This window comes from Rattus rattus, chromosome 7, assembly GCF_011064425.1.
Source record: "Rattus rattus isolate New Zealand chromosome 7, Rrattus_CSIRO_v1, whole genome shotgun sequence".
In the NCBI taxonomy this organism is placed as follows: Eukaryota; Metazoa; Chordata; class Mammalia; order Rodentia; family Muridae; genus Rattus; species Rattus rattus.
In genome coordinates this window covers 340,037-412,125 of record NC_046160.1, presented here as the reverse complement: position 1 = coordinate 412,125, position 72,089 = coordinate 340,037, and the positions used below count along the sequence as shown (strand labels likewise).

General features: G+C 39.0%; 1 protein-coding gene and 1 pseudogene across 2 annotated transcripts; both read left to right on the top strand.

Moving 5' to 3' along the window:
- Positions 1–3,610: 3,610 nt before the first annotated feature.
- Positions 3,611–6,055, top strand: LOC116905580 (annotated as a pseudogene).
- A 35,171-nt stretch (positions 6,056–41,226) lies between these two features.
- Positions 41,227–58,815, top strand: Mtm1 (myotubularin 1). 2 transcript variants are annotated; one of them, XM_032908696.1, is made up of 15 exons: positions 41,227–41,318; positions 45,081–45,151; positions 45,651–45,723; positions 46,041–46,135; positions 46,517–46,627; positions 49,040–49,141; positions 50,458–50,541; positions 51,056–51,205; positions 52,308–52,496; positions 53,389–53,574; positions 55,119–55,325; positions 55,616–55,708; positions 56,779–56,892; positions 57,290–57,466; positions 58,014–58,815. In XM_032908696.1, the coding sequence occupies exons 2-15, from the start codon at positions 45,089–45,091 to the stop codon at positions 58,176–58,178; spliced, it is 1,809 nt and encodes a 602-aa protein (XP_032764587.1). In that variant the 5' UTR covers positions 41,227–41,318; positions 45,081–45,088; the 3' UTR covers positions 58,179–58,815. The 2 variants fall into 2 exon arrangements, with proteins under 2 accessions (XP_032764587.1, XP_032764588.1); XM_032908697.1 differs by having other exon boundaries at positions 41,228–41,318; positions 58,011–58,815.
- Positions 58,816–72,089: the final 13,274 nt, after the last annotated feature.

Sequence of the window (72,089 nt, the reverse complement as noted above, 5' to 3'; positions counted from 1 at the left end):
GGAATTCCTTTACACCCAAATTATAGGGAAATAACTACACTGACATGGAAAGGTAAACAATACCAATTTACCAGGGTCCCACAAGGATATAAAACAGTCCAATCATAGTACATAATGCGTTAAGATGGACATTAATCTCGTTTCAGAGACCACAGGAAGTCACCATCTTTTCATATAAGATGATGTATAACTAATAAATATCAAATGAGAAACAGATACTACAGAAAACAGTAGATGATTTAATAGCACACTTAAGAAATGAAGGATGGACCATCAATAAGGATAAGATAAAGGAACCAGCAGAGGAAGTAAATTTCCTTGGGGTACACTGTTCCACTAAAGGACCATCCTACCACCTCAAGTAATTAATAAAATAATAAAAACTTACCAAGAGCACAAAATAAAACAAAAACACAACATCTCATAGGCCTATTTGGATATTAGGGAAAACACATACCTTATTTACAGTTGTTGCTCAAGTCACTATATAACATAGTGAAAAAGGCATCTGACTTCACCTAGGGACCACCCCAGGAAGAGGCAGTAAAGACTATATTAGAATATATAGAGCAGTATCATAATTTAATCTATATTAATATACATGATAAGTAATAATAGATAGACTATTTATGGAAGAATATTGGAAATTGGAATATTTTGTTAAGCAGCCTCAAATTAAATCTATTGGATTTTATTGCAAATGCTTCCGTTGGTGAGACAACAAGTATTCAATGTTTGAAAAAACAATATGGACTTTGTATGAAGCATTCCAGATCTACCACAGTATCCTAAGATGGAACCTGGTGGTATTCCGATCAACCAAACATGGGAGCAGTTCCAGAAAGGACTGAAGGAGATGAAGAGGTTCGCAACACAATAAGAGCAACAATACCAACCATCCAGAGCTCTCAGAGAATAAACCACCATCCAAAGAGTACACATGGCAGACCCATGACTCAGGTGCATATGTAGCAGAGGATGGCCTTGTTCAGCACCAATAAGAGGTGAAGTCTTTGATCCTATCAAGGCTGGACAACAGAGTCTAGGAGAATGTAGGGCAGGGAACTGGGAAGGGGTGGCTGGTTGGCTGGGGAACACCCTCATAAAAGAATGGGGAGGGAATATGGGATAGGGGTTTTATGAACGGGAGACCAGGAAAGGGGATAACATTTGAAATATAAATAAATAAAAACAAAAATAATAAAATATATTTTATTGAAAATTTATTTAATTCCCAGACAACCTAAAGGGCAATTTACAATCCTCTGTCATTTCAGTTGCATGAGTAATCCAGCTACCTCTGCTGTCCTCTTGCAGTAATGCATGCAAACAAACATCAAGAGTTGGGACAAAGTGGGTGGGATGGCTGGGGAGACCCTCATGGAGGCAGGGTTAGAGGGATAAGATAGGGGACTTACTGAGGTGAAATGGGGGAGGGGGATAATATTTAAAATATAGTTAAAGAAAATATGCAATAATGATAAAAAAGAAATAATTCAAAAAACCTAAACAAAATCTCCCCCTATGTCCCCTAAAAAAGAAGCTGTCAAATATATTGACGAGGTCTCAGCATTAAATTGGCATTATCAAGAACAAAAACAAATGACCACCACTAATAATAATAAAAAACTATTTGTCTCTCCAAGGATGTTGGAATTCATTATCTTTGTTCTCTAGTTGTAGCTGATGATATATTTCAAGAAAATCAAAGGCACACCACTCTTTCATTTATATAAATGTAAATGATTACATTTATATAAAAAGAGGATCGGAATGACTTGAGGGACTCAAGGAAAAAAGACAAGTTTGGGGGATGACATTTGCAATCTAAACAAATAAATGGATTTATATATATAACTTCACATTCTATGTTTAAGATGGAATCAGGAAAATTATTTTCGCCATGAGTATACCCTGGCGTTGTAGACTACCATGATGTGAAGAAATATGGGCTTAAGAGACATCTCAAATGGCTAAGATCAAAAACTCAGGTGACAGCAAATGCTGGCGAGGATGCGGAGAAAGAGGAACACTCCTCCATTGTTTGTGGGATTGCAGACTGGTACAACCATTCTGGAAATCAGTCTGGAGGTTCCTCAGAAAATTGGACATTGAACTACCTGAGGATCCAGCTATACCTCTCTTGGGCATATACCCACAAGATGCCCCAACATATAAAAAAGACACGTGCTCCACTATGTTCATCGCAGCCTTATTTATAATAGCCAGAAGCTGGAAAGAACCCAGATGCCCTTCAACAGAGGAATGGATACAGAAAATGTGGTACATCTACACAATGGAATATTACTCAGCTATCAAAAACAATGGCTTTATGAAATTCGAGGCAAATGGTTGGAACTGGAAAATATCATCCTGAGTGAGGTAACCCAATCACAGAAAACACACATGGTATGCACTCATTGATAAGTGGCTATTAGCCCAAATGCTTGAATTACCCCTAGATGCCTAGAACAAATGAAACTCAAGACGGATGATCAAAATCTAATGCTTCACTCCTTCTTTAAAAGGGGGAACAAGAATACCCTTGGCAGGGAATAGGAGGCAAAGTTTAGAGCAGAGGCTGAAGGAACACCCATTCAGAACCTGCCCCACATGTGGCCCATACATACACAGCCATCCAATTAGACAAGATGGATGAAGCAAAGAAGTGCAGGCCGACAGGAGCCGGATGTAGATCGCCCCTGAGAGACACAGCCAGAATACAGCAAATACAGAGGCGAATGCCAGCAGCAAACCACTGAACTGAGAATAGGGACCCCATTGAAGGAATCAGAGAAAGAACTGGGAGAGCTTGAAGGGGCTCGAGACCCCATATGTACAACAATGCCAACCAACCAGAGCTTCCAGGGACTAAGCCACTACCTAAAGACTATACATGGACTGACCCTGGATTCTGACCTCATAGGTAGCAATGAATATCCTAGAAGAGCACCAGTGGAAGGGGAAGCCCTGGGTCCTGCTAAGACTGAACCCCCAGTGAACTAGATTGTTGGGGGGAGGGCGGCAATGGGGGAGGATGGGGAGGGGAACACCCATAAAGAAGGGGAGGAAGGAATTAGGGGATGTTTGCCCGGAAACCGGAAAGGAATAGCACCAAATGTATATAAGAAATACCTGCATAAAAAAAAAGAGAGAGATATCTCAAGATAGTCAACAAAGAACTTGCATTGTGACTATCTGTTGTTTAAGTCCTTTCTGGGTTAAAAAGAAAGAATTTCCTGGAGTTCTTCTCTCTCATTTTGCATATTGTGGAGAACAATTTTCAGTCTCTCTAAACACTTGATTTTTTCCTCCTCATCAGGGGTCATGGAGGGATGGGATGTTGCCTTTTGAGCAAACTCTGTTGGTAGATAAATGCAAGTAAACTGGCATATATGAGAACATAGTTACAGGAAAAACTATGCTTAGTCTAAAACAGAAGTCTGAGGACAAACAGTTCTAGAGACACAGTGAATCCCTGACAGATCAAGAAAGATATCTTTAAGCTGAATTCAGCTATGTCCCTGTTCCCCACCATCATAGACAGATGATGACATATGCCACCATAGACATATACCACACTTTCTAATGCCAGTACCCTGGCGCTGAAATGCAAAAGCTGGCCCAAACAAGAAGAAATGGAGGACATTCTCAGCTAATATCTGATGAAAGGCAGGTAAGTCCTTGAGTCCAGGCTGCTTAATATCTTGAATCCCTAATTATGTGTGTTCGAGTACAACATAACTGAGACCTTGATATATGGCCAGGAAAGTATCCCTCCTGGCATCAATTACCCATGTAACCTACAGGACATTGCTGAGAATGAAGTACTTCAGCAGCCTATCCTGAGAAGGATTTTGTTATTCTTACAGAGAATCATCCTGGTATTCTTTGGCATTCCCCATGACATGAAAGAGCTCCAAGGAAAGCCACTTGACATGTATCAATTCTTGGCTCTCTGTCAACATATTGATCAGAAATTGTTGAGTCTGGGTCAGCCATTTAGGAAAATTGAGGCTCCAAATCATAAGACCTATTCCTGGAAGGACCAGCTCAAGCCAACCTCCCTCAGGAAGCTCCCCTATCCCTGCCTAGTACTCATTGGGCCTTCCCTAGAACTCTTTACTTTGTGTTGTTCTCCAATGTGATAGAAGGCTGGCCTCATTCTGCCTTGGTCTGGTCTCTGCATATATACAATTCTCCCTCTGAAATAGAATGAGTAGCCTAGAGAACATGCCTGCTTCTGAGCCCATTAGGCTCTGAAGTGATAGTGCAGAGGCAGTTGATGTCACTACAACACTGGTGATATCACAGAATATTCTAGGGTTCTCCTGAATACAAGAGAATGTCCAGGAAAGAAGCTACTGATGATGTCACTGGGAAATGCCATAGCCTACTTGCTAAGTACCTCTACCCAAACTGACCAGTTTCTGGAATGATTTTTCCAGAGACTCACTTTCGAGCCAGGGAATACCCATTTGCACACTCGTCTTCCAGAGCTACAGAGTTCTCACTATTTCATTACAATTCAGTTGCTGAGGATAGGGAGAGTTGGTTGAGACCTTGATATGGGTATAAAATATTTGTTAACACCCAAAGATCTAAAGACCTTGAATGAGGGAGATTCTTCTCCTTGAAATATATAAACCAGGGTCCATTCATGTGACATACAGTCCAATTACCACAGTTTTTGCTGTTTCCCAGAGGCCAATATCTTTTTCCTACACCTTTAAAAGTATGTAAGTTGGAGTATATTGTTCCATTGAGTATGCCTTGAGAGGGGACATGGTTTCAATATATTCACCCATGTATTTTCCTGAAATCTCTGTCTTACATTCTCATTTTGTGCAATGAAAACTCCATTGCCCTGGCAACATAGGTCCTCACGTATAGGGAAAACATCAAATTGTAAACTTTTTGTCCATTCTTAAAAGTTAAAGTCCTCAAAAGAACCGAGCCTCAAGCAAGAGCCATGGGAGGGGGGGCAGAGTGTGGAGTTGCTGCTGGTCAAGGCAGGACAGGAAGAAGCAGAGAAGCTGCAATGAATTCTGGTACACAAGGAGCTAGAGCTGGAGTTTGAACTGGGCAACCTGATGGCTTTGGAGAGCAACCCCCTGATGGTGCTGTACCAGGCCAGGCCCTCTAGAAGGGCTGAGCTGTGGTCCCTGGCACAGGAAAACAGGCAGCTTCTCATGAACCAGCCATGGCAACTGTAGACCCAGACTGAGCCCATGGAGGAGGCAGTGGTAGTGTGCTTTGCAAGAGCCCGCCACAAGTCTGCCCTGAAAGAAACCTCTGCACCAGCCACTGCCACTCACCTGCTTTCAGCAGTTCGAGTGCCTTAAGGTTATCCATCCCAAGAAGAGGAACAACATCCTTTGGGAAGAGGCGAGTAGCCAGTGACGATGCTGTTCTGGCTACAAGCTTGCCCAGGATGACACTTAGGAGTGGCTGATTGAGGTGCCTAGGAGCGCTGATCCCATGGAATACCAGTTCACCAAGAGGACTCAGGCCAAGAAAGAATGTGTGGACAAGAACTAGCTGAACCATCTGCAGAACCCAACTCGGACGGCTTCAACCAAGGAACACCAGAGGCCGCACCATGCAAGTGGTGGAGGTCTCCACAGCTTTGGTGGGATGCTTCCAGGAGCATCTCCCCAAAGAGAAAGCCCCCCAGGTCTCTGGCAAGAAGAAGTTTCAGACCCTCTTTTGGGACTTCGCAACCAAGAAAAAGAACCAATTTGAGCTACTTCGAGTCATGAACAACAAGAATCCTCCTCTGGAGGTGACCAAGGCCACCAATAAGCAGATGAGGGAAGAAGACCAAGAGGAGTTTGCCAAGAGGAGGATAATGAGGCAGATAGGCAAGAGAAAAATAGTCCAGCAAGGACTATCAAGCAGAAGAAAGGGTGGCCTGCCAGGTCAAGGAGGGAAAACAAAAGGAGGCTTATGGGGCAAGAAGCATTCCAGGCTGCAGGCTTTTGGTGGCAAGAAGAAAGGAGTTCTAAACCAAGGAGTGAAGAGGAGAAAGAAGTGTTTTCCCCTCTGGACCTGATCTGGAAAGCTAGAAATGTAAGTACTGTAGGCTGGTTCAGGAGATGGCCGCTGTCCTCAATGAGCTTGACATTGAAAGGACAGGTTTGCCTCCTCTCAAGTCAGTGCTGTACTATGAATTAATGGAGATGCTGACAGGAAGTTGATGTATTTTGAGAATATGAGAATTATAGAACTAATATGGTCAGAACCAAAAATAAGTTAAGGCCTGCCTTTTTATCTTGACTTTGGAAGCTGGGTAAAGGTTGATCAAATTTCTAGGGTATAGTAGATTGGTTTCAACATTTCACTTTATTTTTATAATAAAGCTTGTATATTTATCAAAGCAGGGAGAATGGGGGGGGAATTACAAGTATGTAAAGGTATACGGGTACCTGGCGTTGCTTTTAACTTTTGCTGTCATTAAAAGTTGTATGTGAAGCTAGTGACCTGGGTACCAATGTGGAGTATGCTTGCAAAAAACAAAGTTACAATGGTTATAAAAAGGCTCCTTGAACTAGGAAAACTCAATTTTTTGGCACTAACTATAAATAAATATAGTGATTCTTGATCTTAGTTCAGGTGGTGCATTTGACACAATAATTTGGAACCACACTAAATAATGGTAATTAACCTAGTTACTCAGAAAAATGATTGTCCTTTTATTTGTAGCAGGTGGTTTTTGTTTAATTGGCTTGGGTTTTAGATTTAGCAAATGCTGTCCTGGAATTCTCTATGGAGCTAAGCAAGTCTGCCTGGAATTCACTCAGGCCAAGTGCTGAGGTTACAAATGAGCAGCCACATCCAACAGATACCATGTTACTTTCTGTCCTGGAAGTTTTTCCCTGTTTCATTGTCTTTTTTCCCTGTTTCATTGTCTTTTTTTATCTTAATAAACTTACCTTTGCATAAGAAAAAAAATAAGTCAAAGTCCCACATCCTCACAATCTCCAATACAACCAGAAAATTAAAGTACACATCAGTGGGCAAAGTTCAACAGGCACTGTCCTTTACATGGTCTCATCAACTATGAGTTCTCCAATATCTACCTCCCTGAATTCTCAGATCCAGACCCGAGTTAGTTGTGGGCTGTACCATGATCCTGTATTCATAATATAGCTAAGACTAACAAGGATAGATAAGGAATGAAAAAGCCTCAGATCTAGTGAAACCTCAAGTTTCATTTGTTCTTAAGTGCCTGAGGGAGTCTCTTAGACACTGTCACCTGTGGCTTCTGCCTTCTTCAAAAGGGTTTGCAGAAGCCATTGTAAAATACTGCCTAACCACACAGGTGTAAGAGTGGAAATTGATTTCATTAACATTGGCTACCCCCTTCAGCAGACTGTATCAGGATGACAAGGCTCAAAGTGGGAACTGGGGGAAGTTTGGGGAAGTCAGAAGTCCAATGGATCTCCAAGATAGTTCAATCATTAGCCTTTATGGAGAACTAGAGGGCCTGGATAATGAAAGAGAATTGGTTAGAGATTTTGGCCAACTACTTACCTGTGAACCTGAAAAACAATGCACGAGGTATTTCAAACTTTAAAATTATATGGATGAATCCCTCCATGTATGTGGTACAATAGGCCCAAGTTAAATAGGAGGCCTATGCACCCTTTCTTTGACACTAATGAAAGTTTTGTGCTGTAAACTGTAATGTCCTTTTCTTTGTTTGCATGTGACCAGAACTCTGAAGTCCCCATGAGCAATAAATTTCCCATCTAAACATATATCATTACCTTTAATTGACAAGTTTTGAGTATGAATGTTCAGCTCCTATCTGAAACAATCCTGAGGGAGTGGTAAAATGCTTGGAACACTACCTGGAGGGATTTGTAGTTATTTTTTCAGCATTTCAGTCTGGTGGAGAAAACATCTTCCCACCCGGAAAAGGCTTCATTAAAAACAATCATGTACCCTTAAGCTCCCCTATCTGGCAGATATCAGAGAAGTCAGTTTCCCACTCTTGACCATAGTCTCAGCACCTCATATTGCCCACTTCTGAAAGAAGTTACCCTGTTTTAGACTTACATTACTACAGACCTGACACATTGCTTAGATATACAAGGCCAGCCTATCAAGACTAGTTACAACATATTTAAGTGTGAGCAACTCAGTATTTTGGACCCCAGACAGGGTGCCTGGTGAAGGTTAGTTACCAGAGCTCTGCCAATATTTTCTGGCAGAGCAATCCTTCATATGGTGTCCTCCATCAATCTTTGGGCTCAAGCTCTCCTTTTGTCCTTTGTACATTCTCAAATTTCCCATGGTCATACCATGGAGTCTCAGGTAACGGTGGGTCACAGTATTCAGCAGAATGTCAGTACATCCCACTGTTCTTTGGGCTAGTTTGGGGCAGCCAAGTCAGTGCCCTTAACCTCTGGCCTCTATGTAGACATTAATATGATATCCTTAGCCTTGAAACCAAGGATCTCATGGAGTAATGCAAATAATCACCAGGAGAGCTAAGAATTACTCTTTGATTTTCATGTCCTTTTGGAAGCTGTGAGGACACTTCTTTCCCTTTAGATCATACCATGGATATGTGCAGTAACAAAAGGATATTGACTTTTCTCGTATGCAATGACAAGTATTCATTTTCACCATGTACTCTGGCTCTAAGTCTTGGGTCCCTATTATTTCATTTGCAGTAACTGCTAAAGCCTCTTTGTACCTGTTTCCATGTTTAATGAAGGTGTTTTCATCCATATAGTGCATTACATCAAAAACTTTCATAGGATGTAGGGTGTCCAATACCTCTAGACAGATTATTTAGAAAATGTTGGTTTCCCCATACAATCATTGATGAGCATGTTTGGGTCAACATTAGGTAAGAGCATAACAGGATCGATGGCCCTGTTTTTTTCAATCCAAATTCCAGAATGGTTCAGGAATAGAACTTGCTACTGTTTCACACATGCAATAAAAATACAGGGTTCTGGTGTTCCTTTGAGGAAAGCCTCAACTGCATGCTGTTATATGAGTTTAAGTTTCTGACCCAGAGTTAACTATACCAATAGCAGTGGCAAACACAGCACTTAGACAAGTGGGCAGGCTGATGCTGCAGGGTTCATTAACTTGGACAGGTACATTACACAGCGATTACATGTAACTACAGTGAGTGGTTACACACCTATTGCAGTAACATTTCTTTCATGATCTTATGAATGAAAATGTTTGGAGACATATAGAAGTTCTGGAATTGGATCCAAATCTTCTGTCTTTAAAGCTTCAAAAATGTTTTGTGCACTCTCCTTCCAGATTAGAGACCTAGTGCCCTCGTATTTGCAGGGCTATTTTGGTTAGGACAGTTATAAAGACTACTATTTCCATAGATGTTATGGAACTGGGAAGATAGTTTAACAGAATGTGATTTAACTTTGTACATGGTATCTGTGTATAATGTCATATTTTTTTCTAGATTCCCCACTTCTGTTGAGTACAAGCTTTTCTACTGAGACATGATTTCTTTGAATTTCCTCATTTTCTGTTGTTATTTCCCCCCCTTTTCCTTACTGATTGTGTTAGTTTGGATACAATCACTGTGCCTTGTAGTTAGTCTAAAGGTTGCTCTATCTTATTGAGTTTTTCAAAGAGCCAGTTCTTGGTTTTGTTGACTCTTTATCTTTCTCTGTATTTCTATTTCAGTGAATTCGGCATTGTGTTTGATTATTTCCTCCCTTTTACTCTTGTTCAGTGTGTTTGCTACTTTTTTTCCAGGAGCATTAGGGGATAGAGTCTTTCATGTATATGCTCGTGTATAGAGGCTTTGCTATATGTGTAGGCCCTAGTGTTCAGGGTATACAATACCCAACCACATGGGATCAGATAAACCTGTCTCTCAGTCTGGTATCTATGGGATGTCAGAATTCCTTTGCCAGGCTCCTATGCTTCCACTAAGTTGGTGTCTAATATAGGTATGCTCTTATGAACAAAGTTGGACTTTCTCAGCTCACACTCTGTAGCACATTGCCTGGAACTCTTGCATCAGTTTCGTCCAGACCCCTTTATAATATAGTTCAGGATCAAGGATAGGAGGAGATCATGTACATAGTATAAGAGTTGGGTCATGAGAAACTTCTGAGAAGAGGACAGGAAGTCAGCACTTTCTGTCTCATCAAACAGGGCTGGAGAAATTTTAAATCCTTGAGAAAATGTTCTAAGTAAATTACTCACTTTAACCACTCTCTGATTCTGTCATTCAAAAGGTCATTGAATCAAATTTGCCTAAAAGTAACTTGAAGAAGTACTGTCTGAATGTATCATGCAGTGCAGAGCCACATGGTTTTTGCTTAGTCAGAACCATGTGATGTTTTGGTGAGGCCAGCCTCTAGGGAGAATATGTTATGTTTGGAGAAAGTATAAATAGGACTCATGGACAGTGATGGGGTGCTTGCATAACTAGATTTGAAAAGCTTCTTTGGAAGTCTTCGTTTTCACTGAACTTCCTTTTTTGAAAGAGGCAAGACTTGTGCTGGTGTCTCAGCTGATTCTGTTGCAAGGCACATACCTCAACAAAATAGAAGCAATATACAGCAAACCAACAGCAAACATCAAATTAAGTGGAGAGAAACATGCAACAATTTCACTGACTTCAGGGACAAGACAAGGCAGTCTCCACTATTTTCCTCAAAGTACAAGTTAGAGAAATTAGACAACTAAAGGATATGAAATGGATACAAATCAAACAGGGAAAAGATAAGTTTTCACTCTTTGAGGATGATATGATAGGATACATAAGCAACCAACATATCCTACCACAGTACTCCTATACTTGATAAAAAAAGAAAAATTCATCAAATTGACGATACATAAAATTAACTCAAACTAAACAGTAACCTTTCCCTTCACAAAGGATAAATGGGCAGAGAAAGACATTAAAGAAAAAACATCCTTCACAATACTTGCAAATAATTTAAAATATCTTGGCATAACTCAAACTGAGCAAGTGAAAAACCATAGGACAAGAACTTGAATTCTCTGAGGAAAGAAATCAAAGAAGACCTCAGATGATGAGAGGATTTCCCATGCTCATGGATCAGTAGAAGGAGCATATTAAAAGAAAGTCACCTAAACAAAAGCAATCTACAGATAAAAAATCTCCATCGAAATTACAACCCAAATTGCGAGAAAGGGAGACATGCCTGGGAAGCCAGAAGAGACTACCCTCTGCCCACATTTCTGACTCCAGAGGAAAACACCTAACGCCATCTGGGACCCTGGTGCACGGGGGCTCCCGGAAAAGGCGGTGCAGGCCCTCCTGGTTGCCGCCCTCATGGAGAGCTCAAAAGCATCCCCCCACGAGCAAACTTGAGCCGTGGGACCACAGGTCCCACTATTCTGCTCCAAGCGACCTGCCTGTGTCTAAGGACACACAGAGACAAAATTCCTCTGGGACTGGACACTTCAGGTTTTTAGCTGGAGTCCCAACCTCGCTGATCCTGGCCCACAGCTCACTACTACCAAACCCCTTTGGAGAGAGAGTTCGCCACCCGGACAGGTGGGCACTCCTGAGACTGCAGAGCAGAAGAGACCACCAATACTGCCCACCCCTGCCCACATCCCTGGCCCAAGAGGAAACTGTATACGGCCTCTGGGAACCAGAAGATGGGGCACTGGAGCAGCAGGTGCCCCAACCCCCGCACTCCAGACACTGCCCAGACCTGAAGGGACACAGTCAACAGTTCTCTGCACCCAAATCCCATGGGAGGGAGAGGGGCAGACATGCCTGAGAAGACAGAAGAGACTACACACTGCCCACATTTCTGACTCCAGAGGAAAACACCTAATCCCATCTGGGACTCCAGTGCATGGGGTCTCCCAGAAAAGGTGGCGCAGGCCCTCCTGGTTGCCGCCCTCACGGAGAGCTCAAAAGAAGCCCCACACGAGCAACTTGAGCTATGGGACCACAGGTAAGGCCAACTTTTCTGTTCCAAGCAACCTGCCTGGTGGACCCAGGACACAGGCCCACAGGAACAGCTGAAGACCAGTAGACAGGAAAGACTACACACCTGAAAGCAAAACACTCTGTCCCCATAACTGGCTGAAAGAAAACAGGAAAACAGAACTCCTGACACACAAGCCTATAGGACAGTCTAGCCACTGTCAGAAATAGCAGAACAAGGTAACACCAGAGACAACCTGATGGTGAGAGACAAGCGCAGGAACCCAAGCAACAGAAACCAGGACTACATGGCATCATCGGAGCACAATTCTCCCACCTAAGCAAACACTGAATATCCAAACACACCAGAAAAGCAAGATCTAGATTTAAAGTCATATTTGATCATGATGCTGGAGGACTTCAAGAAAGACGTGAAGAACTCCCTTAGAGAAACGCAGGAAAACATACATAAACAAGTAGAAGCCTATAGAGAGGAATCACAAAAATCCCTGAAAGAATTCCAGGAAAACACAATTAAACAGTTGAAGGAATTAAAAATGGAAATAGAAGCAATAAGGAAAGGACACAGGGAAACAACCCTGGATATAGAAAACCAAAGGAAGAGACAAGGAGCCATAGATACAAGCATCACAACTGAATACAAGAGATAGAAGAGAGAATCTCAGGAGCAGAAGATTCCATAGAAATCATCAACACAACTGTCAAAGATAATGTAAAATGGAAAAAGCTACTGGTCCAAAACATACAGGAAATCCAGGACTCAATGAGAAGATCAAACCTAAGGATAATAGGTATAGAAGAGAGTGAAGACTCCCAGCTCAAAGAACCAGTAAATATCTTCGACAAAATCATAGAAGAAAACTTCCCTAACCTAAAGAAAGAGATTCCCATAAACATACAAGAAGCCTGCAGAACTCCAAATAGATTGGACCAGAAAAGAAACTCCTCCCATCACATAATAGTCAAAACAACAAATGCACAAAAGAAAGAAAGAATATTAAAAGCAGTAAGGGAAAAAGGTCAAGTAACATATAAAGGCAGACCTATCAGAATCAGACTTCTCGTCAGAGACTATGAAAGCCAGAATATCCTGGACAGAGCCAAGAGACCCTAAGAGAACACAAATGCCAGCCCAGGTTACTGTATCCAGCAAAACTCTCAATTGACATAGATGGAGAAACCAAGATATTCCATGACAAAACCAAAGTTAAACAATATCTTTCTACAAATCCAGCCCTACAAAGGATAATAAATGGCAAAACCCAACATAAGGAGGCAAGCTACACCCTAGAGAAAGCAAGAAACTAATTGTATTGGCAACAAAACAAAGAGAAGAAAAGCATACATCCAAATACAAATATAACAGAAAGCAAGCAAAACTAAATACTATTCCTTAGTATCTCTCAACATCAAAGGACTCAACTCCCCAATAAAAAGACATATATTAACAAACTGGATATGCAATGAGGACCCTGGATTCTGCTGCCTACAGGAAACACACCTCAGAGACAAAGACAGACACTACCTCAGAGTGAAAGGCTGGAAAACAACTTTCCAAGCAAATGGTCAGAAGAAGCAAGCTGGAGTAGCCATTCTAATATCTAATAATTTTGATTTTCAACTAAAAGTCATCAAAAAAGATAAGGAAGGACACTTCATATTCATCAAAGGAAAAATCCACTAAGATGAACTCTCAATCCTAAATATCTATGCCCCAAATACAAGTGCACCTACATATATAAAAGAAATCTTACTAAAACTGAAATCACACATTGCACCTCACACAATAATAGTAGGAGATTTCAACACCCCACTCTCATCAATGGACAGATAATGGAAACAAATTAAACAGAGACATAGACAGACTAAGAGAAGTCATGAACCAACTGGACTTAACAGATATTTATAGAACATTCTATGCTAAAGCAAAAGGATATACATTCTTCTCACCACCTCAGGGTACTTTCTCCAAAATTGACCAAAATTTTCAACAGATACAGAAATATAGAAATAATCCCATGCATCCTATCAGAACATCACGGGCTAAAGCTGGTCTTCAATAATAATGAGGGAAGAATGCCCACATATACATGAAAATTGAACAATGCTCTACTCAATGATAACCTGGTCAAGGAAGAAATAAAGAAATTAAAGACTTTTTAGAATTTAATGAAAATGAAGGTACAACATACCCAAACTTATGTGACACAATGAAAGCTGTGCTAAGAGGAAAACTCATAGATCTGAGTGCCTGCAGAAAGAAACAGGAGAGAGCATATGTCAGCAGCTTGACAGCACACCTAAAAGCTCTAGAACAAAAAGAAGCAAATACACCCAGGAGGAATAGAAGGCAGGAAATAATCAAACTCAGAGCTGAAATCAACCAAGTAGAAACAAAAAGGAGCATACAAAGAATCAACAGAACCAAAAGTTGGTTCTTTGAGAAAATCAACAAGATAGATAAACCCTTAGCCAGACTAACAAGAGGACACAGAGAGTGTGTCCAAATTAACAAAATCAGAAATGAAAAGGGAGACATAGCTACAGAATCAGAGGAAATTCAAAATATCATCAGATCCTACTACAAAAGTCCATATTCAACAAAACTTAAAAATCTGGAGGAAATGGACAACTTCCGAGACAGATACCAGGTACCGAAGTTAAATCAGGAACAGATTTAAATCAGGAACCATTTAAACAACTCCATAACTCCTAATGAAATAGAAGCAGTCATTAAAGTCTCCCAACCAAAAAGAGCCCAGGTCTAGATGGGTTCAGTGCAGAATTCTATCAGACCTTCATAGAAGACCTCATACTAATACTAGCCAAACTATTCCACAAAATTGAAACAGATGTAGCGCTACCAAATACATTCTATGAAGCCAAAATTACTCTTATACCTAAACCACACAAAGACCCAACAAAGAAAGAGAACTTCAGACCAATTTCCCTTATGAATATCGACGCAAAAATACTCAATAAAATTCTGGCAAACCGAATCCAAGAGCACATCAAAACAATCATCCACCATGATCAAGTAGGCTTCATCCCAGGCATGCAGGGATGGTTTAATATACGGAAAACCATCAACGTGATCCATTATATAAACAAACTGAATGAACAAAACCACATGATCATTTCATTAGATGATGAGAAAGTATTTGACAAAATTCAAAACCCCTTCATGATAAAAGTCCGGGAAAGAAAATGAATTCAGGTCCATAGCTAAACATAGTAAAAGCCATATACAGCAAACCAGTTGCTAACATTAAACTAAATGGAGAGAAACTTGAAGCAATCCCACTAAAATCAGGGACTAGACAAGGCTGCCCATTCTCTCCCTACTTATTCAATATAGTTCTTGAAGTTCAGGTCAGAGCAATTAGACAACAAAAGGAGATCAAGGGGATACAGATTGGAAAAGAAGAAGTCAAAATATCACTATTTGCAGATGATATGAGAGTATATTTAAGTGATCCCAAAGTTCCACCAGAGAACTACTAAAGCTGATAAACAACTTCAGCAAAGTGGTTGGGTATAAAATTAACTCAAATAAATCAGTAGCCTTCCTCTACACAAAAGAGAAACAAGCCGAGATAGAAATTAGGGAAACGACACCCTTCATAATAGTCCCAAATAATATAAAATACCTCTGTGTGACTTTAACCAAGCAAGTAAAAGATCTGTAAAATAAGACCGTCAAGCTTCTGAAGAAAGAAATTGAAGAAGACCTCAGAAGATGGAAAGATCTCCCATGCTCATGGATTGGCAGGATTAATATAGTAAAAATGGCCATTCTGCCAAAAGCAATCTACAGACTCAATGCAATCCCCATCAAAATACCAATCCAATTCTTCAAAGAGTTAGACAGAACAATTTGCAAATTCATCTGGAATAATAAAAAACCCAGGATAGCTAAAACTATCCTCAACAATAAAAGGACTTCAGGGGGAAATCACTATCCCTGAACTCAAGCAATATTACAGAACAATAGTAATAAAAACTGCAAGGTATTGGTACAGAGACAGACAGATAGACCAGTGGAATAGAATTGAAGACCCAGAAATGAACCCACACACCTTCACTTCATTTTTGACAAAGTAGCCAAAACCATCCAATGGAAAAAAGATAGCATTTTCAGCAAATGGTGCTGGATCAACTGGAGGTCAGCATTTGGAAGAATGCAGATCGATCCATGCTTATCACCTTGTACAAAGTTTAAGTCCAAGTGTATCAAGGACCTCCACATCAAACCAGATACAGTCAAACTAATAGAACAAAAAGTGGGGAAGCATCTCAAACACATGGGCATTGGAGAAAATTTCCTGAACAAAACACCAATGGCTTATGCTGTAAGATCAAGAATCGACAAATGGGATCTCATAAAACTACAAAGCTTCTGTAAGGCAAAGGACACTGTGGTTAGGATAAAACAGCAACCAACAGATTGGGAAAAGATCTTTACCAATCCTACAACAGATAGAGGCCTTATATCCAAAATATACAAAGAACTCAAGAAGTTAGACCTCAGGGAGACAAATAACCCTATTAAAAAATGGGGTTCAGAGCTAAACAAAGAATTCACAGCTGAGGAATGCCGAATGGCTGAGAAACACCTAAAGAAATGTTCAACATCTTTAGTCATCAGGGAAATGCAAATCAAAACAACCCTGAGATTTCACCTCACACCTGTGAGAATGGCTAAGATCAAAAACTCAGGTGACAGCAAATGCTGGCAAGGATGTGGAGAAAGAGGAACACTCCTCCATTGTTTGTGGGATTGCAGACTGGTACAACCATTCTGGAAATCAGTCTGGAGGTTCCTCAGAAAATTGGACATTGAACTACCTGAGGACCCAGCCATATCTCTCTTGGGCATATACCCAAAAGAAGCACCAACATATAACAAAGACACATGCTCCACTATGTTCATAGCAGCCTTATTTATAATAGCCAGAAGCTGGAAAGAACCCAGATGCCCTTCAACAGAGGAATGGATACAGAAAATGTGGTACATCTACACAATGGAATATTACTCAGCTATCAAAAACAATGACCTTATGAAATTCTTAGGCAAATGGATGGAACTGGAAAATATCATCCTGAGTGAGGTAACCCAATCACAGAAAAACACACTTGGTATGCACTCATTGATAAGTGGCTATTAGCCCAAATGCTTGAATTACCCTAGCTGCACAGAACACATGAAACTCAAGAAGAATGACCAAAATGCGAATGCTTCACTCCTTCTTTAAAAGGGGAACAAGAATACCCTTGGCAGGGAATAGGGAGGCAAAGTTTAGAGCAGAGGCTAAAGGAACACCCATTCAGAACCTGCCCCACATGTGGCCCATACATATACAGCCACCCAATTAGATAAGATGGATGAAGCAAAGAAGTGCAGGCCGACAGGAACCAGATGTAGATCTCTGCTGAGAGACACAGCCAGAATACAGCAAATACCTAGTCGAATGCCAGCAGCAAACCACTGAACTGAGAACAGGACCCCCATTCAAGGAATCAGAGAAAGGACTGGAAGACCTTGAAGGGGCTTGAGACCCCATATGAACAAGAATGCCAACCAACCAGAGCTTCCAGGGACTAAGCCACTACCCAAAGACTATACCTGGACTGACCCTGGGCTCCAACCTCGTAGGTAGCAATGAATAGCCTAGTAAGAGCACCAGTGGAAGGGGAAGCCCTTGTTCTTGCCAAGACTGAACACCTAGTGAACGTGATTGTTGTCGGGAGGGTGGTAATGGGGCGAGGATGGGAAGGGGAACACCCATATAGAAGGGGAGAGGGAAGGGTTAGTGGGATGTTGGCTCGAAATGTAAATAAGAAATACTCAAGTTAATAAACATAAAAACAATTAAAATAAATTGGGAGAAATGGGGAAAAATTACCACCCAATTCTTCACAGAAAAAAACAAGAATGGCCAAAACAATTCTCAACAATATAAGAACTTCTAAGCAAATCACCATTCCTGACCTCAAGATGTACTACAAAGAAATAGTGGGAACAAAACCTTCAGGGTGTTGGTCACACAAACAGGTAGGTGAGCAAAATAGAATTGAAGACCCTTAAATAAGCCAACACACCTACGATCACTTGATCTTTGACAAAGATTCCAGAATTATTCAATGTAAAACAGAAAGCATTTTAGTAAATGATGCTAGCCTAACTGGTGGTCTGCATGTAGCAGAGTGCAAATTGATTCATTTCTATCACCTCCTACAAAGTTCTAGTCCAAGTGGATCAAGGACATCCATATAAAAGCAGATATGCAGAAGGTAATAGAAGGGAAAGTGTCATAAAGTGCCTAGAACATGTTTGCACAAGAGACATTTATAGGAACAGAATACCAAAGGTTCAGCCTCTAAAACCAACAAATGATATATGAAATCTCATAAAAAGGAAAACTTTCATTAAGGCAAAGGACACTGTCAATAGTGGGAAAAAGCAACCTACAGATTAGGAAAAGTGTTTTACCAACCCTACATCTGAGAGAGTGCTAAAACTCAAAATATACAAAGAACTGAAAAAGTTAGACTCGCAGACAAGCAAACACCCATGTTTTAAACTGGGGTAGAGTGCCAAACCAAAAATTCTCACCTGAGGCATCTCAATGCCTGAGAAACACATCAAGAGATGTGCAACATCCTTAGTTATCAGAAAAAGGCAAATCAAAATGAACGTGAGATTCTACATTACACCAATCAGAATGGCAAAGATAAAAAACTTAGGCAGTAACAGAGTACGCTAGGATGTAGAGAAAGTGGAACATTCCTCTATTGCTGGTGGGATTACTATCTGTATAGCCACTTTGGATATCAATGTGGAGGTTCAGAGAAAATTGCAAATAGCTTTACCTGAAGACCCAGCTATACCACTCACTTCTGTGCATATACTCAAACATGATCTAATATGTACATAGAAGCCTTACTTATGTTAGCTGTATGCTGGAAACAACCATGATATACCTCAACTGAAGAATGAATACAGAATGTGTGCTATATTTTTACAAAGGAATACTACTCAGGTATTAAAAATGAGGAGATCAAGAACTTTGTAAGCAAAGGGATGGAACTGGAAAATAGTGAAGTAACAGAGGTCACAAAGGACATAACATGGGATGTACTTAGTGACAAGTGGAAATTATCCCCAAAGTACAGAATACCCATTATGCAAATCATTGATCACATGAGGGTTAACAGTGTAGAGGGCCAAATTGTGGATGCTTGAAACCCACTTAGAATAGGGAACAAAATAATCCTGGGAGACAGAGGGATGCAGGGAACTAGCCAGAGGCAGAGAAGGATGGACAAAGGGGAAGTATGGGAAGATAAAGGAGATAAATCTAGAGGAAAGGGGGGATGAATAAAATTGATCATCAGTGGGGGGTGTAGAACTTGGTCAACCCCTGGAAAGTCCCAGATGCCAGGGATGCAAGAGGCTTCCACATACTTACTGTAATGATGTTAGCTGAAATACCTAGCAGCAGGAAGGTAGAACCTGTACTTTGATATGTCCCCCATTGGAGGGATGAGGTCGCCCACACATCTCAAAAATTCTAAACTACAATTGCCATGTCTAAAATAATGCAAAAACAAAAGAGGAGCAGAGGCTGAAGGAAAAGTGATCTAGAGACTACCCCTCCATGACAACCATTTCATCCCAGACTCCAAATCCTGGCACTATTCCTGATACCAAGATGTGCTTGCAGATGAGAGCATAATATGGCCGTCCTCTGAGGGACTCTGTAAGCAACTGACTGAGACTGATGCAGATATTCAGAGACAAGCATTTGACTGAGTCTGATGACCACAAAAGAAGAGTTAGGGGAATGCCTGAAGGAGCTGAATGGGATTTGAACCTAATAGGAAGAACAATAATATCAAATAAGTTTATGATTCAGAGGCTCAGGAACGTAATTTACCACCAACTAAAGAGTATACATGGGCCAGTCCATGGCTTCTGCTACATGGGGAGCAGAACATATGGAAAAGAGAGCTGCCTCATCTGCCATCTCTGGGATGGGAGGCAATTGGTCCTGTGGAAACTTGAGATCCCAGAGAAGGGAGATGCTAGAGGCTGAAGTGGAAATGGGTATATAGATGGGGGAGCACCCTCTTAAAACAAAACAGGATCGGAATGAGAAAGACCAGTTTAGGAAATGATATTTGCAATGTAAACATATACATATATGTGTGTGTGTGTGTGTGTGTGTGTGTGTGCGCGCGCGCGCACGCTCTCGTGCACATGCATGTGCTCGCATGCACACGCTTGCGTGAAGTTGTGTATGTATATAATATAATGTTTATAATATAATATAATTATGTTTTCATCAGAGAGGTTGAATCCTATGTTTGTATATCTGCTATATTAAATTACTGTTTAATAGCCCCCATGATAAACCCTTACAAGAAATTGTTCAACCCTCCAACAGAAGACACTGACTCTCCACAGTATGTCAGTTATGAGTAGGAGCTTCAGGCCTTTTCACTACATTCTTGACGGTTGACTGGCTTGAAGCTGTTCAGGGAACCAAAGTTGCTATGTGTCATGAGGGCAGCACTCCTCGTACCCAGAAGACACACTATCCCTCTGATCCCCCCTCAATTTGGATACCTTCAATCTCTTTGCCCCATCTTTCAGGGTGGTCTTTGAGCCTTGTGAAAGGGTTATAACATGTACATCCAACTCATAATGGTTGAAATCAGTACAGTGAGGAGAAAAATATAATGACTCAAGAGAAGAGTTGGTTTTTGGAAAATATTAGCAAGATTGTCAAAACCTCTGGCCAAGTTAGGGAAAAGAATGAATGAAATTAATAAAATAAAGAGAAGAAAAGAAAAATGGAGAAAACACAAGTCTTTTTATATTTATATTCCCAAAACTAGAATATTCTTTTAAAGTATTCATGATTTACTGGATGTATTTGATAAACCAATATTAAATCAGCTTAAAGTGCATAATTTAAACTGCGCCATACTAAGCAATGACATAGAGGCAGGTATTTAAAATCTCCCACCTAAAAGATCATAGCACCTTATATATTCAGTTTTACAATTTTATTAGACATTTAAAGAGCATTTACAGTTGCTTAGACTATTCCATAAAGTAGACAAAAGGATCTCATACATAAAATTCTATGTCGAATCTTGTATTATCCAACAATTGACAGAGAAAAAAATGAGAGAGAGTGAGACAGAGGGAGAAGGAGGCAAATGGGAAGGGAAAGAGAGGGGGAGATAGAATTAAAGACAAGTGACAGAGAAAGAGAGGAAGAGAGAGTATGACAGACTAATTTCCAACTATACACACATATTCTCAATAAAATCCTTGTGAACAGATTCAAGACCTCATTAAAAGATAATCTTCAATCAGGTAAGCTTTCTTAAACCCAGATATACAAGTTTGATTTAACATACATACATCAATGAATGTATGCTACTACATAAAATGATTAAAGGCAAAAAAGACACCACCATCTTATTAGGTGCAAAAAAGAATGGCCTATAATAAAATCCAACATGCACTCATGACAGAACTCCTGGATAAGCTATAGCTATTTAGGATATTGTTCAACATAATAAAGGCAAGATACAACAAACCCAAAGCTAGCATCATGCTAAAGAGTAAAAAATTCAAAGCAGTTCCACTGCAATCAGGAACAAGGCAAGAATTTACTGTTTCCATATTTATGAAATAGGGTATTTGTATTCTTACCTAGAACAATATGGCAACTGCAGAAGACCCAGGGAATACAAATGAAAAATGGAGAAGTCAAAATGTTCTCATTTTCAGATGGGGTGATACTATTTTTAAAACTCTAAAAATGTACCACAGCCTCTTAAGACTGATAAATACATTTATAAATGCAGAATACTATATGAACACACAAATTCCTTCACCTTCCTGTATGCCAGGAAAAAAATACTGTGAAAAAATCTGGGGAAAATTCCCCTAACAATAGTCTGAAAATATATAATAAAATATTGTATATTAATGTACTTAAAATGCAAAGACAACTATGAATTAGCCAGAAGTAATCCTCCATAGAGACAAGAGTGTTTAAAGTGATGTACTGAGAAACAACAAAGGCTTAAGTAAATGGAAGCTTCCTCATTCCTGTTTCCTAGTATTGCTGCCTCCACCCCTGCTTCTCTGACACTAGGAGAAACTTCAAATCATAAAATAAAACATCTTTGCTTTGAAAGTAATTGGATGCTTCTAGTTGTTCTTTACAAACAAGAGCACTTGGTAGTCTTCCCTTGTTTCTCCTATTTAAGGGTGGAAGCATACACACACACACACACACACACACACACACACACACACACACACACACAAAATTCGTGGAATGACCAAAAGTTGATCTGCAGAAATTCTAGACCAAAATCAAGTGGCCTGGCAAAATCTGTTTGTGTCTTGGTCCTAAATGGTTGCTGTTTTGGGCCTTTTTTAAAATTTTTTGTTTAAAGACTACTACTTTACCCTCTCTTATCTTCATTTCAGGAACAACTACTATTAGATGGATTATAATTATTTGAATTTCAATCCATATTTTAGGGAAAAAAACAGACTTTTTGAAATTGATTTATTATTCCTCCCCATGTCCCTCAAAATATGAGAGATAAGTTATTTAGTCATATTTGAAGAATCTACGGTCACAAAGAGCCCCTTAAATGTCATTATGACCTTGAGTTCTAGAGAAAACTAGATGTATCTTCATTTCTACCTTTGATCTTTCAGTGTAACCAGTGCTCTCCAGAGAATATGATTGTGATTGCTATTCTTGGTTTTCAACTTGGACTTCATCTGGAATTAAATCAAACCAAAAATAGAGGGCACAACTGTGAGGAACATCTGCTTAACTCAGTCTGAATCCACAAGTGTAATGCAGATACAGTCTGGACCATTATTTCTTCTAGAAACCTAACTTAAAGCTAAAGAAACTCTTATTTGTAACATGCTTGCACTGACCTTACTAGCATGTCCATTTTTTTCCAAATGCAATCAGAACCAGTTTATTCAGGATTCAAGAATATATTGAGGACAAGTTGATACATCAGCCTCCTCATGCAGTGAGCAGCCCCTGCATTCTTGGACTCTCCATTCATAATCAGCTATTGTTGAATTAGCTGCTCCAAATTCTTGAATTATTCCAAAAAAATCACCTTTATGTGAACCAAGAGTTTCATCATATAAAATCTGTTAAGTATACCTGACTACTACACGAGCTATCTAGTGAAGACCATTAAGAGCACTGCTTGTCTCATGAGAGTCCCAGTTCATTGAAAACAATGACTGCATGAAATTCTTAGGCAAATGCATGGAATCCATAACTACCATCCTCAGTGTGGTAACCCAATCACAAAAGAACACACAGGTATGCACTCACTCATAAGCAGGTATTAGATAAAAAGTGCAGAACTCCCAAGATATAATTCACGAACCACAAGAAGCTCAAAAAGAAGGAAGACTAAAGTATGGATGCTTCAGATCTTCTCAGAAAGAGGAGCAAAAATACTCACTGGTGGATATATGGATACAACACGTGTGGCAAAGACTGAAGGAAAGGCCATCCAGAGACTCGCCCAACTAGGGGATCCAACCTGTATACAAACACCAAACCCAGACAGTATTGCAAATGCCAAGAAGTGGGTGCTGACAGAAGTCTGATATAGCTGTCTGCTGTGATGCTCTGCCAGAGCTTGACAAATACAGAAGCAGATGCCTGCAGCCAATCATTGAACTGGGAACTGGGTCCCCAATGGGGCAATTAGAGAAAGGACTGAAGGAGCTGAAGAGGTTTGCAACACAGAAGAAGAACACAGCATCAACCAACCAGACACCACAGAGCTCCCAGGGAATAAACCTCCTCCCCTGGAAAACAGAGAATTAGACCTATGACTCCATCTGCTCTGCACATGTAGCAGAGGATAGCCTTGTCTGACATCAATGGGAGGAAAGACCCTAGGTCCTCTCAAGGATCAATGCCCTAGCGTAGAGGAATGTCAGGGTGGTAGAGAGGAGCAAGTGTGTGGGTAGGAGAGGGACCACCCTCATAGAAGCAGGAAGGGCCTGCAGTATCAGGTTTCAGGAGGGGAAACCAGGAATGGGGATACCATTTAAAATGTAAACAAAAAAAATCCCCCCAAAAAAAGGCAAAAAAATAAGTCTCAGCTCAGTTACATATTCTCAGTAATCACTTTCCCTTAAGGCATATTTTTTTCATGAGACAATTGCTCTGCTTCAGGCCTTCCTAGTTTCTATAGCTTCTAGAAAGCAAAAATATATAGCCAATGAAATCCCTCAAATGAAACACAAACTAATGCATCTTCATGGTTATATCAGATGAAGGGATTAGAGCATAAGAAAGGAATGTTAACTAGATGTCTTGGTTTCTGTGGGCTAAGACCTTGCACCTCCAAAAACGTTAAAATCAGAAGACAGTGTGTGTCAGGTTTGTTCTTTCCTTAAATCACACGTGTCTTTGGAGAGTTGGAGGCAAGTTCCTGGACTTGCTGAGATAACTCACTCTGATCACCTCAGGCATGGTACTGAAGAAGCTCTGTATCTGCAAAGTGGTACTCTGTGTATGTCTCTCTATCATTCATAAAGAGTAGATTCCTTTTGACCTTGGTTTGACAGCAGAAATCTATAGACCGATGGAATACCTTCCTTCTAGCATCATGTCTCTGACATATGGTCTTAAAAGTCACATCATTCAGTTAACATCACAGGAATCACTTATTTATTGGGGAAAAAAACACTTCCTATTATACTGTGAGATCTAATGTGGTAAAATAGCAGCATCTACCAAACCTTTCTCATCCTGGTCTAGAAAGCATACATTCTCCACCAGAGGTGTGTGGTCTCTGCTGTAGATTCCATACCCAAATCTAATCTATAGCTTGCTTTGATTGTTCATCAACATGATTTACTTACAGCTCCACTCCCAGGAGAGTTCCTCAATTCTGCATTTCATCTGATGGGCCTCAATCTGCATTGCCTTCCAGGATGAGATGTGAGAGATCTGCTCCAACCCTGACAATGCACTGATATCCCTACATGGATGCCTGGCAGTTTAGACCCTTAGCATGACTACTCCTGTATGTGTCCCTACAGGACTCAAGAAACTTCTCCCTTTGTGTGTGATCCAGTTCAACTAATTCACCACCCAAGGAAGAACTAAAGTCCAGGAGAGGGACTGGAGACAAGGCATATCTGTTTGAGAATTTAAATCCCAGAGGACCTAAGAGGACCTAACAATCCTCTGTCACTTCAGGTCCGGGTGAAATCCACTGCCCTCTGCTGGCCGCTGGCAGAATTGTATGCAAACCAACATGGGGAGGTGGGAGGAGTGGTTGGGCTGGTGGGGTACCACCCTCATGGAAGCAGGGGTTGTGGGGAGAGAATAGGGGGTTTTCTGGGTGAAAACTTGGAAGGGGCATAATATTTGAAAGGAAGATAAAAATATCCAATAAATATTGAAAAAAAGAAATAATTCAAAACTGAAACACCTCCCCCTCCCCCGCAAAAGAAACTATGATATATATCGGAAAGAACCCAGCAAAAATATCATTATTGATAATATTAACAAACAAATCACTACCAATAATAATAAAAATATTTGTTCCTCCAAAATTGGTGGAATTCTTTCAATCTGCAGTCATAGCTGATGCTATATTTCAAGGAATCCACAGGCGTACAGGTTTGTGTGTCCTGATCTCTTTTATATTCCTTTACTGAATGTTTTTCTTTCCTCTAGTGTATTAGAGAAATACTTCTGGGTTTCTCCTTTGTTTGTCCAACATGATTAGCCACAGAGTAGTTCATTATAAAGATAGCTAAATTTATGAGCACAAGGATACAGCAAGGATATTTTTCATCACGAAAGTGAGATCCACTGAGCATGACACACTATCTACATCGAGAGCACAGTTTTCTGTGCAGCTCTAGCTGGCTGTGAACTGAATATGGAGCATAAGTTGCATGACACTTGCAGAAAACCATTGTTGCCTTATAGTTGTGCTGTTACAGGAGGTAGAACCAGGCATGACTCAGGAGGTTCTTATGAGTAAAGGATTTATTTATGTTAATACGACATTTTTATTTATAAGCACACATTACTTTATTCAACAACATCTTAAAGTGGGGAGTCAATGAGTTGAATGTATATAGTCTTAGAAATATAGTATATTAATTAAAACCAAAAATTTAACAAAGAAATAACAAAATTTGAAATGAAAACAAAGAAAACCAAACCCATAGAGCAATCAAACTTCAAACCAAAAACAGATGCAACAGCTACATTAAGCAGCATTCAATTGCTGCAGATTTTCCAACATACACCTATAGCCTGTTGCTGATCTATGCAAACAGCAAAACAGCAGGCAAGATGGTAATAATCTCTTCAAGATGAATGTAGACATGCCTCATTGGGGTGGTTTGGTTGTTGAGGGAAAAATCCTCACAAGGTTAAGCATGAGACATGTTACACGTGATATCTCAAGGTCTTTCAAATTTGCATGACTGATCTCCATGAAATTATACTTGATGATCCATCAGGGCTAGCAAAAACTGTCACTCACAGAATCCTCCTGAATGCCCAACAGTTCTTAATGTCCATCAGCATTCCTCTGAAGTCCTCCAAAATAACTCTTGCTCGACCATATGCTAGACAAAATAAAAGCCTCATCACAAAGAGGAAACCAAAGTAAAGGTACAAATATGCAGCCCAAAATTGCTCTGGTTATTAGCAATGAGATGGGAGAAGTGTTGACATTCTTTGCACACTCAGTGCTCCTGGTGGACAGTTCTGTCTCTGAGAGCTGTAGTCTTGGTCTTTGCACTGTGCAGCCTTCTACTGGAGTATTTCAGACCTAGGGGAGGAAAAGGCCTGGTGAGGACTTGCCATGTCAGTTACCCAACCCACAGCAGCACTATTCTGCAGGATAATCCAGTATGATATTTCAGCCGAGGTCATTCTCTCATGCCCAAGAGAGAAGGGTAAGAGATCCTACAGGCCTGCATATTTTCTCAGCTTTAAAAAATGCTAGAAACTGAACTATGAACACCACATTACTCCAATCGTCCATATATATGATATTTTAATATCATGTTGCAATGTCTCAATATCAGTTGAGGAGAGATGTGAACAACCTAGAAAGCAATGTGAAGGCCTTAGAAGCCTGGCCATCACTGAAATGAAGGTTATTATTTTTACTCCAGTGCAGGAATCTGCCTGGGTTCCACTTGACAACCTCGATATCTGCAAAGACCCAGAGAAACAATATCTCAAGAAGTACATGCACACTTGAGTAATATTTAATCAGCAAGTATATGCTTCATGGAAATCTTCCCAAGGAAAAGCATTGAACTCTAAAGGAGATGTTCATACAGAAAAGAAATTACATCCTTCCATTTTTATGGGTATTGTAAAAATATTTGTGAGGAGACTTAAAGGGAATGGGCTCAGATAATACTAGAGAGCTCAGACAGGCAGGATGGGTACACAATAGACAGAATCTCTATGGATCACATATATTTCATGGAAAGAATTTCTTTTAAAATGGACTGGAACAATATTCTGAGCTGTTCCTAGCTGACAGACACTGAGAACTATGTAGAAATTCAGATACCCAAAAAGGCAGTTTACAAGTACTACTTGGCAGATTACAAGTAATCTACTAGTGTCCCCCATCCTATGTTTTTAACTCATCTCAGTGACACAAAAATGATGCTGCATCTTCTCAGCCAAGGCCTTTTGCTCAGTGACCAGTTCTTTCTGCTTCAGGAGGCCCTGCAGCCTTTTGTCCATTCTGTCCTCATCCTGGTCATTAGAAGATTATATTGTCCATCAAGGCATGCATTATACAGACAAACAGCCAGACAGCCAGACAGCCAGACAGAAACCCAGACATACAAACATTTGAACGCACCCAAATACATTTGTTCATACATCCAATCAGAGTACTTTGCAGAATGGGCTTAGATTCCCAGTTAATGGTAATATAAGAGATCACCCCGGCTACTATTGGGGCATAAGATAAAAAACCTTGAATGGCATAAGTACATAGTCAGCATAGCCTATAGACTGTTCACCCAATAAAGTGCATTCCCCTAATAAATAGAAGTTAGTGCCTTAAGGGAATCCATCGCAAGAAGAGGACCAACATCTTGTGTCACGAAGTGAGTAGCCAGTGAAGATGTTGTTGTGGCTACAAGTTCAACTGAGGTGTCTGAGAGCACTGATCCCATGGAAGACCAGTTCACCAAGAGGATTCAGGCCAAGAAAGAATACATGGCAGAAAATGAGCTGAACTATCTGCAGAACCTTGCCCACACACACAAGATGGAGATGCCCAGCTCAGCCAGCCTGCATCCATGGGACACCAGAATAAGGAGGACCTGGGCTGCACCATGCAAGTGGTCAAGGTCTCCAGTGCTTCCGTGGGATGCTTCTGAGAGCACCTCCCCAAGGAGAAAGTGACTTAGGGCTCTGGCAAAAAGAGGAAGTTTCAGGCCCTCTTTGGGGACTTCACAACCCAGAAAAAGAACCAATTAGAGCTACTTTGAGTCAGGAACAGCAAAAAACCTCCTCTGGAGGTGACTAGGGCCTCCAACAAGCAGATAAGAGCAACAAGAGGAGTTTGCCAAGAGGTGGATAATGAGCCAGATAGGCAAGAGAAAAAGACAGACACAACTCTATGGGGTGATAAGAGTTGAAGATTCTGACCCAGACTCAACCCTTCTGTTTCTTTCACTAATGGTGGCAGCCACCATAGGTCTTAGACACATGGGCCAGCTTGAGGTTATAGGTTCCAGTAGTTTGCACATGTACAATAAAGGGCAATTCCATGGCCCTAAACTGTTCGTTGAAACACTCTTTGCAGTACCTTTTGTTTCATGGACAAATACAAGAAAGCATTTAGAAGCATCTGGAAGTGCTAAGTCTGGATCCAAATCATCTCTGTTAGTTTTTTTCAGTTCCTTCCTCATTAGGGGATAAAGTTCCTCAGTAGTGCTGGTTTATAGAGTCCTTGCCTTATCTGTAAGCCCTAGAATCCAGGGTATGCAATACCAAACCACATGGAATCAGATAAACCTGTCTCTTAGTCTGGTCTCTGTAGGATGTTAGGATTTCTTTGCTGAGCTCCTATGGTTCCACTATGTTGGTATCTAATATAGGTTTGTGATGTTATGAACAAAGTTGGACTTTCTCAGCTGACACTCTGTAGACCAATGCCTGTACCCTGTGCAGCAGTTCCTCCCAAGCCCCTTTAGAATATAGTTCAGGATGAAAGATAGGAGGAGATCATGTACATACTGTAAGAGTTGGGTCATGAGAAACTTCTGAAAAGAGGGCAGGAGGTCAGCACTTAGTGTCTCATAAAACAGGGCTGGAGAAAATTTTAAATCCTTCTGTTTTAAACAAATTGCTCACTTTAACCCTCTGATTCTGTCATTCAAAATGTAGTTTAATCACCTTTGACTGAGGGTGGCTTGAAGTAGTATTTTATGGATGTGTCATGTAATGCAGAGCCACATGGTTTTTGCTTAGTCAGAATCACGTGGTGTTTTGCTGAGGTCAGGCTTTGGGGAGAACATATTATGTTTAAAGAAAGTATAAATAGCACTCATGGATGGTAATGGGGTGCATGTATAATTCCTTTGGAAAATATTCTTTGGTCTTTGTCTTCACTCATCTTCACTGTTTTGAGAGAGAGGCAAGACATTCCTGGGGTCTCAGCTGATTCTGTTGGTCACAATGACTGGCACAGATTCAAACCATGGCTGTTTCTGCTGAGTCCTGCCATGGCTGCTCATTCCTGTTTGGTGTCCCAACACTGCTGAACTGGTATCCTGACAATGGAGATTGGAATTGCTCCTAAAGAAATACTTCTAAACAGGTCCATATCCAATATTCTGTTTACCTATCTTTTCTCTCCTACCCTTGGATAGTGGACTAGAAGGTGGCTCAAAGACATTGAAAACCATTAAGAAAATTACGTTTTGAAAAATTCAAGCCTACCCTGACTGTACAATGTATTTTTCAGGTACAAAACAGACTATACCTATTTCTCCTGAGGGCTCAAACTCATGAGAATGTATAGGATTGGATCTGTGGAGTGTATAGTCTCAATCTACTTATGCACTTTCTGAAGAAATAAAGTTTCATAGATGTGAGAAACAAATCTGTAAGAACAAGAATCTGGGAATACAGGAGCAAGGTCTTGGTGGTCAGAGTGACCAGGCTTAATGGAAACTAGCCAAAACAAAAACAACTGTTCTCAGAAAGATACCCCTGTGGTGAATCCCTAGAACAACCACATGGTGTCATCCTGACCCTGCCCAACCACCCAGTTCCTCCCTCTTCTAAGGGACATGCCAACGTACCCCTTTCCAAGTGATTCCCCAAGGCCAGGTGCAGGGCAGGATGAGGAAAGAGACCAACTGAGCCAAGAACAGCCCCTTGAGCAGGTCAGCCAATACCTGTCCAGATCCTTTGTCCTGTGTACCACCAATGAGAATAAGCCAACTAGCCCTGTTGCTGAAGTCTGCCCTCTGTAACGAATAAAAGTTGTGTGCTTTTTGGGTCTGGAGTTACCTCTCCCTGCGTGGATGAGCAACCCCACATATGTGGATTAAAAACCTTATACCCTCTTGCTATTGCAGCGGTCACTTTGACAATTTGTGCTCTGTGGGTTGCACTCCTGATGTAGGGCTACTTTGGGGTCTTACAACATTTCCTCAGCTCATGGACAGTTGTATAATTAGAGCTCCAAGGCTAATTCACAATTAAGAGTGATTCCTTCAAGAGAGGTCATCAGGGCATCAGTATGCCTATCAATCTGAGGAGGGAAATGTGGACTCTAATACCCTCTGTTGCTTCTAGAATCATTAAGTATTTCATTAATACGGACAAGAATAGCAGAAGTCATTCATTGAACATTTATAGCAATGTGGTTTACAGTCATTCTTGAAGTGTTATTTTTGACCTATTCCCTGGGGAATCTTTGCTGCGAATCTTAGAAATAGTCCAACTCTATCTTCTAATTGGGGAAAAATTTTCAGCTAAACACCACCTGTTTTTTTGTTGTTGTTTTGTTTTTTTGGGTTTTTTTTTACTTACTGGAATTCTACCCATGCCTTATTCCAGAGATTATGATTGTTGCTTTCATTTTAAGGAAGAGTTCTCGTGCTTGGTCAGTCAGATATGATCAATAAGCTGTGAGCTATTGTCTCAGTCCCCAGGTCCATTCAATGTTTTGTTGTGTAGAGGTAATAAGGTAGTTTCCCTGTTGCCACTTGGACTGCAATTTTTGATCAGTCAATTGCCCTCAAGATTCTAAAGCAACTAATGGGTGACTCTGGTGCTTGCTTCAGCAGAACATTCTTTCTTGTGGGTTTGCTTCAGCAAAATGTTGCTTCATAAGTCTGCCTACCTCTTTCTCCTGTGCTCTCTTCAGAAAAACACTCCTTCATGAGTATTCCTTAGTCTTTTACCTGTGTCCACTTCAGAAAACCATTCATATGATTGCTCCAGCAAAAATTCCTCAAATACAACTAACTTTCCAAAGAACCTTAAATTTCTACTTCAGAAATTAGCACGAACTGAGTCCTAACAATAACTCTGCTATACTCATTGGTCAATGCCTTTCTCACAGTCAACAGAGAAGCTTCGTCCTGCAGTGGATGGCATCAAATACAAAGACCCTCAGGGAGTCAATATACAGAGAGAAATAAACTTTGTGTTTGCTATCCCAACTCTACCATACTGAACTGCTAGCTTATCCATAAAATGTTTGCAAGTGGATTGAGCTGCCACTGCTGACTCCTCTGTACTGAACTGCTGATTTCCTGACAACACGTATAGGATTTTCTCTAATGAATGCAGTCTAAACAGATCCACTCCCCACTTATCCATTCTTCTCTACTACCTCTGATGGGTGGTGAACTAAAATGAAGGTTAAAGCTTTTAAAAAACACCATTAAAAGAAGCTTTGGAAAAAATTAAAGTAACAATTTTCCTTAGGCAGAACAGGAGTATTAACTTTTCCTCTTGGCCCCAAGCCAATCCAGTTTCAGGTTCATGGTCACCCAAGCAGTATTATGTATGGGTTCCGCCTCATGGAGTGAGATTCTAATCAAGTCATATAGTGGTTAGTTACTTTCACAAGGTTTTTTCCACAATTACACAAACATATAACTTGGTCACCATTGTAGAGTGAAAGTTTTTTGGTTGGGTTGGTGTACAACTTTCTGGTTTAGGTTTTTCACCCCACTCAGTAAAGAGTCTGTAATACTATGTTCTTCTCTGATCTCTTTCATTTGTGCAGTGATTTGTATGTGCTCAACATTATCCAAGATCATATACAACAGGAAAGTTAATTTACAATGAAATAGCATACCATATCCTATTATAAATTTATAAAATTCCATAACACACCATGCCATATGTTCCCTGCCCCTCTCTTCATTCTGGAGTCATTCTGGTTTGTCATTTAATGATAGCCATTCTGCAAGCATTCACCCAACATCCACATGTGTGCTCTGAGTACAGGCTTTAGAAGCACTTATTTGCATGCTTTGGTTTTTAAATCTTATTCAGAATCATCTATTTCATTCTTGAGAGTTAAACTGCATTCAGAAAGTTTTCCTGCTATTACACAATGTAGAAATGAGGGACAGTGTCCTCATATACCATTAGAACATCTGAAAGAGATGGAGAATTGGACATAAATGATTGAGGAGGAGGAGAATGTGTCTTCTGCATGCCTTGATGTAGGGGTGATAGGATTGCTCAGTGGATAGAGGTGCTTACTGCCTTGCTTGATGACCTGAGTTCCAACCTGAGAACCCAAGTGTTGGAAGGAGAGAACCAACTCGCACAGGTTGTTTCCTGAAATGTACACACATGCTGTGGCAAACACCACACACACACACACACACACACACACACACACACACACACACACACACACACACACACACACGCTCACACAGCGAGAGAGAGAGAGAGAGAGAGAGAGAGAGAGAGAGAGAGAGAGAGGATTGCTTAATATCTAGAACCATGATTATATTTTGTATTTTAATAATCTTCAGTTCTTTCCTCATCAATATGTATTTGTAAATACGCTCTATCATTCTCTAGCCCTCTTGGCTAAAAAAAAAAAATCATGTCTAGGACTCCAGATTTCTTACTGAAAAAAAGAAACAAAGATTATACCACTTATACTTAAAAAATGTTACCTTTAAAAATAAATATAGACTTCCTGAGTTGAAAAAGTAAAAAAAAAAATGAAGTGGGTTTAGTAACATATGCCAACAATCTCAGTGGTTGGGAAGCTGAAGCAGGAAGACGTTGAGTGTTGATGTCAGTCTAAGCTCCATAGAGTGTTCAAGGTTGGTCTGGGTTACTTATCAAGACACTGTGTCAAAACAAAACCAAAGCCAGACATGATGACAAAAGAAATTTCAACTCTTCAAGAAAAAATATTTATTTAAAACTTAGAAAATCGGGCTAGAGGATAGCTTAGTAGTAGTAGTACTTGCCCATCGTGTGCAAGACCCTATGACCAAATTTCAGTATCATCATAAGGATAATTGATGATTACACTAATGATGATGGTAACATAATAATAAATAAAAATTATGAAAATCAACAAAAACATAAGGAGGAAAATTAAAATTACCCCAAATTTGACATAGCCAAAATTTTCACACATAAACTTGTAATCATGTTTGTTGACACAGATATAGAATGTTCTAGAATCACAACCATATACAGTTGTCCATGTACTGTTCTTAACCCTTAGCATTTTATTGTTGATAATTTCTATAGGCACTCATTGTCATTCTATAATCTTTTATTAGTTGCAAAATAGTCCAAGATGATATAAAAACAGTTATGAAGTGTCACGCTCACCTCGGCTGGCAAGGAAGACGCAACACGGTTGGATTCTTCTCAACAGCCTTTACTGCAGGACAGTTGACACGGGGATGCAAGCAGCAAAAGCGCTCGCCTTTATTTCTTCTTCCTGGCAGCAGGTGTGTCTGTTTCCTTTACTCCTGCAGGGTCTTTTACTCAGTACTCCCTTTCTTTGTGAAAGAATGAGAGCTGAGAGGACAGCGTGTTTAATTAGGAATTTAGTACCCCTTCATTGCCTTAGAAGCTTGAAAGTCAGTGTCTGGGAGACAGCACAAGGACTCAAATGGAGATAAAAGATTTGTTTGGGCCAAGGTCTTAGAAGCAAAGGTACAATAAATAAGATTGGGAGAACACTTTAATGTTCTGAATTAAGAGTCTGAGTTCCTGGAAAATTTCTTATGCTCTATAAATGGAAGGTAGAAGACTGTTAAATTGAAAGGAAGGTGGCTCTAAATTTCCCCTGCATCACAGTATTACCTTTTTTTGTATTTTCCTGTATCACCTATAGGCAGAGGAACTGTTGACTGTTTTTATTGTTTATTCTACTTTTTGGTTGGGAAGTTCTTCTGACTCTCCAATAATATGAGCTAAAGGTTACTTAAGCTTACATTACAAATTTGATCATTTTTTAGATTAATCCAAGGAAGAAGGAAGGAGGAAAGAATGAAACAAACATAAGGTAATTCATAAATTTAGTATGATCTTCCAATTAGAGCTCTTATATAAATAAGAAGAAAAATCTCTTAAAAGAGAAGTACTGGGATTAATGATGTACACCAACTTGACCAGCTGAATTTCTCCATAAAAGAAAAAAGAAAAACACAGAAAAATATTTCTATATACACAAGCAATCCTAATTCATGATAATGACCCCTTTGTGTTAGATTGGTTTCAACTTTGCTTTATTAAGGAAGCTTTTCAATGTACTTTCTTCAAAATTAGCCAACAGCCCCTTTGTGTGCACACATGTGTTTGCTACATTATTTTTTTTAAAAAACCAATGGCATGCAACAGGTCAACAAAACTCTAATAGGGTAAAAGAGAAACAAGTCTTAAATTCCTAGAACAAGGGTCACTTCCAATTGACAACCACAATAAGAGGAAATTTTTTTTCTCCTAAGGAGTCTAAAATGGGTATATAAACAAAACCTGATGGCAAACTGGAGATGAAATGAGTGTGTGAGAAGGCTCTAGGAGGAGCTTTGGGATGGGAAACTATGATCAGAACACAGTGTAAAAAATAGAACTTTTATTATTTTTATAAAGAGTCCTTCACAAAAACAAGAATGTAACTTTACTGAATTTCCTTTTTTCTGCACCTCCAATTGTAGCTTAATGTCATTATGCAGGTGAAGGCAGGTACAGGATAGAACGAAGCCTGTCATTGGACGAGAAGGAAGCATGGGCTGGAGTACAGTTTTAGAGGAGGAGGAGGAGATGGGAGCGAGAGGAGGGAGCAGCAGAGAGAACAAAGCAGCCAAAGTTAAGATTTCTCTCTGCATATTTATAGGTTGTAATGACTATTCTTAAGGGATGAATGTGTGCAGGATTTTGTATGTCTACATGAGCCAATAATATCATATCAATTGAATCAGAGGTTATTGTATGATGTGTTCTTTCACGATTTAATTGAGTTCAAGAGATTGTGTGGTGGAAGGATACTCTGGGCCAGCCATGGAATCGGGATGTGTATGTCTGGCACGGTGGCAACCTGCCATGGGAACGAGGTGGGTAGAGAGATTGTTGCTGGGATCAGAGAGTAGCCATTGGCAGTGTGATGTGGGAAGGAGATGCTTTGTTGAAAGAAATGAAAATATCCCACAGATGCCATGTTGTCCTATGGTGCTGGCACTAGTGCGGGATAAAAGAAATGCCTCTATTATATATACTGCAACAGGTGTTGATCAAACATGTTGGGCAAGAATCCACCAGTAAGTTAAGATTATTACCCTGAGAGTTGAAAGTTTTATTTTCTAAGTAAGAGGGTGATGGAACCATGTTGAGTCACGTGATGACCCAAACACAGAATCCTCAAACAAAGGAATAGAAGGGGGTCTGCTCACAGACTCTAGGTTGTCTGAGCTGCTCCTAGCAACAAAGAACTAAAAAATGGACGCTGCCTGCTTCCTTAGCAGATGTTGATTAGTGACACTGATAAGTTTTACAAGATACTCATATTCTTTCTAATATGGGATCCACAGGAATTTTGGGTGAAAATCCTAGTTAGACAAGCTGCCTACTTCTTAATGACAGGTGTCATTGAAAGGAGATTAAGTTTGTTTTTAGAAGACATTAGAGTTTAACTGAATCACTTGGGGATTTTCACCCATAGTTCGGAACTTAGGGAAAATTAGTCCCTGAATCTAAGTTGAGACTTGTGATATTTATAAGCTAATATGGTGTTAAAAAATAGAATACAGACATATATTATGGAAGTTAATAATAAATAAAATCTGAGGCTCCAGGTAGAGAGCTTGACAGATCAATGTATTTTAGGCTAAAATGCTGGCTCGATAAGTTGCTTCTTATTCGTATTAGAATTGATAGAAGGTGTTTAATTTGTTTTATAAATTATCCCACTAAGGTTATATGGCTCGATGATGCCAGCTAGCGAGGGTTCATGGTTATTTTTGATATTTACCACAACAGGAAGCTCAGGTTCTCATAAAGTGGGCTCCACGGGAATTTTGGGTTCATTTCCTGAAAGGACAGACTAGAAAAGCCTAAGTAGGCTCATACCCTATTGTTTAGCTTACTTCTTTTTTAAAATTGTTTAGTCTTCATAATGGGTGTGACTTTGAATTTTTTGGTTATATTATTGCTCTGGGAGAGACTACAAGATACAAACTTTTCTGGTTTCAGACTAAGAAACACGATATTTTGGGAGAAAGGTTTTGTTGTTGTGTTTTTAAAAGGGTAATTAATTAGGCTCTGGACACATTTCAGAGTCATATGGATTAGGTTTGATAGAGGGAGACTGCTTGGAGAACTAAATTCAAGAGAATCATACAAAAAGATATCTCAATTCTAAACATTTGTCTTGAGAATTATATTTTGGAGAACATACCTGCTTGGATTCCTGATCTCTAGGACTTTCAGCTGGGTCCAATCAAGAAAGACACATCCAGCTACAACATCTGCTCCAATTCCCTACCACCACCACCACCCCCTGCCCAAGGATGTATCAATGCCCAAGTACAACTTGAAGAAGTTATTGATGTGTCATTGCCCTGATTCCCTGGATTTGGGTGGGGCTGAAAGTGGTTATTCTAAGTTTGTTTCTATGAGGAATTTAGAAATGGTCATAATTTAACAAGGAGCAATTAGCTAGATGGATTTTTAAAGCCATAAACTCATTTGATAACTAGAGTAAAATCATATCTTTACTTTGGTATAGAATTTATTGTTTACAAAATTTTAAAAATACAAGATTTGGACCCTTCTATTGAAGCCATGCCAAATTTCTGAATTGATTAAACATGTGAATTAAGGGCCAAATAGCAAATTTATGGCTCTAAGTTCATTGATAGAGTGCTTTCAAAATAATAGATTGGGATAGTTAATGGACAACAGTCCAAATTACTTTATATAAATAGATGGTTTTCAAAAACATGAGAAATCCTCAAAATATGACATTTAAAGTTATTTACTTTTGTTGAGACACATCTGCTCCTAACAGTTCTCCTTTGGTGGATTTAATGAAGAAGTTGAGCATCTCTACCTTTAGGTGAGGTAGTACTTTGTGGCTAGGTAGCCCCTGGGCAGAAACTGCTTATTTCATCTACAGACTAAAACTGTCCAAAAAGGAACACATGCATAATAGTTGACTGATAGACTTTGCCAAGCCAGAATTATCAGGCCTTCAAGATTTCGGCATTTCAAGGGTCTGTCAGTTGATCCTAGACCAGAAGGCTGAAGACTTGTGCTCACATGTATCTAGCAGAAGACTGTGCTAGTGGAGATTTGTCTCTACAACCTTTTTCATTTCTGCAAGTCGTGCTAGGCTTCCTATGTTTTTAGATATTTGGTCATTCACAGGTTTCTGATGGGGTTGGAGACTAATTATAGTCTCATAGCCTACTCAGGCTGCTTAACCTTGAAAATACATATTAAGTTGAATAGTTATCAGAGAGTATTCAAGCTAGCCAGGATATAACATAGATATTAAGCCTTTCTTAAGCTGGAATAGATAACTAAATGTTCTGTTTAACTGATAAAATGTAGGACTAGGTGTTAGGTATATTTTATGCTTTTAAATTACAAAATGAGAATAATTGTGCTCCGCTTATATTTGAAAGAAATGTTTTTTCTTTTTTTTCAATTAGACAGAAAGGGTGAAATATAGGTTGATGTCATTATGCAGATGAAGGCAGTTACAGAATAGATCGAAGCCTGTCATGGGATGAGAAGGAAGGATGGGTGGGAGAAAAGTTTTAGAGGAGGAGGAGACAGGAGTGAGAGGAGGGAGCATCTAAGAGAACATGGAGGCAAATGTTAAGATTCTCTCTGCATGTTTACAGGTTGGTATGACTATTCTTAAGGGATGGATATGTACACGATTTGTATGCCTAGATGAATAAACTATATCTTTACTAGGTGGACAGTTTATATCCTTATCAATTGTCTGTAAGTTAATTGTGTGAATGTATTGTACATTGAGCATGGAACACATAAATCTGGTTGTTGGGTTCCAGTTTGCTAAGTAATGATTGCACTGGGTGTTGGGAGTGTGAGCAGAGTCTGTGAAAGGAAGCTGTGCTAGGCTACAGAATGCTTAGAGATAGTGTGGTGTGGGGCCATGCTATCACAATCCATGGTAACAGGTGTGGTAACAACTGTCCATGGGGACAGCTGACAGAGAAACAGAAAGAATGTGCAGATTCATGTGAAATGGGAACTCATGGGATCAGGATGTACAAGCTCTTTTAATTTTACTGCAACATCCAGCCACTCCCAGGAAGCTAGTTAGTGTGCAGCTCTATCCTAGTTGGACTGTATGTGTGTGTATATGTATATACTCGTCTTTCTCTCCCAGCGGCCATCGCTGTAGCTCTCATCACAAAGGGGGAAAGGCTAATGGAAGGTTGCAGAATGGAACACTTGGAGTCCTATGTGCACTGAGGACTCATTTTAAAGAGAGGTGAATCCACATAGCATAGGATGAACCGTTTAAATGTATGCGATTTGGTGTTATTTACAACAAATATGGCACCGCACTACAAACACGCCCACTCGGGTGTAAAACAGTACTGTCACCCAGAAGGACACCCTGCACCCACTCAGTAGTTACCCCTCACCCTCCAGCTCTTGGCAACCACTCATCTGCCTTCTGCTTCTATAGATTTCCCATTCTGGACATTTCCAATATAATATATATATGATATATATAAATAATATAAGTATAAATATAAATACAAATATAAATATATATAATGTAAATATAAATATATAAATATATAATATATAAAAATAAATATAAATAAATATATCATATAAATATGTAAATATATAAATATCTGTATAAATATATATTTAAATATAAATATAATATATATGAACAAAATAAACATAAATACAAATATAAATATATAAATAATATAAATACAAATATATAAAACTATATATAAAATGTATAAATATATTATATAAATATGTAAATATATAAATATATGTATAAATATATTTCTATATAATATATAAATAATATAAATACAAATACAAATATATAAATAATATAAATATATACAAATATATAATACATAAATAAATATTAAAAATATATATAAACACATTGTATAAATATGTAAATATATAAATATGTGTAAATATATGTATATATAAAAATATAAATACAAATATAAATATATACAAATAATACAAATAATAGAAATATATAAATAAATAAATATAAATATATATATATACGTTTTGTATCTCGATTCTGTTAGATGGAACCATGTTCGGAGCATCATCCATTGTCCTGCTTTGGTTTTCTGTGGAAATAAAAAAACACCAAAGCAACTCAAAAAAAGCATTTAATTATTTATTTAGCACACACTCGTAGATCATGGCACAGGGCTGAAGAAAGCCAAGGCAGGAAGTCAGAAAAGGAACCCAGAGACAGGAAGTGACTTAGAGGCCGTGAAGCAACAGTGTTTTCCTGGCTAGATCACCACAGCTTTCTTTCTTGTGCTACTCGGGATCATGTGCCCCAGGGGTGACACCATTCATGGTGCACTAGGCACTCCTGCATCCATCCTTCATTCGGGAAAAGCGTACAACATATTCTACAATACGGACTCTGCGCTGTGTATTGTATTCTATATATTCTATAATATGGACATTGATGTTTTCAACTGAACCTGTGCCTCAATGCTTTGGGTTTAAACTTAGGGGTGCAATTTTTAGCCCGTGCACTATTTTTATGCCTTGCTTTTAAGAAAACAGTAAAACCAATGCCTGTGACTGATTCCTTCAGCGCTAAGGCCATGTGCAATCGACGCCAAATAACAGAAGCTACATCCGGATCGACCAGGCTGTGTAGGTGGGTGGGTGGCGTTTCCCAACAGGCTTCCAGGAGGAGAACGAAGTAGGACTTGAAATCAGGCATTGGTCTAAGTTCCTTGCATTGGCTGGTGGTAGGGTTTTCAAATACAGGTTACCCAAGTTCAATTTGCTAAACAAATATTTTTTCAAACATTAGTAGGCTCCGCGAAACCTTTCATCACTTTGTGAAATTTAAACTCTCTTCTTAAATTCTCACCCGCTCCCGGCTTCCGGTTTCCACTTCCTGTTTCCAGGGTCACCTGACCCAAACCTCACAAACCAGAAGACATTTTGACCCCTTTATTTTAATCTGGAATAGTTTTCCCCTCGACGTTTCTCCCTTTTGTACACCGATGTCCGGAGCCCCTTGCCTTTCTGCCCGACCCGTTCCCAGCACCTCGTTGTGAAACTACAATTCCCAGAGGCCTCTGCGCTCCGGACGCGGCCAACGGACTTTCCCAAAAGCCTTAGGGGTGGCCTACTGAGGTCACCGTGTGCCTAAACTACAATTCCCAGAGGCCTCTACGCTCCGGACGGACGCTGCCCTGGAGGTTTCCCAGCAGCTTCCCGGGTGAAGCGCTGAAAGAGGTTATTACGTCATCCAGCACGGGTCCTGCCAATCAGAACCGAGAGCAGGGAGGGCAATGGTAGCCTGCAGTCCTGAAGGGCTCAGAGGCAGGGCGAATGTGTCAGGGGCGTGGCCAGCGTGTCGGGGGCGGGGCGAGCGTGGCTAGCGTCTCGGGGGCCGGGAGGAGCGTGTCGGGGACGCGACGAGCGTGGCGGGGGCGGGGCGATCGTGGCGGGGGCTCGGCGTTCGTGGCGGGGGCGCGGCGATCGTGACGGGGGCGTGGCGAGCGCGTTGGCACCAGCGGCTCCCGGAGTCTCAGGTGGGTTCTCTTTTTCAGTGGCCCTGGCGTTGCGGGGACCCGGATGGGAGAAGTGGGAAGAAGGCCCGGTAGCTGTAGGCAGGCGACTCCTTGTGGGCTCGCTCTGCTCTGCTTTTCACCATTGCGTGCGCTTTGCTTCCCTGCGTGAGGTTTCTCAGTGCGTGGCGCAGCAGAGGTCAAGTATCAGTCGGAGGCCGAGCCTGACCCCGCATTGCGTGCGCTGTGCTTCCCTGCGTGAGGTTGCCCAGTGAGTGGCGCAGCAGAGGTCAAGAATCAGTCGGAGGCCAAGCCTGACCCTGCATTGCGTGTGCTTTGCTTCCTTGTCTGAGGTTGCCCAGTGCGTGGCGCAGCAGAGGTCAAGTTGTCAGTCCGAGGCCAAGCCCGCAGAGGCGTTTCCTGAGTTTGGGTGTGTAAATAGACCCGACCGAAAGTGTGCATGGTCAGTAAGAAGCTCTGTTGGGTGAACTGCACTGTCTTTGGAGCTCAGGAAGTGAAAACTAATTTTAGTAAAATTAGCAAGAAATAAAGCCACTCTCGTGTGAAAAATATACATTATGGGCTCGTGAAAAATATACATTATGGGTTTGATGGACACGTGAGGGACACGAGGCAAGCTGGTTGCAGCTGGTTTACAAACCAGATCCATCTTAGCCACAGTGCAATCAGAGCCTTTTGCAAATGACCGGGCATTGACAGGGTAGTTCAGTGGTTTCCTCAATGGGGAAACTGAGGCGCGGGAAAGGCTGACTGGACACAGGCTTCAGGCAACTTAAGGACAAAACTGACGTCACAAGTCAGGTCTCTGGGGGTTTCCCGGCATCCGTCAGGCCTGGATCCCTCTTATCACAGGTCATTTAGGGTCACTGTGAAGTGTCCACCCTCAGTACTGACCCAGAAGTTTTACCGAAGTTCAGGCCATGTTGGACTCACCCACCCCAAAGGAACCGCCCACTTTACTACCGGGCTTTTTATTCCTCACATGCACTGGGAAGGATCTGAGCATTCCTCAGATTCGATGACAGAGGAGTTGACGCCATTTCTCAGGGTCACAGCGAGGTTTTGGGAGCCTCCGTGTGCCTCCGTGTGCGGAGGACGTGGAGACTGGCAGCGGTGCAGCAGGTTTGCGACGTGTGCAAAAGCAGCTATTTGTTCTTTGGGGTTATAATTGCTCTCATTATATACGAATTGGTCTCTTTATGTTAAAGTCCTAACTTATCTCTCTCCAGTCATCAGAGATGCCATGTGTTCCTTAAACGTGGCCTATGGCGCACCTATAGCTCCTGGCCTATGCGTGCACCAGGAAGACAAGGAAGCACATCATCAAGGCATAAATACGATGTGATGTGATATTTGACATATATTATTATATATATTTGATATAAGGGGTGGAGTTGATATAGGGTGTGTCGAACATAAAACAAAAAACCCAACGTCACGTTTACAGGTAGAGGAGCCAACGTTTTAGTTCTTATTCCGGTCAAACTCGCACATTAAAAAACAAAACAAAACAAATCTGAGTCCCAGACGCTCACCCTGCGGAGGCTCCATTGGTCCAGCCCATGCGTACGGTGCTTACATGGTGCTTACATGCTTACAAGCTGCTTACATGGGCGGCTCATTGCTTTTATCTGAAAAATCAGAACAATAAATAATAATAACAAATAACAAACAGTAAATAAATAATAAATAAGTGATAAACAAATGAATAATAAATATATGATAATAAATATATGGTAACAAATTATAACAAATAATGAAAAATAAATAAGTAATCAAAGGGTTGGCGGGAGGGCTGAGAGGTTCTCCTCTCAGCGCTTCAGACAGTGTTGCGTTCAGTGAGGACTAGAAAATCCTAAATAATTTCTACGAATTGGATGTCAGTCAAATCTGCTTCTCGTTAAATTCCTTAATGCGGAAAATAATTCTCAAAGGGGAATTGTGTGAGGGATATGATATAATTATAATATATATTATATAACTCCTTTCAAAGTTCAGCTTCAGTGCCTGTACATTGTGTATACACTATCTTTCCATTAAGTGGTGTAGAAATTTCATGCCTGTTGTACGTATATAATATATTATATATTATATAATTATATGAGTGATATAATTCTTCCATAGTTCTGCTTCAATGCCTATATATTGTCTATATATTGCATGTATATATCATTTACCTGAGTAAATATATAATAATTATACAATATGTAATATATAATTATATGAGTGATATAATTCTCCTTCCATAGTTCTACTTCAATGCCTATACATTGCCTATACATTAAATGGCGTAGAAATTTCATTCATGTTGTACATGGTAAACATTACAGGGTTTTTGTTTATTTGTTTGTTTTCTTTAAGATGGCAACTCGAGCTCCGTGCATACAATTTTTCTAGAATAATCCGATGTCTTCTGCGGGATCTGCCATTTAATATATAAATATTAAATATTTAATATTAATATAAACCAGAGTGAAATGCATAGCCTTGGAGCGATTGCTGTAACTGTCACCTATAGATTACAGAGAAATTGTCGCGACTGTGACCTTTACATTATGGAAGGATCGTTGCGACTGTGACCTGTAGATTATGGAGTGCCCTGACCTATAGTTTACACAATAATTGCGGTGACCATAACTTATAGATTATACAGCAATGGCCACAACTGTGACATATAGATTATGGAGTACCCTGACCTATAGATTATGCAGTAATTGCCGTGACTGTAACCTATAGATTATGCAGTAATGGCCGTGACCGTGACCTATATAGATTATGGAGTGCCCTGACCTATAGGTTATGCAGCAATTGCCTTAACTGTAACCTATAGATTATGGAGTGCCCTGACCTATAGGTTGTGCAGTAATTGCTGTGATTGTAACCTATAGATTATGCAGCAATGGCCGCGACTGTGACATATAGATTATGGAGTGCCCTGACCTATAGATTATGCAGTAATTGCCGTGACTGTAACCTATAGATTGTGCAGTAATGGCCGTGACCGTGACCTATATAGATTATGGAGTGCCCTGACCTATAGGTTATGCAGCAATTGCCGTGACTGTAACCTATAGATTGTGCAGTAATGGCCGTGACCGTGACCTATATAGATTATGGAGTACCCTAACCTATACGTTATTAATTAATTATCATGACTGTTACCTATGGACTATGTAGTGGCCTCAAACACCTTTCTCTTATGGACATTTCCCGCCTGTGCACATCTGGCCAGATGTTTGTGCTGTTTGCTGTGTTGGCCACGGGATACAAGCAGGGCCTGCGACATCAAGTGCTGTGTGTTCTCGTGAAATAATTAACTCTTTGATGATATAATGATAAATAATAAACAATAAGTAATGAATAATAAATGATAAATAATAAATAATATAATTTAGTAATATAATAATAACTCTGACAGTATAATGATATAATGACTCTGGTGATATAATAATAAATAATAAACAATAAGTAATAAGTAATATAATAATAACTTTTTGATGATATAATAATATAATAGCTTTTCGATGATATAGAAATATAATAACATAGTAAGCAATAAATAATAGATTAATAATATAATTTAATAATAACTCTTTGACAATATAATAATAACTCTTGGATGTCGCATGCCTGAAATAGTGATGCAAGTTGATAATAAATAACAAACAATAATAAATAATATAATATAATAATTAACTCTCTGATGTCATGTGTCTAAAATCGTGGTACACGTTTGGTTCATGGAGAATTTTGTGTTTCCCTTAGGTTCCAGGATGGCATCCTCGTCAGCCTCTGACTGTGATGCACACCCCGTGGAGCGTGAGTCCATGAGGAAGGTGAGTTTGTGTTTGTGTTTTTCATGCTTCTCTGAATCTTTCCACGTCTCTCTCTCTCCCAGGTCTCTCTCTCTCCCAGTATTTGTGTTACATGGTCATCTGGGTCACGTGGAACCGTGAATTTCATTGCGCATTCATACAGCATGAGGCGATGGAGATGCGATTTTATTTATTTTTTATTTTATTGATTTTTTATTTATTTTATTTTTATTTCATTTATTTTTATTTTATTTATTTTATTTTTTATTTTACGATTTTATTTTTTTATTTTTTATTTTATCGATTTTTTTATTGCTCATCCCATGATTTTATTGATCACCCAACCTTGTTTTTATTTAATTATCTTTTATTTTATTTAGGAAAGATTTAAATAGAATATTTGTAAAATGACATTCGCTTTTGCAAACACTCACCCCAAGCTTTGTTTATACTCTGTTGTCAGCCCTCACACTCGGGTGTGAAGCCAGCCACCTCCATCCCATGCCCCTTTCACTTGCAGGTGTCTCAAGATGGAGTCCATCAGGATATGAGCAAGACTGGGCCTCGCCTCCCAGGGGAATCAGCCATCACTGGTAAGGAGCTTCTGTGCCTGGGGCCACACACCTTTCCTGACCATAGAGTTCTTCGAGAGTGTGCTGCTCAGCAGGCTACCTGTGCACCAAAGTGAGTGAGTGAGCAAGAGCTCAGTGTAAGGAAGTGTCCTCAGTGTAAGGAAATGACCTCTGTAGCCTAGTGGTTGGTCACGTGTGGTTGGTGGTTGCTAGCCTAGTGGTTAGTGATGCATGGTTGGTGGTTGTCGACTGTAACACCCAGCCTAGTGGTTAGTCACTCTGTCGTGTATCTCGGTGTCCATTTCCCTTATTTTAGGGCACTTTTCTTATCTTCTCAGACAAGGAAGTCATCTACATTTGTCCCTTCAGCGGCCCCGTCAAGGGACGACTTTACATCACCAATTACCGTCTCTACCTGAGAAGTCTGGAGACGGTGAGTAGATCATGAGAGAGATGGTTAGAGTACAGTGGTTAGCACACATTAGTACAGGACAGTACAGTGGTTAGCGCACATTGTTGCAGGACAGTGGTTCTTAACCAGCCGCACAGATAAACAAACAACTTAGAGATGTTTACCGAGCTACACAGATGCTTCCTCAGAATAAAGGAGAGGTGGTTAGAGTACAGTGGTTAGCGCACATTTTGGGGATGATCTATTTGCCTATTTTAATACTCAAACCCTTCCACCCTGAAGTGGCGAATGCACCAACGCAAGGAAAGATACCTTGAAAGCTGATGGTTATTTTTACACATCTTTGATGTGCCCATTACATTGACAGAAATACTGAGTTTTGTGATTTTTTATTCACTACAGGACTTGGCTCCGATTCTTGACGTCCCCCTAGGCGTGATATCGAGAATAGAGAAAATGGGAGGCGTGACGAGTCGGGGAGAGAATTCCTACGGCCTTGATATCACCTGCAAAGTAAGGGATTCAATACATTCTTACACAAAGAAAAATATACATTAGCATTATATACATTAGCATTGTATATATTAGCATTGAACGATAATCATCTATAGGTAGAGAGTTATCTATGGTTTCAAATCATCAGAATCTCTTATTAATAATGTAAAGTTGTGGACTCATAGTTGGGAGAGAGACTTTGTCAGAGACAAGTCAACCCATGAGCTGGCTGGGGTGGAAAAGAGACATATACATGTTTAGAGAATGTATAGATAACATTTTGTAAACCTTCATTTCGTTCTCCTCCTCCTCCTCCCCAGACTGTCAGGGCACCATAATCACGGTAGCTTGGTGGTCAGGGTGTCTTTATGGGTCTTTATGTCCTGCACGTCACCACCTTGACACCCTCGTGCGACGCAAGGAAGGAGACATATAGGAGATTTTGCCCTCTGTGAACAGGGTGCATCCTTACTACAGCAAACATTCCAGTGGCAGTGGCTGAGATATTATATATATATTATTTGGGTTGGTGAGGCAGTGGCTTAATAGTTTATTTGGGAGTGGCAGTGGCTAAAATATAATAAAAATAATAATAATTTTATACACACACAACACACACACACACACACACACACACACACACATATATAAAATTTGGGATGGTGAGTGGGAAAACCAGTCGCAAACTTCTCGGACACAACATAGAAGCCTCTGGGAAGGGTCAGGGAGCTTGGCTGCTATGGTGCCATGAGTGCCCAAGCCACACTCCAAATGGGAGGACGCTAACCATTGTGCAAACAGCACAGTTAGCTCGCCCGTCAGACATCTTGGCAGTACACGACTCATCATGCTTATTTCAGAACACACTTGTCCATATAGCAGATGTTTTAGGGTCACAGAAGGGTCACGGAAGGCATCTGCTACGTGTTCTCCTGCTGCCAATCAAAGTGATGCGAGACTTGCCTAGATGTGTATAGTTTTCATAACTAGATGTACTCATATTTACATTGACGAAGGGTCTTTGTGTTTCGTGTCAAATGGTTTACGGGAAAAGTCACGTTAAACACTGGAGACAGTATAGCTCACAGGTTGGCAACATGGAAGTGACTGTTGTACCAGTAAGGAACCTGCCGCCCCATCCATAGGAAAATTTACATTTATATTTATTTATTTATATTCTCTATATCAGTTAATGTTTACTACATTGTCAAACATAGTGTTTTTAATATGTTCTATATATTCTATATTACATATATTGTATTATATATCATACATATTATAAACTATATTCTGATATTCTATATTATATGTACTATATTATATATTATATATTATATACTATATTATATTCTATCCTTTCTTCTTCACCCCTATGTTTGACAGGGCCACCATGGTCACCATTGGTAGACAGAAATCATCCGTGCAAAGTATGGATGTTGTCGTGTGTAAGAATAGCAGGAAGTGAGAAACTCCCACACAACCTATAAACATTCTTAAAAATAAGGTAGAATCCTATGTTTAATGCAAACAGATGTTTGAGGACCCTATGTCATTTAAAAGTCTTTCTTGCCTATTTAAGACCCGCCATTAAGATCCAGTTCTGACCATTAATTCACAGCTCCTGAGGGTTAAAATGATATCCAACGTGGAAGACATTAATGAGGTTTATATAGAACCCTCTGAACATAAAATCGCCAGTAAAAGTTTATCCCTTGTGTGAGAATAAAATAAATAAATAAATAAGCCAACCATTTAGGGGGTGGGCATTTGCGTGTTGCAACGACAAGATTATGTTTGGTAGCGGATAGCGTTGTGAGGTGGTATATGATGGCTATTTAATAACTAAGAACTTCGTGCAAAGCAGTGCACATAGAGGTGGGCAGAGAACAAGCTACGATGGTTCTGTATCTGCCTCTCCTTCAAATATTTTATGTCAAGATAGCATATAGAAATATAGTTTAAAGTAATTTACCCTTGTACATAGGTGAATCTTCTCACTTTATTGAAAAGGTTTTTTTTGTTGGGTTTTTTTTGTTTGTTTGTTTGTATTTTTTGCTATTTTTCTTTTCTTTTTTTTTTTTTTCCGGAGCTGGGGACCGAACCCAGGGCCTTGAGCTTGCTAGGCAAGCACTCTACCACTGAGCTAAATCCCCACCCCCTGCTATTTTCCATGTAAAGGTTTTTTTTTTTTTTTTGGTAATTTTCATGTTTGCCACTTAATTGAAAGGTTTTTTTTATTTTTTATTTTTCATTATTATTTAATATTTATTTTTATTATTTATCATTCGTTATTTTTATTACTTACTATTTATTTTTTATTAATTCATTTATTATTTATTTTTGTTGTTGTTGTTTGTTTGCTAATTTACACATTGCTGATTCTCATGTTTATCCCCGAAGACTCAGCCCTGCCTTCTTCTTCACCTCTAGGACCTGAGGAACCTGAGGTTCGCTCTGAAGCAGGAAGGACACAGCAGGAGGGACATCTTTGACGTCCTCACCAGACACGCCTTCCCCCTGGCTTACAACCTGGTAATGTTTCGGACTCGCCTGAGCATTGGCGTGGCCTGCAACATCTTCTCTAGAACTACATTTGCCCAGGCTAACCCAAAACTCACGGTCCTATCATCACCCGACCTCCTGAGCGAAAGACACATGTCCCCAGCATGGCAGACATCCTCTCACCCCCAGCTCTCAACACATGTAGAGATCAACACCCACGAGTAGGAGGACAAGGGAAAGAAATTGCTATTGAAAAATCTATAAAAAAAATCTATAATAAACATATAAATATCAATTATATGTATAATATATTAATATTATAACATAATATAATAATATATAAATATATAATGGTCTCAAAGTAGCTAAGGCTGGCCTAGAATTCACCATTTAGCCAAGGATGACTTGGAATTTCCAATCCTCATGCTTCCACCTCTGCAGTGTAGGGGTCAGCGTATAGTTGGTGTGGCACTGAGGATCAAACTCAGGGCTGAATGGAAGCCAGCTTTGGGGTTGAGCACTCCCAAAGGAGCTGTGTCCTAAACCCAGGGCTGAATGGAAGCCGGCGCTGGGGTTGAACCCTCCCAAAGGAGCTGCATCCCAAAATGTCAGCAGGGTGAACAGACTGAGGAAGAAGGGTCGCACCCCAAAACCACCCTCCATTTTCTCTCTCTGTGGCGTTTTGGGTTTTTTGCTATAGTAGGTGGTTGTGGTTCTCATTTTAATGAGGAAGTTAGAGGGTTTTTGGGGTGTGTGGCTTTATCGGTTTTTAGGAGGGGTTCATGAGCACTTCCTGCCCCGTAGTGACACCGAAGGAAGCTTTTGGAAGAATTGGCTCCAAACCCAGCCCATCAAATAGATTCTATAGATTTTAAAAATCTATATAAATATTTTCTACGTTACTAGGATCAGGCCACATTATTTGTCACACACATAAGTGCAACCTGCTAAGCCCATATACCTATATGTATGTATGTATGTGTATGGTGTGTGTGTGTGTGTGTGTGTGTGTGTGTGTGTACCGTTATTTTGGGGAAAAAAAGCACAAAGGTGACTTTCGTAGCCATAGGAAAATCAAAGTTTTAAAAGTAATGATTCCTGAAGACGGAAGTTAACGTGAGACTTGTCTTAATTTTCCACACTTGTTTTTTGTTGTGACTTTCAGTGTGAGTTGCAATTTCACAGTTAATGAATCTATGGAATCTATTTGTGAAAAATTAAAACATAAATTTATTTGTGAAAAATGTGAAAAATTAAAGCATAAATGATTTATATACACTAGAGAATAATTTATAGACTGTCATGGACCACATGGAATTGAATCTCCTGTCTCTGGCCTCTCCTAGCCGTTGTTTGCATTCGTGAACGAGGAGAAGTTTAAAGTGGATGGATGGGCGATTTACAACCCGGTTGAAGAGTACAGAAGGCAGGTGAGTCGGTGAACGCAATCGTGTGGTGTGCGTTGAGTCGCAAACATGCAACAGGAAATAATAAATAAATCATTAATATTGTTATTAAATGCAAATTGTTGGTAAATAGCTAGGCTGCCAATCATTGACATCCTTGATTGATTGACATCCTCATAGTAATTAGCCATGCTGCCAATCATTAACATCCATGATTGACATCCCCATCGTGAATAGCTAGTCTGTCGATCATGCTGAGGTCAGCACTTGTGTTGTCTGGATTGTTGATTGACATCCTTGATTGATTGGCATCCTCATCGTGAATAGCCAGGCTGCTAATCATGCTGTGGTTAGTACTCATGTTGTCTGGATTCTTGATTGACATCCTTGATTGACATCCTCATTGTAAACAGCCAGGCTGCCAATCACGCTGTGCTCACACACACATGCGCCTGTCATGGCAGAAGGAAATCACACCCTGGACACTGCACACACTGAGTCACTTCCTGCCGACTCCAGGCCTCTCTCTGCCCCGCAGGGCCTCCCCGATCACCATTGGCGGATAAGTTTCATCAATCAGCGCTACGAGCTCTGTGACACCTACCCCGCCCTCCTGGTCGTCCCCTACCGTGCGTCCGATGATGACCTCAGAAGAGTTGCAACCTTTAGGTCCAGAAACCGGATTCCCGTGAGTACCATGTCCCAGTTCCCTCAGATGATACCTTAGCGGTTAGAGTACTGAGATGGCTCAGTGGTTAGAGCACTGGCTATGCGCTTCCTGAGGTCCCGAGTTCAGTTCCCCACAACTGCTTAGTGGCTCACAACCGTGTTTCATGGAATCCGACGCCCTCTTTTGGCGTGCATGAAAAGAGAACAATCCTATACATAAAATGAATAAATAAATAAATCTTTTAAAAAAAAAAAAAAAAAGCGGGTTGGGGATTTAGCTCAGTGGTAGAGTGCTTGCCTAGCAAGCACAAGGCCCTGGGTTCGGTCCTTAGCTCCGACAAAAAAAAAAAGCTTCGGTCAGGGACTGGAGAGATGGCACAGTAGTTAGAGCACTGACTGCTCTTCCTGAGATCCTGTCACAGTTCACAGCCCACCTTGGTGATGGAGGAAGGAAGGACAGGACAGTGGTTGCCATCTGCACCGTGGTGCAACACCCAGTGTGGTGCAGGATCTCGCTTGACGTTGATTAAGCCAAGCTGCAAAGAGGAGACGGGATTTGGAGGACGTGTGTGCGCACAGGGTTTTCTGCAAACCCTCGGCCCATTCGAAACCTGCTCAATGAATGAATGAATGAATGAATGAATGAATGAATGTATATTCTGAAAGTAAAAGGTATGACAAACATTTTTAAATTTTTAATTTTTTTTTATTTGCTTTGGGAAACTGAGAAGCTCAGCACCACTCACTGGGCTTCCCAGCCAATTGCAGACAGTGTCTAAGGATGAGCCACATCAGGAAAGCAGACTGTTTTTCTCTTCGCTGCCTTTGCGTCTTCTTCCTCCTACGTTGCATTGAGGAAGAGCAAAGAATTTTTATTTATTTATTATATATAAGTTTACTTATTTAATGTATATATTTAATGTATATGAGGACACTGTAGCTGTCTTCAGACACACCAGAAGAGGGCATCAGATCCCATCACAGATAGTTGTGAGCCACCATGTGGTTGCTGGTATTTGAACTCGGGACCTCTGAGAGGATAGCCCATGCTCTAACCACTGGGCCACCCCCTCAGCCCTTGTAGAGACTCTCCACAGACTGAACTGTCTGACCCGCTGCAGGTGCTGTCGTGGATCCACCCAGAGAACAGGGCGGCGATCATGCGGTGCAGTCAGCCTCTGGTCGGTGTGGGCGGAAAGAGAAGCAGAGATGACGAGAGATACCTGGACATCATCCGGGAAACCAATAAGCAGACCTCGAAGCTCACAATTTACGACGCACGACCCGGAGTCAATGCGGTGGCCAACAAGGTGAGCGTGGCCCGTGAACCTCAAGTAGGAACTGCCATGTTAGCCATGACACACGGATTTATTTTGAATTTTCGTGTCATTATTTTCGAAGTCTCATTGGTTCGAATCCCAGCAATGGGCAGATGGAAGAATAAATAAAAGAATAAATGAACGATAAAATACTGATGCGGTCATCTACAACTGTCAGTCACCACATGCAAAACACAGTCCCTGGAGCCCAAGCCATCCTGCACGCCCACCCCTGTCCTGTAATGCAGTGGGGCCTCCTCAGGGAATTGTGGGAAGCTGCTGCCATTTAACCTGAAATCTATCATTTTATCCAAAGATTCCTTTGTACACATTTGCACTCGTAAATGGCCATTGTATAGGATGGTGTGAAAATGAGTGTGAGCGTGAAAATGAGTTTGAGTGTGAAATGAGTGAGTAGGAAATGAGTGTGAAAATGAGTTTGAGTAGGAAATGGGTGTGAGTGTGAAAATGAGTGTGAGCGTGAAAATTAGTGTGAATAGGAAATGAGTGTGAGTGTGAAAATGAGTGTGAGGAGGAAATGAGTGTGAAAATAAGAGTTTGGAAATGAGTGTGAGTAGGAAATGAGCATGAGCGGGTCCACGTATATATTTTATGATCATAGACACGGATCTTGATTTTTTTTTGAGTAATTTACATTTAATTTACATTAACTATTTTTTTAAATTTTTAAAAATTTTCACATAATTTTTCTAAATTTTTAAAAATTTTTTCACATTAACTATTTTTTCTAAATTTTTTTAAAATTTTAATTTTTTTAGAGGTTAGAGATAAAATTTTGAAAATTTTAAAATGAGACGGTGTGGCTCAGTGAGTGACGGATGAACCAGAAAACCCATGTGACTGTAACCTTGTCATCTCCCAGGCGACCGGAGGCGGCTACGAGGGCGAGGACGCGTACCCACACGCGGAGCTCTCCTTCCTGGACATCCACAACATCCACGTGATGCGGGAATCCTTACGGAGGGTGAGGGACATCGTGTACCCCCACGTGGAGGAAGCTCATTGGCTGTCCAGCTTGGAGTCCACCCATTGGTTAGAGCACATCAAGGTAAGTATACCTTAAAGGTATAGAATGGTAACTATTTCGGAGGTGATGTTAAATATATTATTATTATATATTATTATGTCTTACTTTTAGAGCCTGTAGAGATGTGTCTTCCAGTCTCATCGGTGGTAAATAAGTCTCATGTGGGTTTATTTAGGATTCACCGATTTATTGAATAATGAATAGTAATAATAATAATAGTAAATAATAGTAATAAAAATAATAATAAATAATGATGAGAATAATAGTAAATGATAATAAAAGTGATAATATGTAATAATAATAAAAATAATACAGTATAATATATATTTTGGAGGTGATATTTTCCCTTAAATATTTAAAAGTTTTGAGTCCTGGGAGAGGCTATAGCGGAAGATTCTACATTCAACAGCTTTACGTTTCTTATAATTGATGGGCCTGAATTGAAGATTCCACACCATCATTGTATCTTATTTTTAGATATTATGTATTATTGTTATTATATTATTATTATATATTATTATGTCTTATTTTTAGAGCCTGTAGAAATGTGTCTTCCAGTCTCATTAGTGGTAAATAAGTCTCATGTGGGTTTATTTAGGATTCGCCAATTTATTGAATAATGAGCAATAATAATAATAAATAGTTAATAATAGTAATAATAAATAAGAATAACAATTAATAAATAATAAGTAATAATAATATGCCTGGGCTCCTTGTATTATATTATATTATATATTTTCTATTATATGCTTTTTGGGCTCCTGAGCGCTTCTTCCCATCATCGGCAACAGTAGTACCTGTCTTGTTTTCAGGGATGTGATTTAAAAAAATAAATAAATAAATAATAATAATAATATCGCAGGGATATAATCGGAAAGCACAGGATATGTGATATATAATATATAATATAATATTTTCCAAAATAGTCGCCTTTTTGTTGTAAGCACGCACTGGGACCCGAGCTTTGCTAAACTGGGCTGCAGTGACCCAGGAAGTCAGTGACTCCTCTCAGAGGTGCCTCAGGTCAGACCTGCAGACAGAACGGCAGGGAGGCCTCTCAGGAGCGCTGACCACTGCACATACCTGCCTGCCGTGTGTGGATCCCCCAACTTTCTTCCTTAATCGTTTGTCTCTGGGATTTATGTGAAAAGATGACCTTTCATATGTGTCACACGGTTCACATACAACAAAAGAGTCCACACATGCACCATGGTATGCGCATGTGGGTGAAGTTATGTACAAATATGCACACATGCAGCACAGTATGCACATGTGCGTGAAGTGTATGAATGTGCACACATGCAGCACAGTATGCACACGTGTGTGAAGTTACGTACAAATATGCACACAAACAACGCATTGTGCACATGTGTGTGAAGTTGTATACAAATATGCACACATGCACCATGGTATGCACACGTGTGTAAAGTTAGGTACAAATGTGCACACACATGCACCACAGTATGCACAGGTATGTGAAGTTGTGTACAAATGTGCACACATGCACCATGGTGTACACACGTGCGTGAAGTTATGCACACACCTTGCATGTCTTTCCCCACCAGCTTCTCCTCACTGGTGCCATCCGGGTCGCAGACAAGGTGGCATCGGGGCTGAGTTCAGTGCTCGTGCACTGCAGTGACGGCTGGGACCGGACGGCTCAACTGACCACGCTGGCCATGCTGATGCTCGATGGCTTCTACCGCAGCATCGAGGGCTTTGAGATCCTGGTGCAGAAGGAGTGGATCAGCTTCGGACACAAGTTTGCATCTGTGAGTACACGCAAAAAGTGCCGCCCTTTCAATGTTCTAACCATTGGGCCACCCCTCCGGCCCAGTGCTCAGGCAGAAACTGATGGATCTCAATGAGTTCTAAGCCAGCCCAGTGTAAATAGTAACTTCCAAGCGGTGCTCTAACCACTGAACCAGTCGGGATTTTAAAAAGAATTAGTTTCCATGCTGCGTGAGAGGTTGCGGAGCAAGGCGGTGTTGGCCTTTAATCCCAAAACTGACGACTGAGCCACCTCTCCAGCCTTTAAATTTTCCTCACCCATTTATTTCAGAGAATTGGCCATGGTGACAAGAACCACGCGGACGCCGACCGCTCCCCGATTTTCCTGCAGTTCATCGACTGCGTGTGGCAGATGACGAAGCAGGTGAGGACATACGGGGCTGTCATATGTTACTTGTTTACATAGCGCCATAACATCTGGGGTTCGTGTGCAGAACACAGCAGTGCATAAATAAATAAAGAGGCGCGTGCGTGACCAGGAATGAACACGCATTGAATCCGAGCAATGGGTACATAGGATATTATTTCTTTAATTAGCACTGCGTTATTTCACGTCACATGTGACATATCACTATGTTACTTTGCATCATATGTGAACTTATGTCACTGCATTATTATACGTGACCTTTGACCTTATATCACTATGTTATTTTACTTCATGTCTGCTGACCCACAACATTTTAAAAAGTCAACGTGGCCACTGGTTCTTCTTTATTCCTGGACCTGACATGCATGCACGTCCGTCTCATAAAATACACAGGAACTAACCGAACCAAAAACAAATCCTCCTGGGTCTATGCTGATGGCCTATAATTTGCATATTTACATATTCACTGCTAGTAGCCTTCATTTGCATAATATTAACATATGCACAGTGAATCATCCATATTTACATATTTTCTGTGAATAACTGATATTTACATAATATTTGCATGCTCTCGCCCGAATAACCCACATATGTATAATATTTACATATTTGCAGTGAATAACCTACATTTGCATAATATTTGCATACTCACCCTTAACCCACATGTATATATTTACATATTAACAGTGAATAATTCACATCTGCAGAATATTTACATATTCGCAGTGAATAACCAACATTTATATATTTATATATTCACAGTGAATAACCCACATTTACGTAATATTTGCATACATGTATCTCCCACATCTACATAATGTTTACATACTCATAGTGAATCACCCATATTTGTATAATTTTTACATATTCTCAGGGAACAGCCCACATTTACATGATATTTACATATTCACCATGAGTAACTAGGGTTGCAGTGCTGCGGATGCACATGTCCTTTCCAGCCATGGTGAGCATGCGTGTCTGTGTGTTTCTCTTAATGTAATGACGCTCATGGTGTACATGCGAGTTTGATTTCCCATGTCCTTCTCACTTGCGTGTTTCCGATCCAGTTCCCCACAGCTTTCGAGTTCAACGAGTGCTTCCTGGTTGCCATCTTGGATCACCTGTACAGCTGCCGGTTCGGGACTTTCTTACTAAACTGTGAGGCGGCACGGGAGAGGCAGGTGAGCAGAGCACAGCTACTGTCGTTAGGAGGGTAGGGAAGTTCATGAGATGGCACGGGAGGGACAGGTGAGCAGAGCACAGCTGCTGACATAGAAGGTTAGGGAAGTTCATGAAGCTTTTGCGCTCCACAAATAGTGATTTTTAAAGTGCACAGGTTCTCCCATGTGAAGCTCCGTGGAAAGCGACGTGAGGGGGGATTTTAAAATTTAATCTCTCAGAATTTTATTGATTTTATAGGAATTTTAAAATTTATTAGTAACCACTGAGCTATTCCTCTAGCCCTGGTTCAAATATTTCCCACGAACAGAAAATGAATCGGAAACCAGGTATAGTTCAGTGCTCTAACCATGGAGCTGTCTCATCAGCGATGTTTTTTCCCGCTCTCTCCCGGCACAGAGACTCGCAGAAAGGACGGTGTCTGTGTGGTCGCTGATCAACAGCAACAAAGACGAATTCACAAACCCGTTCTACGCAAGGGAGAGCAACCGCGTGATCTACCCGGTCACCAGCGTGCGCCACCTGGAACTGTGGGTGAATTACTACATCCGGTGGAACCCCAGGATCCGGCAGCAGGTGAGTGCGAAGACGACCCTCTCACGCGATTACTTGTTTCCCGAGCAGTGTGGTGCAGTGGTACATGTCTAACGATTAGGAGGCGAAGGATAGGAGAGTCAGGAGTTCGATGCCACTCTGTGCACGTGGTCAATCTGAGGCCTGCATGAGACCCTCTCTCAAAAGAAAAGAAAAAGTTCTAGAAGATAGCAGCGTATACCTGTGGTTAGCGAATTTTTTGTGTCATTGATAAGTCAAATCTGAGACTGGGTCTGGGCTGATAAATCCTTAAAGATGCAATGCGCATGCGCAGAAGAACTATGTACACTCCATGTCCGGGCAGCACTCAATGCGCTGTGTGTTTTAGGACGGTGGCTGTTTCCCCACCGTGTATGCACACGGTGTGTAAGGAAAGAAGATGCATGTGTCAGTCCTTAGGGGCTTCATCTGAAGGCAGTGGGCGGATGGATAGCTAGCATCAAACACGGCTCCCATAAAACAACATGGCCACCATAAAACATGGCTACCATCAAACATGGCGACCCGTGTCTGTGATTCTCCCCAGCAGCCCCACCCCATGGAGCAGCGATATAATGAGCTCCTGGCCCTGCGTGACGATTACATCAAGAAGCTCGAGGAGCTGCAGCTGGCCACACCCACCAAGCTCACTGACTCCTCCACCCCGCCTTCCGGTTCCACACAGATAGCTCCCCGCATGCAAACTCACTTCTGAGGGGGTTCCGGGCCCCAAACCCTGAATAAGTGACGTCACCAATTTCCGTCCTGTGTGCTTGTGCAAAGGGGATATAAAGTCTCCGCCTCTGTGTAGAAGTCGAACTAACACCCTAGAACCTTGTGTGACACGTGTGAGTGCGCGCCTTGTGTGACGTGAGTGTGCGACTTGTGTGACATGTGTGAGTGTGTACCCTGTGTGATACATGCAAGTGTGCGCCTTGTGTAACGTTCGTGAGTGTGCACCTCCTGTAACATGTTTTGCAAGGAATCTACTGCGCTTGTGTGCCAGTCGTGAGTACAGAGTAGGGGGGTCCCGGAAAAAATCCTCACACTTTTTTACAAAGCGCTTGTGCAAAGATTAAAATTAAATTATATCAAAAATAATATAAATTATTATAATTATATTGCAAAGACTAAAAAGTTAAATTTAGTTTACCTCTATATAAATCCAGACATACATAATATGTACTCTGTGCGCTTAATTGAAACGTTATTTTAAATCCAGAGGGGAGATTTTTTTGTAAAATGGATTTTTCCTCCAGCCACTTATTTTGCAAAGATATAAAAGTTAAATTTAATTATACAAATGATTATATACATTATATAGTTATATTTAATTACATAAATTCTACGTATATAATGTGTATTTCGTGGGCTTAGTTGAAATGTTTTTTTTAAATCCAGAGGGGTTGCTTTGCATTTTCTAAAATCAGTGCAAACGGCAGAGATGGGCATGGCTGCCAAAGCTGAGTTGTGCCCGGTGTCCTCCCCAGTGGATCCCAAGAGCAGGGCATGGATAAGGAGAAAAAGTAAAGACGAGGGGTTGGGGATTTAGCTCAGTGGTAGAGCGCTTGCCTAGGAGGTGCAAGGCCCTGGGTTCGGTCCCCAGCTCCGAAAAAAAGAACCAAAAAAAAAAAAAAAGTAAAGACGAGCTTTGAATTTTCGAAAATAAAAGATTCTCCAATCGTTTCTAAAGAGAAGTGGATTTTTATATTAAAGATATTTTTATATCGAAAAAGCAGCGAGTTTTTTTTTTTTTTCTTCCCCATCATTCTCAGCCTTGCTTCCTAAATCATCCCCTGAGCGTCTCTTTCTTTACATTAAGGCCCCGGGTGCATGTTTAAATGGTGTTGGGTTCTTTGCCCCACACGAGGGCATAAAACTAGTCCTGCGCATTATTACGTGAAGTACAGGGCAATTTGCTTTTTCGGGTTTTTTTCATTCTGTTTTACGGTGTGAAGTAAAATTTTTAAATGCGCAGTTCTGTTTGATATCTGAACTGATTTGTTTAGTGAATATATCTTTATTTTAATATATCTATATGATATATTAATCTAGATTATATAATTATCATGATATATATTAATATATCATATAATATGATATAATATATCATATAGATATATTAATCTAGATTAATATATCTAGATATATCTATACATCTGTAAAAGCTAAAGTTGAATCAATTAATGTTTCACAGCGATTTGTCAAGGGTTAGTTATGGCTGATGTAGTTTTATTTTCAGGGAATTAAGAGAGACTAAATTTATCTTTGTAAATTTTTTTATTTCATAGCTTAATGACCCACCAAATCAGACCCACCAAATACTCAGATATAGTAGGATAATGTATGGATTTTGTAAGTATAAAAAAATCATTAGATATTCTTTTGCTTTTTGTAGATGCTGTAAATGCTTCATAAGTTAAAAAGTGTCACTGCATAAGAGGGAAAAAAACTAACACTGACAGTTCACAGGCATTTGTGAAAACATTTCCATGGTAGTAAATATTAAAAAATAATAAATAAATATAATAATAACAATAATAACCATAATAATAATAATGAAAATATTTTCATCACAGGAATTTGTGAAAATATCTCCACTGTAATAAATATTAAAAGACCTGCTGTAATAAATGAAATTTCATAAAAATATTTTCATGGTAATAAATAGTAAAAATGATAAATGAATTAATGATAATATAATAATAGTAATATAATAATAGTAATAAATTAAAACTTGACAGTGTTTCCACGGACACAACTGATGTTTAAGAGGCGCACAGCGTCCATCTTATTTGCTTACCTGCTTTTCCAGCTCTACTTCACTCTTACTCTGTCCGAGTAGTATCTGTCTTCTTTTGTTATATCTGTTGTTTGACCTGAAGTCTCATGTAGCCCAGGTAAGCTCTCAGCACACTGTGTCACCGAAGCTGGCCTGGAACATCTGATCCTCCTGCACTGGTCTCTCAGTCGTATCCTGCCACACCCTAAGTTAATAATGGAAAGATCTAGAAACATCCTTGGAAGTGCACCCTAAACACACCTTGACGGGTTGGTGCAAAAAAACCCAAAACAACAACATACACAACATGTAAATTATTGCACAGGAAAAAGACTCAAGGTCTGCATAAAATGCAATAGTGTTGCCCCAAACACGCATTCAAAGGGTGAGAAGGTAAAGAATTTAAAATTAAAAAAAGGAGTCTCAAGTTTCCAGGGTGTCCTCCATGTAGTCGATGACCTTTGGATTCCTGGTCCTCCTCCATCTACTTCCCAAACACTATAATATAAATATATATTTTATATATAAAGATAGGATGACAGTTTGACATATATATTATATTAAGATAGGATGACAGTTTTCTATTTATATATAATTTAAATATAAAGATAAGATGACAGTTTTCTATATTTATGTACATATTTTATATATAAAGATAGGATTAACAGTTTTACATATATAAAGATAGAATGACAGTTTTCTAATATTAATATTCTAATTTTTTTTTTTGGTTCTTTTTTTTCGGAGCTGGGGACCGAATCTAATATTATTTTTTTGCATTATTTTTATGCAATGCTGGGGTCGAATGTAGAGCTTCGTGCATTCACAGCCTCTACAGAACAAGGCGCGTCCCCTACCAGCAGAGAACTTAGTGACGTGTGTGTGTGATACATAATCATTCGTGGTGATTAGAAAATAAAAATAGAGGTGCTGGAGAGATTGCTCATTGGTTAGAGCACTGACTACTCTTCCAGAGGTCCTGAGTTCAAATCTCAGCTACCACATGGTGGCTCACAACCATCTGTAATGGAATCTGATGCCCTGTTCTGGTGTGTCTGAAGACAGCTACAGTGTACACACATATATAATAAATAAATTTTAAAAAATAAAAATAAACGTGTTGGAGCAAAAAGAAATTAATTCGTAGTTGCCTCTGTGTGATTCATATTCATTCATGGTGATTAAAAAATAAAAATAAAAATAACCAGCCGTGAAGGCCAACATCTAGAGTTTGAAATCAGTTTGCATTCCCACTGCACTAAAGATCCGTAAACCAGTGGGGTGGAGAAATTAAAAAATTAAAAAACCTCAAGGAACCTCAGTTCAACCTGAGGGCAGTTCAACCTGCCCTGCCTGGCCCTGCCCTGCCCCGCCCTGCCCCGCCCTGCCCTGCCCCGCCCTGCCCCACCCTTCCACCATTTTTCGATGCAGCTCCTTTGGGTGGGTTCAACCACAGCGCAGGCTTCCATTCAACTATTAAAACATAGTCTGTTTTCTAGCAAAAATCTCGGCTGCTCCATATTTGTTCCTTGAGGGTTTTTTTTTTTTTTTTCTCTTTTTGTTTTTTTTTGTTTGTTTGTTTTTTGGATGTCTTTTCTAATTTCAGGATTATTTTCACAAATATCTTGAATATTTTCGTTGTCTTTAATATTTTGAGGATTATTTTCTATAAGAAATCTTCAAATTTTTCCTGAATTATTTTCTCTGTCTTTTCTATTTTCAGGATTATTTTCCCAATAATCTTGAAATTTTCTGATATACTTTCTGTGTCTTTTATATATTTAGCATTGTTATCTAAAAAAAAAAAAACTCTTGAACTTTTCTGAAATATTTTCTGTGTTTTATATTTTCAGAAATATTTTTCAAAATCTCATCACATTTATTCCTTAAATGTTGTCTGTGTCTTTAGTATTTTGAAGATTATTTTCCCAAAAAAATCTTCATATTTTTTTCTGAAATATTTTCTGTGTCTTTCTATTCTCAGGACAATTCTTCCAAAACTCTTGAATTTTTCTGAAACATTTACTGCGGTTTTTTTTTTTTAATTTTCAGATTATTATGTAAAGAATCTTGAATTTTTTGAAATATTTTGTCTGTATTCCATATTTTGAGGATAGTTTTCAAAAAAATCTTAAATTATTTTCCAGAAATATTTTCTGTGTCTTTTATATTTCTGGATTATTATCTAACAAATCTTGAATTTTTCTGAAATATTATATGTCTTTTTATTTTCTAAATTAATTTCCTTAAATATTTTCTGTGTCTTTAATATTTTGAGGACTACTTACCAAAAAAATCTTGATTTTTTTCTTAAATATTTTGTTTCTTCTATATTTTGAGCATTATTTTCCAAAAATATTGTCAATTTTTTTCCAGAAATATTTTTGGTGTCTTTTATATCTTCATGATTATTTTTTCAAAATTCTTGTGTTTAATATTTTGAGTATTTTTTCCAAAAAAAGTCAAAATTTTTCAGAAATATTTGAAGTATCCTTTCAACTTTTAGGATAATTTTCCCAAAACAACCTTGAATTTTTCAGAAATATTTTCTGTGTCTTATATTTTCAGAATTATTATCTAACAATTCTCATTTTTCATTAAATATTTTCAGTGTCTTTATGAGGACTATTTTCCTAAACCATGTTTGATTTTTCTGAAATATATTCTGTGTCTTCTATATTTTAAGGATTATTTTCTAAAGATCATCAATTATTTTTCCAGAAATATTTTTGTTGTCTCTTTTTTTTGTCAGGATTATTTTCCAAATATCTTGTATTTTTCCTTAAATATTTTCTGTCCTTACTATTTTGAGGATTATTTCCCAAAACAACTTCAAATTTTTCCTGAAATATTTTCTGTGTCTTTTGTCTTATCAGGATTATTTTCCCAAAAATCTTGAAGTATTCTGAAATATTTTCTCTGTCTTTTCTATTTTCAAGATTATTATCTAAAACAATTGAATTTTTTTAATATTTTGTAGCTTTTATGTTTTAAGGGTTATTACTTGTTTTTTGTTTGTTTGTTTTTTTTTCCTTAAAGGTTTGCGGTTTCTTTAATACTTTTAGGACTATTTTCCAAAAATTTTTCAAACGTTTTCTTAAATATGTTTTGTCTTTTATATTTTCAGAATTATTTTCCAAAAGATCCTCAGTTTTTCCTTAAAAGTTTTCTGTCTTTAATAGTTTGAGGATTATCTTCCAAACAAAAAATCTTTGGATTTTTTCTGAAATATTTTCTGTGTATTTTCTATTTTCAGAATTATTTCCCAAAAACCTTGAATATTTTCTGAAATATTTTCTGTGTCTGTTACATTTTCAGGATTATCATCTAAAAACTTTTGAAATTTTCTGAAATATTTTTGTGTCTTTTCTAATTTAAGGATCATTATCTAAACAAATCATCAATTGTTTTCCTTAAGTGATTTTGGTTTCTTTAATTTTGAGGATTATTTTCCAAAAAGAAATCTTCAAATGTTTTCATAAATATTTTCTGTCTTTTATATTTTCAGAATTATTTTCCAAAAAATCCTCACTTTTAGCCTTTAAATGTTTCCTGGTTCTTTAATACATTGAGGGTTATCTTACAAAAAGATCTTTGAATTTTTTCTGAAATATTTTCTGTGTATTTTTTGTTTTCAGGATTATTTTCCCAAAACTCTTGAACGTTTTCTGAAATCTTTTCTGTGTCTTTTATTTTTTCCAGATTATTATCCAAAAAATCTTGAATTTTTTGAATCATTTTCTGTGTCTTTTATATTTTCAGAATTATTTTCCAAAAAAATCATCAATTTTATTTCTTAAATGCTTTCTGTGTCTTTAATAGTTTGAGGGATATTTTTTTTAAAATATCTTCAAATTTTTTCTGAAATAATTTCTGTCTGTTCTATGATAAGGATTACTTTGGAAAAATCTTGAGTTGTTACTGAAATGTTTTCTGTGCATTTTATACTTTCAGAACTATTATCTAAATATCTTGAATTTTTCTGAAATTTTTTTGCATCTTTTATAATTTCAGGATTATTTTCAAATTTTTTTTCCTTAAATGTTTTGTGTGTCTTTAAAACTTTTAGGATTAATTTCCAAAAACTTCTTGAGTTTTGTTGAAATATTTCTGTGTCTTCTATATATTGAGGATTATTATGCAAAAAATGTCAAATTTTTTTCATAAATATATTTTGTGTGTTTTATATTTTCAGGATTATTATCTAAATTACTATCTTTTATTAAACATTTTCAGTATCTTTAATATTTTGAAGATTATTTTTCCAAAATCTCTTGAATTTTTCTGACATATTTTCTTTGTCTTTTATATTTTCAGGATTATTATCTAAAAAGTTCTTATCTATTTCAGTAAATATTTTCAGTGTCTTTAATACTTTGAGGACTAATTTACAAAAAAAGATCTTGAATTTTTCTGAAATATTTTCTGTGTCTTCTATATTTTAATCAATGTTTTCCAAAAATTCTCAATTTCCTTCAAGAAATATTTTCATTGTCTTTTCTTTTTTCAGGATTATTTTCACAAAAACATTTATTTTTTCTTTAAATATTTTCTGTATCTTTAATATTTTGACTATTATTATGAAAAAATCTTCAAATTATTTATGAAATATTTTATTTTGTATTTTCAGGATTACTAACTAAAGAATCTTGAATTCTTCTGAACCATTCTATGTGTCTTTTGTATTGTCAGGATTATTTTCAAAAAAAAATTATTTTTTTTCTTAAATTTTCCTGTGTCATTAATTACTTGATGATTATTTTCCAAAAAAATCTGAGATTTTTCTGAAATATTTTCTGAGTCTTTTCTATATTCAGGATTATTTACTAAATATTTTCTGTCTTATATTTTCAGGATTATTATCTAAAAAATTTTGAATTTTTCTGAAATATTTTAAGGATTATTATCTAAATAATAATCAATTTTTTTCCTTAAATGTTTTCCATTTCTTTAATACTTTGAGAATTATTTTCCAAAAAAAAATTTTTGAGTCTTCATTTTCATGATTAATTTCATAAAAATCTTGTATTTTTCCTTAAATATTTTCCTTGCCTTTAATATCTTCAGGATTATTTACCAAAAAAGTCAATGTTTTTTGTACACATTTTGTGCATCTTTAATATTTTGAGGATTATTTTCCAAAAAAAAATTTTAATTTCTCTGAAATATTTTCTGTTTCTTTAATATTGTCAGGATTATTTTTCAAAAATTCGACAATTTTTTCCAGGTTCTTTCGTCGTCTTTTCTATTTTCAAACTTACTTTTACAAAAATATTTATTTTTTCTTATTTATTTTCTGTCTTTAATATTTTGAGGATCATTTTCCAAAAAGATTTTCCTTCAAATTTTTCTGAGATATTTTCTTTGTCTTCCTCTTTCCAGGATTGTTTTCACAAAAATCCTATATTTTTCCTTCAACATTTTTCTGTGTCTTTAATATGTTGAGGATTATTTTCCAAAAAAAAAAATCTTCAAATTTTTTCTGAAATATTTGCTGTGCCTTTTATATTTTAAAGAATATTATCTAAAAGTCCTTGATTTTTTTTCTGAAATATTATCTATGGCTTTTATGTTTTCAGGATTATTTTCGAAATAATTGTCAATGTTTTTCCTTAAATGTTTTCCGTGTGCTTAATATTTGAGGAATATTTTCCAAAAAATTTTAAATTTGCTGAGAGATGTTCTGTGTCTTCTACATTTTGAGAATTATTTTCCAAAATTTCATCAATATTTTCCAAAAACATGTTTGGTATCTTTTCTATTTTCATGAGTGTTTTCATAAAAATCTTGTAATTTTCCTTAAATATTTCCTGTTTCTTTGAGGATTATTTTCCAAAAAAACATCAAATCTTTTCTGAAACATTTTCTGTGTCTTTTCTATTTTCAGGATTATTTTCTCAAAAATCTTGAAGATTTTCTGAAATGTTTTCTGTCTTATAAATGTCTAGGATAATTAACTCAAAATTCGTGTATTTTTTCCATAAATATTTTTGCTGTCTTTACCATTTTGAGGATTAATTTCCAAAAAAATTTTGAACTTTTTCTGAAATACTTTCTGTCTTCTATACTTCGGTATTATTTATAAAAAAAATCGTCAATTTTTTCCAGAAATAGTTTCGTTTTTTCTCTGTTTTCAAGATTATTTCCACAAAAAAACTTTTATTTTTTTTCATTAAATATTTTATGTGTTTTTAATATACTGAGGGTTATTTTCAAAAAAATTCTTCAAGATTTTCTGAAATATTTTTGTTGTCTTTTCTATTTTCAGGATTATTTTCTCAAAAATCTTGATTTTTTTCTGAAATATTTTATTGTCTGTCTTTTACATTTTCAGGATTATTATCTAAAAACAATCTTGAATTGGTCTGAAATATTTTCTGTGTCTTCTGTATTTTGAGTAATATTTTTAAAAAAATCATCAATTTTTTTCCTGATATATTTTCTGTGTCTTTTCTATTTTCAGGATTATTTTCACAAGCATCTTGTATTTTTTTTTAAATATTTTCTGTGTCTTTAATATTTTGAAGATTTTCTTCAAAAAAATTTTTCAAATTTTTTCTGAAATATTTTGTATCTTTTATATTTTGAGGATTATTTTCCAACATTTCGTCAAATTTTTTCCAGAAATCTATTTGGTGGCTTTTCTATTTTCAATATTATTTTTAAACAATCTTGTAATTTTCCTTAAATATTTTTGTATCTTTAATTATTTGAGGATTATTTTCCCAAAAAAAAATCTTCAAATATTTTCTGTGTCGTTTCTATTTTCAGTATTTTTTTTGAAAGACCCCTGAAGCTGGGAGACCCTCACTCAAATCTCGGGATGACACAACTCCACAAGAACTCATGTAAGGCGAAAGCTCCCTGCACCCAAATCCTGTGGGAGGGAGAGCTAAACCTTCAGAGGGCAGACACACCTCTGACCAGAAGAGACTACACTCCCCCAGGAGCTGGGGACTGAACCCCAGGGCCTTGCGCTTCCTAGGCAAGCGCTCTACCACTGAGCTAAATCCCCAACCCTCTGCTCACATTTCTGACTCCAGAGGAAAACACCTAATGCCATCTGGGACGCTGGTGCACGGGTTGGGGAGCCAGGAAAAGGCTGCGCAAGCCCTCTAGGTTGCAACCTTCATGGAGAGCTCAAAAGCAGCCCCCCAGGAGCAACTTCAGCCACAGGACCACAAGTAAGACCAACTTTTCTGCTCCAAGCAACCTTCCTGGTGGACTCAGGTAACAGGCCCACAGGAACAGCTGAAGACCAGTAGACAGGAAAGACTACACACCCGAAAGCAGAACACTCTGACCCGTAACTGACTGAAAGAAAACAAGAAAATAGGTCTACAGCACTCCTGACACACAGGCCTATAGGAGGGTCTAGCCACTGTCAGAAATAGCAGAACAATGTAACACCAGAGACAACCTGATGGTGAGAGGCAAGCGCAGGAACCCAAGCAACAGAAACCAAGGCTACATAGCATCATTGGAGCCAAATTCTCCCACCAAAACAAACACTGAATATCCAAACACACCAGAAAAGCAAGATCTAGATTTAAAATCACATTTGATCATGATGATGGAGAACTTCAAGAAAAACATGAAGAACTCCCTTAGAGAAACGCAGGAAAACATAAATAAACAAATAGAAGCCTATAGAGAGGAAGCACAAAAATCCCTGAAAGAATTCCAGGCAATGCAGAAGCAGGAAAGAGCATATGTCAGCAGCTTGACAGCACACCTAAAAGCTCTAGAACAAAAAGAAGCAAATACACCCAGGAGGAGTAGAAGGCAGGAAATAATCAAACTCAGAGCTGAAATCAACCAAGTAGAAACAAAAAGGACCATAGAAAGAATCGACAGAACCAAAAGTTGGTTCTTTGAGAAAATCAACAAGGTAGATAAACCCTTAGCCAGACTAACGAGAGGACACACAGAGTGTATCCAAATTAACGAAATCAGAAATGAAAAGGGAGACATAACTACAGAATCAGAGCAAATACAAAAAATCATCAGATCTTACTATAAAAGCCTATATTCAACAAAACTTGAAAATCTGCAGGAAATGGACAATTTCCTAGACAGACACCAGGTACCGAAGTTAAATCAGGAACAGATAAACCAGTTAAACAACCCCATAACTCCCTAAGGAAATAGAAGCAGTCATTAAAGGTCTCCCAACCAAAAAGCCCAGGTCCAGACGGGTTTAGTGCAGAATTCTATCAGACCTTCATAGAAGACCTCAAACCAATACTATCCAAATTATTCCACAAAATTGAAACAGATGGAGCACTACCGAATTCCTTCTATGAAGCCACAATTACTCTTATACCTAAACCACACAAAGACCCAAAAAAAAGAGAACTTCAGACCAATTTCCCTTATGAATATCGACAAAAAAAATACTCAATAAAATTCCCAAACCCGAATCCAAGAGCACATCAAAACAATCATCCACCATGATCAAGTAGGCTTCATCCCAGGCATGCAGGGATGGTTTAATATACGGAAAACCATCAATGTGATCCATTATATAAACAAACTGAAAGAACAAAACCACATGATCATTTCATTAGATGCTGAGAAAGCATTTGACAAAATTCAACACCCCTTCATGATAAAAGTCCTGGAAAGAATAGGAATTCAAGGCCCATACCTAAACATAGTAAAAGCCATATATAGCAAACCAGTTGCTAACATTAAACTAAATGGAGAGAAACTTGAAGCAATCCCACTAAAATCAGGGACTAGACAAGGCTGCCCACTCTCTCCCTACTTATTCAATATAGTTCTTGAAGTTCTAGCCAGAGCAATCAGACAACAAAAGGGAGGTCAAGGGATACAGATCGGAAAAAGAAGAAGTCAAATATCACTATTTGCAGATGATATGATAGTATATTTAAGTGATCCCAAAAGTTCCGCCAGAGAACTACTAAAGCTGATAAACAACTTCAGCAAAGTGGCTGGGTATAAAATTAACTCAAATAAATCAGTAGCCTTCCTCTACACAAAAGAGAAACAAGACGAGAAAGAAATTAGGGAAACAATACCCTTCATAATAGTTCCAAATATTATAGAAGACCTCGGTGTGATTTTAACCAAGCAAGTAAAAGATCTATATGATAAGAACGTCAAGACTCTGAAGAAAGAAATTGAAGAAGACCTCAGAAGATGTAAAGATCTCCCATGCTCATGGATTGGCAGGATTAATATAGTAAAAATGGCCATTCTACCAAAAGCGATCTACAGATTCAATGCAATCCCCATCAAAATACCAATCCAATTCTTTAAAGAGTTAGACAGAACAATTTGCAAATTCATCTGAATAACAAAAAACCCAGGATAGCTAAACTATCCTCAACAATAAAAGGACTTCAGGGGAATCACTATCCCTGAACTCAAGCAGTATTACAGAGCAATAGTGATAAAAACTGCATGGTATTGGTACAGAGACAGACAGATAGACCAATGGAACAGAATTGAAGACCCAGAAATGAACCCACACACCTATGGGCACTTGATTTTTGACAAAGGAGCCAAAACCATCCAATGGAAAAAAGATAGCATTTTCAACAAATGGTGCTGGTTCAACTGGAGGTCAACATGTAGAAGAATGCAGATCGATCCATGCTTATCACCCTGTACAAAGCTTAAGTTCAAGTGGATCAAGGACCTCCACATCAAACCAGGTACACTCAAACTAATAGAAGAAAAAGTGGGGAAGCATCTGGAACACATGGGCATTGGAGAAGACTTCCTGAACAAAACACCAATGGCTTATGCTCTAAGATCAAGAATCGACAAATGGGATCTCATAAAACTACAAGCTTCTGTAAGGCAAAGGACACTGTGGTTAGGACAAAACGGCAACCAACAGATTGGGAAAAGATCTTTACCAATCCTACAACAGATAGAGGGCTCATTTCCAAAATATACAAAGAAGTCATGAAGTTATACTGGAGGGAGACAAATAGCCCTATTAAAAAATGGGGTTCAGAGCCAAACATAGAATTCATAGCTCAGGAATGTGAAATGGCTGAGAAGCACCTAAAGAAATGTTCAACTTCTTTAGTCATAAGGGAAATGCAAATCAAAACAACCCTGAGTTTCCACCTGACAGTAGTCAGAATGGCTAAGATCAAAAACTCAGGTGACAGCAGATGCTGGCGAGGATGTGGAGAAAGAGAAACACTCCTCCATCGTTGGTGGGATTGCAGACTGATACAACCATTCTGGAAATCAGTCTGGAGGTTCCTCAGAAAATTGAACATTGAACTACCTGAGGACCCAGCTATACCTCTCTTGGGCATATACCCAAAAGATGCCCCAATATGTAACAAAGACACATGCTCCACTATGTTCATAGCAGCCTTATTTATAATAGCCAGAAGCTGGAAAGAACCCAGCTGCCCTTCAACAGAGGAGTGGATACAGAAAATGTGGTACATCTACACAATGGAATACTACTCAACTATCAAAAACACTGACTTTATGAAATTCATAGGCAAATGGATCTAACTGGAAAATATCATCCTGAGTGAGGTAACCCAATCACAGAAAAACACACATGGTATGCACTCATTGATAAGTGAATATTAGCCCAAATGTTTGAATTACCCTAATTCCACAGATCACATGAAACTCAAGAAGGATGACCAAAATGCAGATGCTTCACTCCTTCTTTAAAAGGGGAACAAGAATACCCTTGGCAGGGAATAGGGAGGCAAAGTTTAGAGCAGAGGCTGAAGGAACACCCATTCAGAGCCCGCCCCTCATGCGGCCCACTCATATACAGCCACCAAACTAGATAAGATGAATGAAGCAAAGTCCAGGCTGACAGGAACCAGATGTAGATATCGCCTGAGAGACACAGCCAAACAAAGGAACTGAGAACGGGACCCCTGTTGAAGGAATCTTAGAAAGGACTGAAAGAGCTTGAAGGGGCTTGAGACCCCATATGAACAACAATGCCAACCAACCAGAGCTTCCAGGGACTAAGCCACTACCCAAAGCCTATACATGGACTGACCCTGAAGTCCAACTGCATACATAGCAATGAATAGCCTAGTAAGAGCCCCAGTGGAAAGGGAAGCCCTTGTTCCTGCCAAGACTGAACCCCCAGTGAATGTGATTGTTGGGGGAGGGCGGTAATTGGGGGAGGATGGGAAGGGGAACACCCATATAGAAGGTGGAGGGGTTAGGGGGATGTTGGCCTGGAAACGGGGAAGGGTAATAACAATCGAAATGTAAATAAGAAATACTCAAGTTAATAAAGATGAGAAAAAGAAAAAAAAAACTCACATAAGACTGTCCTTGTTGTAATTTACACGAGGTTTATTGATAGTAACCAGTGCACAGGGGTTGAGGCTTGTATCCCACTAGGGGCAGAAGAGTTCGACCACCAGTAGCTAAGAGGAGGGGAATTTAAAGGAAGAAACCACAACCCAAGGGTGTAGGGAGGGTGTCATTGGAAAACATCGAGAATACCAGTGAAAAGTCACAAGGAGGAACTTCCTGTTTCTCAAGATTGTTTAACTTTATGATCCACCAGTTCCTGGGAGAAGCTTCCTGCTTCTCAAGATTGTTCTTTAAGATTTTAATCTAACGTTATTGTCAGCTAGTTCCTGGGAGAGAGTTGTCGAACCAGCTGGAGTAATCGCAGTTCCAGGGCTCAACCAGTTTCTTCTTCTGCTCTAAACTTTTGTCTAGGGGGCAACCTTAAAACTTCTACCTTTCAATTTCCTCAAAAGTCTTGAAGTTTTTCTGAACTATGTTCTGAGTCTTATGTATTTTCAGGATTGTTATGTAAAAAATTGTCAGTTTTTTTTCCCTCAGATATTTTTGGTGTCT

Coding starts and splice junctions, on each gene's coding strand:
- Mtm1 (XM_032908697.1), top strand. CDS start 45,089: ATGGCATCCTCGTCAGCCTCTGACTGTGATGCACACCCCGTGGAGCGT. Junction 46,628..49,039: donor GCCTTGATATCACCTGCAAA/GTAAGGGATTCA, acceptor CTTCACCTCTAG/GACCTGAGGAACCTGAGGTT. Junction 52,497..53,388: donor TCAATGCGGTGGCCAACAAG/GTGAGCGTGGCC, acceptor GTCATCTCCCAG/GCGACCGGAGGCGGCTACGA.